At 42.6% G+C, this 72089-nt stretch overlaps 2 protein-coding genes and 1 long non-coding RNA gene across 3 annotated transcripts; 1 reads left to right on the top strand and 2 right to left on the bottom strand.

Moving 5' to 3' along the window:
• Nucleotides 1-10767: 10767 nt before the first annotated feature.
• LOC146712192 (uncharacterized) lies at nt 10768-11491 on the top strand. Its single transcript, XR_014919019.1, has 3 exons — nt 10768-10867; nt 10972-11106; nt 11386-11491. It is a non-coding gene; the product is annotated as an uncharacterized LOC146712192 (long non-coding RNA).
• Nucleotides 11492-17832: 6341 nt separating this feature from the next.
• On the bottom strand, nt 17833-24274 carry LOC146712193 (uncharacterized). The gene is made up of 6 exons (XM_085451964.1): nt 24190-24274; nt 23885-23926; nt 20224-20478; nt 19900-20136; nt 19604-19816; nt 17833-19526 (listed from the first exon to the last, which is right to left on the bottom strand). The coding sequence occupies exons 1-6, from the start codon at nt 24272-24274 to the stop codon at nt 19450-19452; spliced, it is 909 nt and encodes a 302-aa protein (XP_085308090.1). The 3' UTR covers nt 17833-19449.
• Nucleotides 24275-51928: 27654 nt separating this feature from the next.
• Nucleotides 51929-64351, bottom strand: LOC146712194 (uncharacterized). Its single transcript, XM_085451986.1, has 10 exons — nt 63927-64351; nt 59766-59860; nt 55362-55403; nt 54933-55199; nt 54625-54858; nt 54303-54542; nt 53906-53974; nt 53720-53749; nt 53595-53636; nt 51929-52730 (listed from the first exon to the last, which is right to left on the bottom strand). The coding sequence occupies exons 1-10, from the start codon at nt 64028-64030 to the stop codon at nt 52504-52506; spliced, it is 1350 nt and encodes a 449-aa protein (XP_085308112.1). The 5' UTR covers nt 64031-64351; the 3' UTR covers nt 51929-52503.
• Between the last annotated feature and the right edge of the window lie 7738 nt (nt 64352-72089).

Consider the following 72089-nt stretch of genomic DNA (forward strand, 5'->3'; position numbering starts at 1 on the left):
CAAGCTCACAGCTCCTTTGCACATACATCTACCTCACACTTAAATTTAGTCTCCACTCATTTATTCATAGTATTTGTATTTTATCTTGTTCTATTAGTATTTATTAGCGTGCATCTGTGTGTGGACAGCAAAGAAAGAGTTTCATTGCACAGAGAAATGCTTTTCTGAGAAGCTTCTTCAGTTCTAAGGGTCAATGGTGGGCCCCACCATTGACCCTTAGAACTGAAGAAGCTTCTCGGATGAGAGGTGAAACGTCTTCAAGCAACTTAAGAAGTCCAGACGCTTTTCTTTCCAAGCTCCTTAGACTACGATGACCTGGATGACTGAACCTTCACAGACACGATGGAAGCTGAGGATCACATGATGGAGTTAGCTGTCAATCAGAGTGACTGACAGGAAGTGTGGGTGTGGCCTCAGGGCCTCCATCATGGCTCGTTCCTGCTCTGATTGGAGCTCTGAGGTCAGAGGGGTGTTTCATGATGTTTTGTCTGATTCAATTCAATTCAATTTTATTTATATAGCGCCAAATCACAACAAAAGTCGCCTCAAGGCGCTTCATAGATACAGAGAAAAACCCAACAATCATATGACCCCCTATGAGCAAGCACTTTGGCGACAGTGGGAAGGAAAAACTCCCTTTTAACAGGAAGAAACCTCCGGCAGAACCAAGCTCAGGGAGGGGCGGGGCCATCTGCTGCGACCGGTTGGGGTGAGAGAAGGAAGACAGGATAAAGACACGCTGTGGAAGAGAGACAGAGGTTAATAATAGATATGATTCAATGCAGAGAGGTCTGTTAACACATAGTGAGTGAGAAAGGTGACTGGAAAGGAAAAACTCAATGCATCATGGGAATCCCTGGCAGCCTACATCTATTGCAGCATAACTAAGGGAGGATTCAGGGTCACCTGGTCCAGCCCTAACTATATGCTTTTGCAAAAAGGAAAGTTTGAAGCCTAATCTTAAAAGTAGAGATAGTGTCTGTCTCCTGAATCCAAACTGGAAGCTGGTTCCACAGAAGAGGGGCCTGAAAACTGAAGGCTCTGCCTCCCATTCTACTTTTAAATACTCTAGGAACAACAAGTAGGCCTGCAGAGCGAGAGCGAAGTGCTCTAATAGGGTGATATGGTACTACAAGGTCATTAAGATAAGATGGGGCCTGATTATTTAAGACCTTGTATGTGAGGAGCAGGATTTTGAATTCAATTCTGGATTTAACAGGAAGCCAAAACAGGAGAAATATGCTCTCTCTTTCTAGTCCCTGTCAGGACTCTTGCTGCAGCATTTTGGATCAGCTGAAGGCTTTTCAGCGAGTTTTTTGGACATCCTGATAATAATGAATTACAGTCGTCCAGCCTGGAAGTAATAAATGCATGAACTAGTTTTTCAGCGTCACTCTGAGACAGGATATTTCTAACTTTAGAGATGTTGCGCAAATGGAAGAACGCAGTCTTACATATTTGTTTAATATGTGCATTGAAGGACATGTCCTGGTCAAAAATGACTCCAAGGTTCCTCACAGCGTTACTGGAGGCCAAGTTAATGCTTCTCTGAAGCTTCCTGACAGTCAGCAGCTTTGACCTTTGACCCACATGAAGCTAACATGTGTCAGGATGCTCTGTGGAGATCCATCAGAACAGCAGAAACACGCTCGGGGTCATCATCATTATAAACTTCTAATGTGACAGAAACAGCTGCTTAACATCTGGCTGAGGTTAGTTAGCTGTTAGCAGAGGAAGGCCAAAGCAAAGCTGCACCTTCATCTTCCTCAGGGCTGAATACACACTAAATACTTTATACTGTATATACACACAGGCTGCTCTTCATCACCAGCTCCTCCTCCTGGTGACCTCACAGTTAAACACACATACCTCAGCTCCCCTTTGACCTCTGCATTTGGTGCCCTCCTCCTCCTGAGACGTGCCAGCATGTCTGCTATGGCTAATATTAAGGTTTCCGTAGAAGAGAAAACATGAGCGAGTCTCAGAGCTCATCAACTTATTTCTAGATCAGAAACAAACCATGTGACCATGTGCAAGACTCTTTCCTCTCAGCTGTGGTTTAGTTTGAATAGTGGGAATAATAGAATCACCAGTGGACCATCTGACAGTGACCCTCCAAGCCTCCGTGAACCCAGCAGAGCTGAGCACCGACTCTGGTCAGGTCTCCAAATTCAGACTGTTAGCGAATCTGATTTCTGTGATTGAATTTATGGATGGAAATCAGGGTTCCCAGCCTCTTCCTCACAGTCAGGAATACAGATCATTCCCTCAGCACTGGGATGGGAACCTGGAAGAGCTGAACGGGACCATCAGAAGCTCTTTGAGTAAATGCAGCAGATACTCTTCAGTCCTGTGGATCCTGTGGATCCTACAGTCTAAGATCCAGAGCTGTCACTAGGATGGTTCAGTCATTTCACATCAGCTACAATTAGAACTCAGAGCTGAGCAAATATAATCAATCACATGCTGTAGAAACATAGAAGTTTCTATCCTTCAGAAAACATCTGACAAAAAGATCTAAAAGTGTGTGAAGAGCAACACTTGTTGTTCTCTAAATGTTGGGCCACAGCTGTAGAAAACACTGTGAGTGTTGGTCAGTAATTACATTTCATTTAATTTCTCTTTGTGCAGGTGAACACTGTCCAATCTTCTATCTAAATGACTGCTTTGTCTTTAAAAAGGTGAAGAGCCTGAGGCCGGTGACCTTTCCCCGAGTACATCCTCACAGCGGCTCACAGGACCAGGCCTCACTCCTGTCCTGCCAGAGGAGAAGCTTCAGACATCTGATCAGTGGAGTATTAGTAACACAGAAAACTAAAGAGGACGTGTTACTTTCATCTTTATTTATTATACATTTGTCATTGTTAGACATGAGGTTCACTGAAATCATTAGTTTTGTCAGATTTCTCTCCCTCTTCCATGTGACTGTGTCAGCTCGTCAGCATCTGTTTGGGACGAGAATGCAACAGGAAGTAATGAAAAGTACCATTAAAAGCAGGAGAGGTTCTTATATTACAGAAGAAGAGATTATTGTAAAAAACTATCTCAATGCCATCAATGATTTAGGAACCTGAGAGAGGACTTGGTAAAATAAGACGTTCTTATAACTTCACCCTGTGACGGGCCAAGCTGCGACTCTCAGGGATGGTGATGTAGGTACAGAGCATGTGAGAGTGCGGTCCAGGAAATGTCTCTTCAAAAACTAGATGAAGGCACAAGGGGATCAATGTCAAGGCATTGAGATTCGACATCTTCAGCCTTCAGTGGAGACTCCAAAACACCTGGGTGGGTATGATGACAGACAACAGAGAACAAATCCACGTTGAGACTTGGGAGGAAGGAGTGCTGGGCACAGAAGAGATGAAGAGTATCTGAGATGATGAGAAATCCATCTTCCTCCAAGCTGTGAGTACATCATAGTAAATGTGTCACACCTGTCCAAACCTCCCTCCACAGACGCTCAATTCTACATTTGAAAAATACAGAAACGTTGTCAAAGGTCAGTCGCAGACTGACAAAGAACAGCCAACAGCAATTCAGTTTGAGCCAGTCATGATGAAACAACAATAATGTCAGTTTGATCTGAAGAGCTTCAGCACCTCTGGTTGTGCTTTTCCCACTAAGAAAGCTTCCACATCCTCTCACAGTGAACATCACCTCAGCAGGCTCTGGACCATATCAGATTTTGAAATAAGTATTCAAACAACAGGACACACAAAAACTATTCAGATACCAGACTGACACACTTACAGCACTGAACAAATCCTGATGAGTCCATGTTTAAAAATCACGAGACTAACTTCAGAATAGATTTAACGGAGCTTTGCTCACATGAAGGCAAAGGGAGCAAATCCAAATCTTCTGATCCATCCAGAAAAAACTCAAGTGCAGTGCTGTTGTTGCATTAATGTTTGGGAAGTAACCATCCTCTCCTCAGACACAAGAGACCCTTTAAGACCAGCCTCGCAAAAGCAGTCACACTGAATGAGAAAGGAGTGGACAAGAGCTTTAAAAGGATGGCTGGAGGTCCACAGTGTTGAATTTGGTGGGTGGGTTGCACTTCCACTCCTCTAGTCAGAGCTGTATTTCAAACACACACACACGCACACACACACACACACACGCGCACACACACACACACACACACACGCACACACACACACACACGCACACACACACACACACACACACACGCACGCACACACACACACTTTGAATATTTGGCCATGTTTAATGTAGCAGATTCCCAAATAATAAATATGACATAACCCCAAAATGAATTATTAATATTTACTTCAGTATATCGACGTACCAACTACAGAAATGAAAAATACTTTATCACCTGGAAGAACTGAGTCACAGCTTTACTTCTGTGTGGAGAACAAAGCGTCTTCATCAGAAGGTGGCAGCAGAGGTCTCTAATCTGAATCTCCTCTTTTACAGTTTTTTCTGAATGCTTAAACTCTAACTGTGATTCCTGCAGCACAATTTCTAAAACTATTCAGACTTATAGCAAAACCACTCACTGAGTTTGCAAAACTAAAAGCACAAAAACTGCTTTGCACTCAGTTTGCAATTTTGTAACACACACTTTGCAAAACTGTAGGCACAATTCACTGCACAACACTCAATTACCAAATTTCCAACACATGATGGTCTCTCTTTGAAGTTTAAACCTGATGTTGAAAGAACAGTTTACACTGAACTGTCACAGTTAGTCTGAGGAATAAAATCTGCATACCTACTGACTACTTGTGGGATAAAGCAACAGAAATGAAGACTGGAAATAAAACGAGACGTTTCAGTCACACAGCAGAGCACTCAGCTGTTAGTTAATGTGATGACCTTGAGCTGTGTTTGTTCAATAGGAGTTGGTAGCAGATGCAGAGGTGGTTCTTTAACTGATACGGTGGCTTTGAAAACATTCTCATATCCCAGCACACAGAGTAAATCATGTATTATTATGTGAAGTGGCGATAAAACCGAATTAAAAATTGAAAAGAATCATTCTGTGCTGTAGTTGTGTTTATCTCCTGCATCTCGGTCACTTCTAATGACACATAAATCAATGTTCAGAAGTCCTTGCTGTGTGTGAGACACTGACAGATGAAGCTCTTCTTCTCTTCGTGTCTTTGATCAACTACTTTTGTTTTGATTGTCATGATCACCGTCGCTCTCACTGTGTGCGAGGAAATCTGGATCCTGTTCTTATATGAATGATGCTAATCTCCATCTGTCGTTATCATAATCTGTTATCATCCCAGCACTGAAACAAGCTAACAGTTCACCTGTAACTCAGTTTGTAATCCACATGTCTGAACTACAGATGAACGTGATCGGCTCAGACGCTACTTGTCTGCATTTTTATTCTCTCCTTTCTTCTGCAGCTTAAGGACTGAAGCAGTGTGTGCATTACACCAGAGATTTGGATTTTCTTCTGCTTTTAATAAGCCTGAACTAACAGAATGCTTTCTACTCTATTTTGCTTGTAACTGTAGGTTTTTATATGAAATAAAACCATTTAAGCACAAACATCATAAATGATCTAAACATCAGATATTATCTGAGGAGTACCAGCCAGACAGAGTCAGGCTCACCTTAATGCACAACTTGGGAGAGAATTTTCAAACGTTGACACACTGATCATCAGACCTTCACGAGACAGTGAGTAATATATCAAGCTTGAGTATGAGCACGCAAATATCTGTGGAGATTCTTTTCTGAGGTCGGGTTACACCGAAGGACGGCTTTGTCACTCCCTCCTTGACAAAGCAGTCAGAGATGTGCGTATAGTGCTTATCACTGCTAATCAAGCCAGTAAAGTAAGATGTTCTTGCAGCGTTTAGTCAGTTGAACAAGGTTAATAAGGTCTTTTTCCACATCTGTTCAGCTTTCCTACAGAATATAATCCTGCATCCAAGAGGAAGGATTGACGGTTTGAAATAAGCTGTATTTTAAGGGGCTACACAATGGAGAGCTAATCGACATGTATTATTAAAACAATTGAGGTTATCACAGATTTTTGAAAACGTGGATGTTTAAATAAGGCAGAGAGATTAGAATATAAGTGCAGAATTCAGATATAGCTTCTGAACTTTAGAATGAATTATGTAGTAGTCATTTTGTGGAAGTTGAGTATTTCTTATTCAGCTTGTTTATACTCTGCCTGAGCACTCACACCACTTTATACAACATGCCTCATTAATGGCACAAGCTCCTGAGGATGTTTTACCAGTCAGTGGTTGCTGGAGTACTTTTCTATGCTGTGGTGTGCTGGGGGAGCAGCACAGCAAAGAAGGACTCATCCAGGCTGGAGAAACTGATCAGGAGGGCTAGCTCTGTGGTCGGCATGAAGCTGGACACTCTGGTGACAGTGGCAGAGAAAAGGACACTAAAGAAACTGCTGGACATTATGAACAATGCTGGGCATCCTCTGCACACGGCCATAAACAACCAGAAGAGTCTGTTCAGTGACAGGTTGCTTCTCCCCAAGACAAGAACTAACAGACTTAAAAACTCCTTTGTCCCACACGCCATCAGACTGTTTAACTCCTCTCTGGAGGGGAGAGGGAGGGGAGACAGGAGGACAAAGGAGGGGGGAACAACTAAGCTGTAGTGCCTCTTCACCTCACTGTGTAATACTTTTCCTAATAGTCAACGGTGCAATAGACTCAATACTCGAAATGTGCAATTCACTTGTATTTTTATTTTTATTCCTATTTATTCTATTTATCCCCTTTGTATATTTTATTTATATTGTCTCTGTATTTATATATATGTGTGTGTGTGTGTGTGTGTATTATATATATATATATAATATTCTGTAACTCTGTAACTTCTGTCGGTGCTGTGCTTTTTTGGAAACTGAATTTCCCAGAGGAACCCACCTGAGGGATTAATAAAGTTCTATCTTATCTCTTAAGCTTTAAGTGCTTTCTATCCCACACTCACACTGCAGTGGGCTGTGGAGAACAACCTGGGGTCAGCATCGTGCCCGAGGATATTTGGCATGCAGACTGATAGATGTGCTCCCTTCTGAACCACAGCCACACTATGAGATCACATCCTTCTAATTACAAGGATTATGTTTCTTTCCTCAGGAGTTGGGATGATGGGCAGTGAGTACGACTGAACATAGAGATGGGAGGAGCTGAGGAAAGCATGAAAAGCTCTGAGACAGAATGATTGACTGTTTATTATTTGACTCAATGGCACGTAAATCAATTCATAATCCTGCTAATGTGTTTTTCTTTCAGAATCTCTGGTTGCTATGCTCTCTCACAATTAAAATGAATCCACAGTTCATTTCTTTTCAAACGTTCAAACTCAGAATCTTTTTATCTTTCATGTTGTTTTTACGTTGTTCTAGTGCAACACTCAGGCTGTAGTTTCCAGTTCCTGTGTATTATCTGCACACATGGTTTCTGACAACAAAGCTGACTTTGACTTGGAACATGTCGTGTCAGCAAAAGCTCTGGATAATGTTTCAGTGAGTCCTGTTCTCCAGACAAGAGATGCTATTTGGCAATAATAGCAATAATTTTCCACATGGAAAATCTTTCTATACAACTTTGTTTTGCAGCAAATAGAGCTTCACTTCTATGTGTAGAACACAAACACTCATGTTCTCTTGTCCTCTTATACTCTGTTCAGGTCTGTTGAAAATAATGTCCCAGTGGAAAAGCTTGTTAGTTTAGGCCTTTATAGATTCTGATGATCTCTGAGCAGCAGCAGAAGGAAATAAACCTCCAACAGAACGAACTCTGGGAAATCCAGTCATCTTTTCACAGGTGGGGATGAGGTGAGAGAAACAAAGAGCTTTTAGAAATAACAGTCAACAAACACATTATTGGGATGAAGTCCTTTCAGCCTCTGTGCGACACACAGACAACCTCCCACAGACACAGACACACACAGACAACCTCCCACAGACACACACAGACAGACTGTAGACAGATGAAACGAACATATATTGATGAACTCAGGATGACCTACTAGCCTTGTGTACATGTGAGAGCTTCAGGTATATAGAATTACTGAAGGCTTTTGTTGAGTGTTAGTAAAAGGCGTACATGTGACAGGTGTGTACTCTCTGACGTGAAATGTTTCTGAGGCCAAGGTAAGGCCAAGCTGGGCAGCCAAGACCAAGAAATGGACCAAACACACCAGAATTGTTATATGTAGCAACGAGCAGCACTTTGCATGTTGAAGGACACGTGTATCAGCAGGGGTGGCTTACCCAAGAACACGAGCCACTCTAACTATGTAAAGCACTTTGTGCTACATTTTCTCTGTATGAAAAGTGCTTTATAAATAAAGATTGATTGATTGATTCTGTTCCTCGTGTGGTTCTGGGGCACACCGCTCCTCCTGGCTGCCTGACCCACGTCTTCTCCTTTCACCTTGAATCATGTTCGCTGAAGCCAGAACTTTTCTATGTCTCACAAAAAAACAAGTCATCTGTTCAACAGCCGTTATGTTTATCAGTAGGCTGGCTTTATTGTGCTCATTAATGCTGCAATAAGGACATAGTTAAAGTCTTGTATTCTTACTTGTATTGTTCCAACAATCGTGCTAGGTCAGGGGTGTCAAACTCAATCGCACAGGGGGCCAAAGGTCAAGGCACGCTTTAGGTCGCGGGCCACACAAGATAAACATTTATTGAACACTAAAACAATGTTTTTAAACATAAATATGAATAAAAACAGACAGGAATATTATTAAAGATTAAATAAACTTAAAAAAATAAACTTTAACTTTAAATATTTTGCTCTCCATAAAAATATATCCTGTCAAAATTACACAAGTTAGAAATATGAACATGCTGCCAGAAACCCAGAAAAATAAATGAGAGCAAACACAAGGTTGGAGCCGCATGCAGACGAGCTGGGCGCTGCTGCAGGAGTGCAGCTAATAAACTGTGCGGGCCAGTCAGTGTCTTTCCCTGAGTGCATCATTACACTGCAGCTGCAGCTGCATCTGCACAGGTGCAGCTCAGCAAAGTGCGCTGATTTGGTTCAACATTACTGCAACAGGGAAAGTGAGGCAGGCTGCACTAGTGCATTAGTGACAGCTTCACTGCGTCACACCATGATGGGATAGATGGTCGCAGAGGGTCAGAAAAGTTGGATTTGATGCGCTTTCGCCTGCAGTGTGAACGTAGCCTAAGACTACTAAATGAAAACACGTGGCTCAGTAGCACAAAAGACCACTAAAGCTAGGAAACACTTATTTCAAAAGCTTGTGCTTTACTAACTATAAGAAGCTAACATTTTTAATAGCTCACCTGAGTGCCTGCATCATGCACAGTGGCTGTGTCTTCAACACTGTAGCCCACACCGTTTACTGCATGTCACTGACTGGTAATCTGAAAGTGTGTGTGTTGTCCAACTGAACCATATCCTTTTGGTTTTTTATTTGGCAATATTGAGTTTGAAAATCATCAAGATGACATTTGCCATAATCTGGAGGTACTTAATGAACCGCAGACGCACAAAGATGCTTCTGTCGCCGTTTCACAGAGGTTTTTGGTTTCCAAGCAGTTTTCGGCTGAGTCCTCTGGGCTGCTGTTAAAGCTCCATGCTTGAGTTAGGACTTGGGTTTTGTGTTCTTCTACAAAAAGGTTTGAGAGACCATTTTATTTCCTTTTCTTTTCTTTCTTTGCACACTTGAAATGTATATAGTTGGTGTACTAATAGATAATCTAATGACTTTTATTTTACATGGAAGTCATTCTAAACTGTCCTTTTCTGTCTCATTTTCCAATTGGCTGTTCACCAAATCACTGTTCAGGTTGCTCCCCAATTTCAGGGGTGTCCCCAGTCATTACTGGGAAGAACAAAGGAACACACTGTTGGCATGTTTTATTTCATCTAGTGTGGATAATGATGAGTAAAAGACAGCTACCTTCACCATGCAAAACAACAGTGTGACACAAAGATGAGGTTATGTATCTCTGTGTTGACCATCAGTCAATATGACAAATTAAACAGCAGTGACATTTTATCTGGGTGGAGGTAAAAACCATTGTTATAAAGCGAAATGCCAGCAAGCATGGAGCTAAAATAAATAACAGTGTATTTTAGTCTGTTTGTTCTTGGTTTTGAGTGAAGGTACAGAAACAGTATATAAGTGCTGGTGTTCGGTTCAGCACCTGCACACTTGAAGGCTGAAGTTACAAGCTGACACTGATAACAGGGAAGATAAGGTATTATATCAAATGCTTGCTGGGAAGTGTCAGATTATTGTCTATCTTTTCTTTCATAAACGACCTACTTTGAATTTTCTGATTTGTACAGAGATGCTAAACATCACCATGAAGCTGCTGACTGTGTCTACACTTCTCTGCGCAATGGTGGCTCTGGGCACTGCTGCTGGTGAGTATTCCAGTATACTGAGCATCATCTATACATCTTATGCATGAATATATTAAACTGAAAATTATAATGAAAATCAACATTTGCTGTTGTCTAGCACTTCCAGATGAAGTGGCCAGTAATGGGACAGAGGCATCAATTTCAGCAGGTCAGTGGACTTTTCAGGTTTGAAACCAAAACTAATCACATTTTTATCATCAGTACATCAGCTTTCCTACGTCAGCTTTCATAAATTTGTTTTCATGTGTGATGGACAAGTACATTTATAGCTTAAAAAAGTTCATCTTTAACACTTAGATAAAAACACATTTTTCATGAATTTTTATTTTAAAAACTTTTCCGACACAGTAAAGTAGCTCAATATTCTTTGATTGTCTTCAGGAGAACATCATGTTGAGAAGAGAGCAGCATCTTGTCCAAGCGGCTGGACTCAGTATGGGAATCGATGCTTTCTCTACGATAACCGTCAAATGACTTGGGCTCAGGCGCAGGTAAAAGCAGTGATGTGAATTTATCATTTATCCTTTGTGCAATCTTAACTCTTTCTGTTTACGTTGTCATTTCTATGAACTCAGTCTGTTGATTTCCATTGTAGCGAATCTGCCAGTCCTTGAATGCAAACCTGGCATCTGTAAACAGCAACGACGAGTACCAGTTCATTCGAGCCGTCATATCTAGTGCCTCTCGTGAAAGTGGACTAACATGGGTTGGTGGCTCAGATGGTCAACAGGTATATCACTTATCATTATTCAGAGGACCCTCCCCCATTAGCAAGCGCGTGGTGACAGTGGGGAAGAAAAACAATTTTTAACAGGAAGAAACCTGAGGCAGAACCAGGCTCAGGGATTAGTTCCCACCTGCAGTAGATATGGAGGTCTTTAAGATGGGATCTGATTATTCAAGACTTTAAAATTCCTTCTTCATATTATTGTATCTACATGCACATTTAGAACTTGGAACTGTAGCTTATTTGTGAACATATTCTTGCCTACGTTTTTCTGTTTTCTAGGAGAATTACTGGTTTTGGATTGATGGAACCTATTTCACATTTACGCAGTGGTGTCACGGAGAACCTAACAACGTTGGGGGAAACGAGCATTGCTTAATGGTGAATTCTTCAGGTAAACCTAAAAGTACAATGTAAGAGCACTATAAATGTTAAAGAAAAAAGGAAACAATACCCAGAATCCCCCAAATAATCTTTATGCATTTAATGTGACAAACAGTGATGAGTGAAAAAATGTCAGCAGTACATTTTTCCATCATATTAATTATTTACATAGTGTTTTGATGCAATACTAAACACATGTATGTGTCAGGTGCTGTTGTTATACAGAACAGCATATTTAGATCAGTGATCATTTCTCCATGTGATTGTGATTTCAGTTCATGCTGATTTTGTGTACTTACAGGAAGCAAGTGTTGGAATGATGGGAGATGTGACAGCCAATACCCATTTATTTGTGTCAGGGCCATCTGCTGATTCCTGGGCTCTCGTGAAGGCGTGGCCTACCTGACGACAGAGCAAATCCTCTAATATATCACAATAAGAATCTGGTTCTGATTTGATTTACTTCTTTTCTTTTACTGTAGTGCTGCATAAGGAATGAAGCGACAAGTGACATAAACTGGAGTTGCTCTTTTAACAGGAGCAGACTGCATGTGTACTTGAAAGAATGCTTTTAGCAAAACGTTGTTTCCCAGAATGAATTGTTGTTTCTCATCTTCTTCATCATTAAAATCTTAAGCATTGAATCAAAATGGTCTGTGCATTTAAATGCTTCATGCTTATCAGTGTGCTCTTAAATATCACATACATCCTCACTGTAAAATCTAACTAGTTCTCTGAGCTTAAAAAACGTATGCAAACGCATTGCCTAGAAAACAAAGAGACACTAACAACGCCTGATGACTAAATTAGGACGACTTAATCATTGTGAGTACAAAGTACTACAGATGACTTCATTTTTCCTGAGTGAGCAATACTAATGGTTTATCCACTGAAAAAGATTTGAAATCTAACAAAATAAAAATATATATAAATTTTGTGTTAGCTTACTATTTTAAATTTTGCTAATGTTTTATCATCCTTGAACTTGAGATTTATAGTAGAACACTTAAACACTATAAGTATGGCTAAAAAATAACTATCAGCATTTCTTCTAATGCAGTTAAACTCAGTCCAACGGTGATTTTCAAATGCAAGAAAGTATATCAGTAAACATCTTGGACACTGTTCTGCTAAATATCAAACAAGCATATTCCTACTATTGTGTCTTGTGCTGTTTAATAATACTTAAACAATTATTAAATTGGTATTTGTATATTTTTTTGTTACACAATTTAAAACTTTTAAAAACGTATAATAAAGTATTTCTCAACCTCATGCACTAGCTCACGCTGCCTATGCACTGCAGAATGCTAAAGAAAAAAAACTTGTATGAACAGCACACAAGAGTGAAAACAGATATAAGATGCCTAGAAAAATCATATAAATGAAACATGTATGTTTTGGATACTTATGTGAAAGTAATGAGAAAGTGGCCACTTTCATGAGTAAATCACGTAAGCCTGATATGATTCACTATATGAAGCAGGCCACATCTTATGCAGGTCTTTTATAAGTTTTTCCTATTTCTTTTCCATATGGGCAGAAACACAGTCAGCCCAATATTTATGTACTAAAACCAACTATGGTCAGTTGACAGCTTAAGTTATAATTATTTAATTTTTCCACAGAGCGATAACCACCCCTGCTTGTGTCACTCAAGAATGCGAGTTTGATTGATGACCCTAGCCTTGACCTTTTGACCTTACCGGAAGTACTCCGGAAGTGACTAATCGATTCCAGGGCTGTGTCCCAATTCAGGGTCGCATGCTTGAAGTACGCGCACTACGCGCACTACGCGTACTACGTACGGTGCGTACTATAAGTACAAGAAGTGCGGAAGTGAGAGGCGTGCTGTTCAGGTTGCCTAGCAACCATGATACTAACCGCGAGAAACGTTAACCTCTTCGACATGTCAATGGCTGTGAACAAAGAGAAACTTGTAAATAACTCATGAAAGAATAAAGTTACGTTGAAACCAAGCACACCATTGTTGTTCTTGTGACATTACCAATAAGTTTGATGTGTCACATGACCCTCTTCCTATTGAAAAAACAAAAGTTGTATCCAAGATGGCCGACTTCTAAATGGCTACCATGGTCACCACCCATCTTGAGGAGTTTGCTCCCTCACATATACTAATGTGCCATAAACAGGATGTTTATGGCACAACTTCACCAGATGTAGCTCAAGCGCGCCCCCGGACAGTGCCAGCAGATTGAAACTGAAAAACAAATTGTAAGCGATACAAAAAATGTAGTTTCAATTAATTGTTTTTTCACTATCATTTTTTTTTAAACTTTCAATACAAGAATACATTTATTTCAGTTACAATATTTTTTTCTCAGTTTCATTTTAAGGTGGCATCGTTCTAACCCCATACGGATTCTGACTGAGAGACACCATACCACTGTGTTCGGCCACGATGCGCTGAGATCAGTGAGCACATACTGTATGTCTCAGTTAGTTTAGGTTGTTTTGCACTTTATTGTTGAGTAACTGAATTTCTCTAAATTGTTTTGATTTATAATTGTCGCATTTGCAATAACTTAGTTGGATTGTAAGGTTTAATGTTTTCATATATTTTTTGGAAAAGTGTTTTACAATACGTTGCATTAATGCATAGTTTGTATGAGAGAGATGTTTTATTTTTTGTCATTTAGGTCAAATATGACGTCATCAAACTTCTAAGTTGTGAATTAAAGCTAGAACAGCATAATTAATATTTGAGTTGCTGACCCTGTCTGTTGACAGGTCTGGTTTATTGTACACTGGATTGCTCCTGAGGTGCGAGCCTTCCCACCTGGACTTTGAAAGACTGAGATTCGCTTCTTTCTTGATGATCTGCTGCACTTTGCGCTGTGGTAGGACTGTATCACTCACACTTTCACACACAGCTGGTTATAACACCACTGACTGACATTCTCTCACCCCTATTTTCTTTCACACCCTGGGAGTTTTTGGACTTTACCCCTTGGACATGTTTGTTTGGGACTTTAAATGATAAGCTGTTGTGTAGAACATTCTCCACATGTGAAAGGTGTGTGAGATTTTCATCTGAATGAACACTGAATTTGTGTAATCTGCTTTCTATAACAGTTAAGGAGGCAGGTTACTAGGGTGTCCCAACATTGAGATCAAAAGTTACTATTTTTATGTGTTTTACTTTGCTTTCATTTGTTGTTCTTTTCTACAATTGTAAATCGCCTTTAACCTGTGGTTGTCAAACTCATGCTTTATTTCACTAAAGCCGGTTTGTTCTTTTGAGTTACATTCTTGTCTCTGTGTCTCATTAAAACACATCCCTGTGCTTCTATAGTCGAACCTATTGGCCCATTAATATATTCTGTAATTAATAATAATTAATATTGTTTTTTCCTGTTACTGTGTTACACAACCATGTCCAGGTACAGTACACAATGTTCCTGCTTAAACGGTGCTGAACCGGTGCTTAAAGAATGGAGAACACAAAATTGGTCCAAAAACCTCTCATGTTCAGCTGTTTTTTTGTAAAAAGATAACAATGTTAGCCTTTTCTGCAGCTATGGGGCATATATGGTATCACTCTTGGCTGGAAGCAGTGCTTAAACAATGGAAAAAACACAAACTTTGTCCAAAAACCTCTCATGTTTAGCTGTTTTCCACTTCTTTCCACACTTCTTTGGTCATTTTAGCCTTTTTGGCCAGGGTGAAGGGAGCATCTGCCATCAAACAAGAGGACAGCCGCATGTAGCTATGATGATGTTTGCTAGTTCACCTTACATGCATTAATGTAATAACGTGGTTAGCCTACTCAACGTAAATTACACACGAACAACATTAAGCTACTCACACAGAGAAGAACGGCTGCTGCTGCATCATCATCCTCATCATTTCTGCTACACTGGCAGGGCTAGGGGCCAGGACTCTCCTCTTCGGGTTTTTGGGGGATGTTGCTCCGGGTCCGATAACTGGCAACCCACCCGACGTGCACGGTGTGAGGTCTGGCAGCAAGCTATCAAATACGGCGCATTTCTCGGCTTTTAAAAAAACGCTATGCGTCGCCAGGTGTTTCATCGGATTCGAGGTGTTACCTCCTTTGACAGTATCACAGTATCAGCTTAAAGCACTTGTTGATGCTGAGTTTGCATCTTTTGCTGTGAAGTACAGCCAGACTTTGACCACTTCGCCTTTTTAATCTGTAGCTCTGCTCTAAAAGAACGTACGTACCTGGGCCCGCCTACTATCCTTGGAAAGGTAAAATGATTGGCTAGAATCCAAAGTGTATCACATCTCAGGAAAAAAAAGCACCGAAATGTGCGCTGCTTTTCGGTCTGGTTACTACCGTTTATGTCACCGGATACCGTTACCCATCCCTACATATAACAGACAATCAACACAGGACGACATAAAGTGCAATGTGCAAAGACAGAATAAAATGATATTGTGTGTGTGTGTGTGTGTGTGTGTGTGTGTGTGTGTGTGTGTGTGTGTGTGTGAGATCACAGCAGCAGGTTCATGGCCTCACAGGCAGCTCACGGGCAGGATGGAAGCAGTTTGTGCATGAAAAGCAGAAGTCCCAGTTTGTCACTTCAGGTTTGACTGAGCTGTTTCCAGAAGAGCTAAAATAGACGTCCAGCTGCTGAGATCAGTTCCACTCTGTTGGGTTTCTTTGTGACTGTTTCCTGCCGGTATCATTACAGGTCATTTTAGAGTTTTTGGAGTGAAGCAGCTGCAGCGTCCTGATGATCTTCCTCCTTTTATCGTTGCTGTTAAAGCAGAAATAACCAGATTATAAAGGAGTCTCACTCATGTTTCTGCACTCTCATCCAAAGACAGTTCGGTACTGGGACCATGTTTGTTTATTTATTACAGGTTAATGTTCAGTCTCATGTCTCTGAGGTGTATCTTCTTTGCTGATGACACAACTTTATTGTAGTCAGGAACATTTACAGCAGCTTCTGGATCCCATGGAACGTGAGCTGGTGACTGTTAGTAAACTGCTTTGATTGTAACACATGCTATTCACCTCTCTCTTCACTTAGGAAAAAATGTTTAATATTAGGAAATCACTCATTAAATATTCACAAAAAAATATAATAAATGAAGTTTCACAGCAATATTTGTGAAGCGGTGCCAGGAGACCCGAGACAAACATCAGCTGGATCATTTTACTTTGAAAAACTTGAAAAAACATGATAAAGTTGCTGTAGTTTTAGGACACTGACATAGTCGTGTCATCAGACTCCTGAACACGCAGAGACTGGACTGACACACACACACACACGCACGCACACACACACACACACACACACACACACACACACACACACACACCCACACACACACACACACACACACACACACACCAAGTTACTTTTCAAAATACTTAGCATTTTGCACATTTCCATTGCACTGTGTTGTCTTGTTTATTTGCAATTTTTGCACATTGCACTTTACGTAGTCGTGTGTTTGTCTGTTATATGTCATGTGTAGCACCAGGGTCTCAGAGGAAAGCTGTCTCATTTTACTCTGTACTGTACCACTGCACATGGTTGAAATCACAATAAAGCCACTTGACTTGTATATCTGTACATTGTCCGTACTACATCTGTATATTTGCTTTTTGTATAGCAATATAAACATCTGTACACTTAGCTTATTTGTACATACTCTGTTCATAACTGTTCCCACCTTTCACACTATCCTTATCTGCATATAATCTGCTCTTATTGCACTTACTGCTCTTGCACATCTGATTAGATGCAAACAATATTTCAGTCTCTGTTTATACATTTGTAATGACAATAAAGTTGAATCCTAATCCTAAAGTCAACAAATTCATCATTTATTTAATTAAATGCAATGAAATTTAAGGATTTATTAGATGATAATATTAAAAGACACAGAAGACAGTTACCAGGTAACATCCAGAAGCTGTTTGAAACGAGGGATAAAGGAGGGCTCGAGTGACCCGACAGAGATAAGCAGAGGAGAATGGATGGATTTAGTGTTTGAAGCAGAGGTTTTGTTGGTTTGGTCTCTTTCTAACGTGTTTATTGGGAAGACAAACAGATGCCTGACTGACATGTGCACTGTGAGTGTATTAATAAAAACTCACAGAAGGCTGAAGTCACCACACAGAGCAGACTGTGTGAAACAAATCAACAGTGTCAAAATAAAGTGAATGATTAAACTCTGAATGGAACATTTAAATGAGAAAAAAAAACTTTACAAAAGAGGAAGTGATGTCACAGACGTCACAGAGCAGTGTGATGTTGACTCATGTCATTACATGCTGACCTTTGATGACTTTTGTTTAGCTCCTGTGCCGTTAAAACCATTAACTATGAAATAATCACCAGAAAATAAAAAAAATTATTGAATGTTTATTGAACCTTCTGACGAAACATAAAAAACAGAACTTAAAAATGTAACATTCATTTGCATATGTGAGTTTTAATTTGTATCACATTTGCTGCATCCAGCAGGTTATTGTGTAAAATGTAAAATGACGATGTAGAAGTGTGAAAAACTCACGCATCAAATATGAGACACTTGGAGTTAAAGTTATTATTTTGCTTTTCTTCAATCTGCTATTTGCTGACATGTTCAAATAATTTGTTGGTTAGTAAAGAAACAAGTTGATAAATAATGAAGTGAGATTAGGACACAGTTTGGTGCTTTCTGTCATCAAACAGGACTGAGGAGGAAAACCAGCTCAGAGAGTTTGAAGGTTCTTCAATGACACAGTAGAAGAAGAGCTGTGAGGCCACAGTAAAGTTTCAGAACTGAACTAACTCTGTCGGAGCTTCCACAAACACTGATCAACACACTTATTAAACCTCCTGTCATCTAACCCTCGTTTTTGCTGAGTTCTCCCTGTTTTACCTTTTGGAACCTGAATCTGTTTTTTATAAATCCAAATTTGAGCCGACACACTGGACATCTCAAAAAAACTCAAAAACACAAAGTTCCTCTTCAGGGATGAAAGTAAAAAACTGTAATTTGGAATCTTAATGGAATACAATCTAGTTTAATTTTATCGTTTTATCCATGGAACTGAAAATTCATGGATCTGAGCATTGAAATATCATTTTTTTAAAGAGGTCGTGCACACTGCTGGATTGACTGTATTTAGTCAGCCGTGGCAGAAACCTGGGATTGGTAATAAATATGATAATCTCCTAAAACTACATGGCTTTTTTTCTCCTGCTGATTAAAATAAAACCTTAACAAAGCTGAAGAACTCAAAGTGCATCAACCGTTTCTTTCACCATCATTCTGTAAAACGCCGGCGAACGCTCCCAGTGTTTGATACCATTTATCCCAGTGTTTCCCTACCACTGTGGCGCAGCACATAGGTGTGCCCTGAGAAATGATCAGGTGTGCCGTGGACGATTATCTGGTTCCACCTGATTAGTCCTCGAAGTAATCGAGTAACGGGTGGAACAATTACATTCTCTTCCACTAGAGGGCAGTACAACTACCAGCTCTATTTAAATGAGTTGCCAACTGGCAGTAAAACAATCGGACCTGGTCCTGGAGAAAACTCAGATGCAGATGAAGGTCCTAGCAGGAGTAGTAGTCAGAAGAAAGTACAACAGGTACACTGGGGACAAACCGAGCCGATACCACTGTACCTGGTGTGCAGGGAAAAACTATCAATATACTTTCTGTGATATTTTTGTTGGTGGTGTGATTTTTCCAATGTGAAATATGTGCCGTGGCTCCCAAAGGTTGGGAACCAGTGGTAAATAAATGAAATGCAGTAAATAACTTGAGAGAGGTGCACAGAGATTTCAATGTTTGAAGATGCTAACAATGTCAAACAAAGCTTTCATCCAATAATTCAGTAATTCATCAGTAGTTTGAGCGTTATTGATCGATCAGTGAACAGATCAGGTTCTGATTGAGAAACTCAGAGTGAGGACTTCAGAGTTTTCAGCTTTAGAAACATTTAATTCTATCAGAGGATCCATCTGCTCAAACATAATGCTCAGTGGTGTCATCATGCTCGTCAACATCCAATGGCATCTCCATGGAGACATCATGTTTGTTACCTGTGGGCAGAGTGGAGAAATCAGGACAGTGCTGACGTGATCAAAGTGTTTCTGTGAGTATCTGCCTGAGTTTGTACCTGAGCTCCTGCTGCAGCAGATGGACAGGAGCAGGATGGTGCAGATGCAGGACGGGCAGAAGGCCAACAGGTGGCAGATGACTCTGATCCAAGACACAGAGGGAGAAGAAGGGGAGGAAGAGTTGGTGAGAGGAGGAAGAGTGGACAGAGAAGAACTGGCCTCAGAAACTGGAGGTGGAGGGACGGACTTTCTGAGAGTAGTTATAGGAGACCCTGCAGGAGACATGATGAAACAGGTTAATGAGTCAGCTCAGCAGGTCAGGTCTTTAAACACAGAGTTATGTCAGTGTTCTGACCTCGGACCCTCAGAAAGCTCTGAGGAGATGATCCAAATGTGTTAGAAGCGCACCAGTAGAGACCTTCATCAGAGTGCCTGACATTAGGGATAACGTGTTCTGCTTTAGACCCAAGGAGACGTCCATTCATGAAGAAAAAAGATGGAACTGTTTCACCACTCTTCTTCTTGCATTGCAGAGTAACATCACTTCCTGGTCTCACAGGAAGTGCAGGGATCTCCAGGATCACACCTTTTTCTGAATAGCAGGTAAACAGAGACAGACTTCCACCATCAGATTGGAGTCACACAGAGACAGAGACACAGCTGGAACATCTCACTGTACCTGAAACACTGATGGACACTTCATCGCTCTGCTGTCCAGATGAGCTTTCACACCAGAAGGTTCCACCGTAGGACGAGTTACGATCCAAAACGCACAAACTTCCACTCATCTCAGCTGCTCCACAGTCCTCAGTGGGTCCTCCGCTGGTCATCTTCACTGTCCATCCATCAGCTGTCTGTCCATCATCAACACAACTCAGAGACACTGAAGATCCACTGAAGACCTGCTGAAGGTTTGGACTGACAGACAGAGACACTGGAGGACAGACAGACAGATAATCACCACCAAAGAGGAGAGGACCAGCGTCACGATGATCATCAAACTTCACACCGACCTGCATCAAAACCAGAATCCAAATGTGGAGCCAGCTCACATGGGCATGGTTGCCATGGTAATTTGAATTTGACAGGATGCAGACCAATTAACTCTTTACTTGGCATGACTGACTACAACTGATAGGTGGGGGATGGCAACTATGGAGATGCCAGGGGAAAAAGAAGAAACCCAAAGAGTAAGTTCATGGATGTCTTGAAGGAGGATGTGCAGAGGGTTGGTGTGACCGAGGAGGATGTTGTGATAGGATGAGATGGAGGCAGATGACCTCCTGTGGAACCAGCTAAAGCAGCAGCCAATAGAAGACGAAGAAGACTGCCACTTATTTCAAAGTTCTCATCCAGAAATTTGGCTTGCCCTCTAAGGAACATCCTTGAAACCTGGGAGACCTACAAAACGTTTACCCTGATTTTAAGGGAGAGGTGGACCACCATCATATCCCTTTATAAATAAGGATAACAAAGAATCCACTTAAGGAAAAACTTTTATTTCTATCTTCTTTGTCTATTTAGTTGGCAAAACTGAATTTCTGTTGAGGTGATGTTGTTTTCACATACTGCTGTTTAGTATTTGGTTTGTTCTGAATAAATATCCATGTAGCTTGCCATCACCAGTGTGTGAATGTAATGGGTGGATGACTGGATATGTAAAGCGCTTTGGGGTCCTTAGGGACTAGTAAAGCGCTATATAAATACAGGCCATTTACCATCCATTTATTTCACAGTGAACCAATGAGGATGCTTACACCAGCTGTCAGTGATCAAAAAACCAGGGCACATCATGGACAGGTTGGCAGTCCATAACAGAGACATCACTGTCAGTTAATCTAACAAGACTCAAACTCTTGACCTTCGTGGTGTTTGGTGATGATGCCAAACCTCCACCACCATGCCAACTGTCAGAATACCATTCTGCTTAGTGTGTGTATTAGTTAGTGTGTGTATTAGTTAGTGTGTGTATTAGTTAGTGTGTGTATTAGTTAGTGCTGTATAAGGCAGGGTGCTGGAAAGGAGAGTCCGTCCACTAGTCGACCCATTGCTATGGATCATTAGATCCTCATAAAACCGTTACAAGACCTTGGTCCTCATAGCTGGCAATAAGTGGAACTCGTTCCCAGTGGGTGTTGGACTCTGCCAGGGTTGCCCTTTGTCACAGATTCTGTTGGTTTGGGAATCTGACCAGGATGCCTCCAGAGCATCTCCTGGGTGCTCCTGGCATGTCCACATCTCACCCAGGAACACTTTACTACTGTTTCCATTGTTTCTCCTGCCACTTGGTGTGATTTTCTGAAAACATGAAATTTCATTTCATCTATATGCTGATGATTGCCAGCTTGATCTACCTTTCAATCACTCTGATAGCTCATCGATTGGACTCCTGCTTGATTGTCTTAGCAAAGTTAAATCATGGATTTAAATGTTTTACATTTTTATGAACAAACAGTGGAAGCAATTTTATTCAGTCCCAATCGTTCTTCTGGTATCCCAAATGTTCACTTTGCTGCTCTGAGCCCTCGCTTGAAGAGCTCTGTTACTAATCTTGGGGTAAAAATCGACACTGCACTTAGTTTTGATGGCCACATAAATGGGGCGGTGAAATCTTCATTCTATCACGTCAGATCGAAGCTAAAGCCCTTTCTGTCCAGGCATGAACTTGGAAACTGTGATCCATGCTTTGTCACCTCTCGCTTCGAATACTCCAACTCTCTTTTAATGGGGGTTGGCCAAGCCACTCTGTCACGCCTGCAACTGGTGCAGCACGGTTTTTACCTCATTTAGTTCAAAATATATTGAGAAATGTACCAACACACATAAAGTATGGCTCAGTTAACCAGAGATGGAACTAAAGTGTGTCAATAAAAATAACCTCTGTGGCCATTAATGTTTCGACAGTTAGTATTAAAGACTATAAATCTGTAAATCATCAATTATAACTGTCAAAAATGTGTATGTGTCATCAGCATAAGAGTGGAAGAGCTTTGTTTAAGAACTTTTAAAGACCATTAAAAATCAGTGCAATCAGTACGTAGTTTTGAGGCACAGGCAGATTTTAAAGGACCACACATGCCTCTGACACATCGTCAGATATTCGTATTCTGAGTTTGAGTCAAAGCTAAATGTAAATAAAATAACTTAATTTTTTCTTTTGCAATTATTGTGCAAATGTATTCTAAATCAGCAAAGAATCAGTCTGCAGGAAATTGTTCTCTGACAGCCACACCTTGGAGAAAACTCATTTCCATCGTTTGCATCCACAATCTTATTCTTTCGGTCAAAGTCAGAGTTTGTGAGAATGGGTGAGGGTAGGGATGCAGATCGACTGATAAATCAACGGCTCTCTCTTCACCATGACGGACCGGCATCTGTCAGCATCTGCATCACTGCAGTCGCACTAATTCATGCAGGAAAGTTTCTTTATTTTTGTGTCTGAGAATTTTATGTTTAATGTACAGTACGATTCAGTCACTATGTGTCTTTTGCAATGTGATATTTTTATTAAGTATCTTGAAAAGTATTTGATATATGAAGTTAAAAATCCTTATTTAAGGTCCGTGTTATGTGACATGGAATGACTGACCGTGCCTGCGTAAACTTATTAACAAAATGTTTGCTTATTTTAATCATCTCTGTCTTAACACTGTTGATATTTATAAATTTGGACTTTTCCCTACAAACCATTTATTATACGTACGTCATAATACAAAAAGTAAAAGCCAGGATGTTTTATGCTTAACGCTTATTACCAAAAATATCAGATTATATTGTGAATAAGGCTGGATGTGTTGTTCTTTAATGCATCTGTGAACCATCCTGATACGTGGAAACAAGGGTGATGACAGACGGATATTTACTCTGGTAAATTATCCACAAAATCTACAACTTACTGTAAGTCTGTGACTACAGGGTCAATGAGGGACCTCTTCAAAGGGCTTTCCTTAAGATTAAGACTGGCGAACAGTTTATTTTAAAGACTTTAAGCAGTAAAAATGTATTAATGGAAAACGTACAGCTGGTGGAGAACATTGTGCATAAGGCCATTCACAACCAATGAAAAAGGCCATATTTAAAAAGATTTATAACTTATATGAAGAACTAGAATTTTAGGGCACTTCCAAAAGAATGAATAACTCCGTAAAAATGAGTAATGTTGGAAACATGTAACTGCTCTATATTACATGTAACTGAGTGTGATTACTGCTGTTAGACAAACATTTAGTATTGGCTCAGTTTATATGAAACGCACTCTGTTCTGTCACAGAGATCTGAATACTGGGAATGACTGCAGACTGTCTCCTGAAATCATAAATATAAACTTAGAAAAGACTCACCTGCAGAAACAGTCGGTGCAGACAGCAGCAGCACACACACACCTGCAACAGGAGGGCAGAGGTCACTGAGGGTCAGAGGTCAATGAAAGCTCAGTTCCGAAATGATGCTGTTTTAGGATTTTTATGTTCCTCGACTGAAGGAAAACCAGAACCAAGAACCTCATCCCGACTCTGAGCAGAACAGGTACTGAGCTCATGTACCTGCAGATACTCAGGTGATACATCAGTGGAAGCGTCCCTGATGCACTCATGCAGACGTGCTGTCTGAGCGCGTGTTGGATGAAGCTGTAAGGATGTTCACTCACCCTGGAGCAGACAGACGGACGCAGTCTTCATGTCTGAGTGACTGAGAGTCTGAAGCCTGAGCAGCAGAGATGCTTTCAGCTTCATCACTTCCCTGTTACACGCTCAACACTTCCCTCTGCTCCACGCTTTCACTACTCGTCTGACTGAGCTCAGTCAGAATGCACCTGCACAAAATCAGGCATCAAGTGAAGAATCCCTCTGTTACACCAACATCACAAGTTCATTATTAAATGATCTTTTTTCCATGTAATCCTGCATCTTAATCATAACAAGTGACCTCCTCCTGGTGTGTGAGTACAGATCCTGTCTGCCAAATGGAGACATTATTCAACTCTATTGACACAGGACCAAATCACAACAACAGTCGCCTCAAGGCGCTTTATATTGTAAGGTAGCTCCTTCAATAATACATACAGAGAAAAACCCAACAATCATATGACCCCCTATGAGCAGCACTTTGGTGACAGTGGGAACAAAAAACTCCCTTTTAACAGGAAGAAACCTCCAGCAGAACCAGGCTCGGGGAGGGGCGGCCACGACCGGTTGGGGTGAGATCACACTTTAAAGTGTCACTAGTCCATCATAAATCATGCTGACAGCGTCACAGATCTGAAGAGAAACCTACAAAACAGCATCATGTGGCCTCACCTGTGCTTCATCATAGCCACAGTCAGAGACAGGATCACTGAATCAGCAGAAATGTCTGGAAACTCACCTTAATCCTCAACCTTTCCACCTTTAACGCCACCATCGCCCTGAACTGGGCTGGAATATTAACGGGGATAAAATAAAAACCTACAATAACCTGGTTACATTCAGGTGAAGACCCCTAAAGGTGTTTCTCAAACTCTGTAGAAGCACCTTTAGATTTTTGCCCATGTTTGCAGTAACATTGCAGCTCTATGAGCGCCCTCGCCTCTGTCAGTGCGCCCCAGGGCAGCTGTGGCTACAATGTAGCTGCCATCGCCAGTGTGTGAATGGGTGAATGACTGAATGTAGTGTGAAGCGCTTTGGGGTCCTATGGACTAGACAAGCGCTATACAAATGCAGGCCATTTACCATTTACCTCATCAGGTCACCCCACAGATTTCAGATGGATCATCTAAAACTTTCACCTTCTTCTGGTGTTTCCTGCTTTTGTTTATGTGGATGTCTGCTCTGGGTCACTGTTGGACTGACAGGTTAGCTGAAGGTGTTCAGATATTCATTGTGGATTTAAATATATGTCCATTTGTCCTGCAGCGTCAGACTTTGGTCCTGCTCAGTGCTGCGACTCTCAGTTTGTGTTTTTATCCTGCACGTCTCTACATGATGCTCCTGAAACTGTTTCTGTTTCTTTTCCTGCTTCATCTTTTTCCTTAAAAGGTGTCGTGATGGCGAGCCGTGACTGATGATGGGAAGTGATGAACTTTCAGTCTGTGTTGGTCGGGTCTGATTTAGAGGCGGGTGGATTGATCCAGATATAAATTGTAGTCGATCAATGCTTTGTTTCTGTGTTCAATATGTAGCCCACAGAATTGTGTTGCTTTTGTTTGTGATGGGGGGAACATGAAGTATGTAAAATGTGAGTGTTTGTGTGCTGAGTCTCTTTTGTTTACAGCCTGTAACACATTTAGGCAGGAAGCTTACTGGTATGTTTGACTGTGTTACTCATTACTGTGGAAAGTCACAGTCACAGTGGGTTAGTGGTCATTAAATGTTTCACACCGATTTAAACCCAGTGGGGGTATCTCTCCCTGATGGTCCTTTTGTCTTAACTTAATCATCATCTCGGCTCCTCTGACGACCTGTTTGCTGCTGTCTGCTGCTGAAAGACCGTGGGGAGAGGGGACACTTGGGCAGTGCATTTATTGCAGCATATAATGTGTTTCCTGGATACACTGCTGCTTTTTCAGCATTCAAAGACTGATGGCACCGTGTCAGAGCTGGCTATGAATTTCAGACAGATCAGGCCTTAATGAAAAAGTTATCAATCGTTCTTTTAATCTTTTCTTATTACCCACAGCTACATCCACTCCTCTCAGGCCTAGGCTGCTCACTAGGGCTGGGTATCATCACTGATTTCTATGATCCATTTGATTCTGGTTCTCAAAGTCCCGATTCGATTCAACTTAGCCTCAGACAGTCAGAAATATTATAATTCTGATCATTTATCAGCACTGATACATGTGAGACTTCATCAGAATTGTGAACATCACAGCAGATGCCTTTGTGTGAAAGTAACTGAGAATAAAACAGAAAAACATGAAGGAGATTTTCCTGGTCTGGCTTTTTATAGCAGATAACCTTAAAATATTCTGCAATATTCTGCAATTTTGCATAATTTTAAGAAGTTTAAATTTCTTCAGTATTGAACAGCAGAAATGAGGCTTTCTTGTCCGAGGTCATTGAAGTGAAAAAAGAAAAAGACAGCGCTGTAAACAACGGTAGACTGTTGGGTAATAAGCAGAGATGGGCAGTAACACGTTACTGTAATCCAATTACTTTTTTCAAGTAACGAGTAAAGTAAGGGATTACTATTGCAAAAACGGTAATTAGATTACCGTTACTTTCCCGTAGGAACGCTGCGTTACTGCGTTACTAAAACCGTGATTTTTTTGCGAGAATGTCTCATGACAGTGACGTAAGCGAGTGCGCCGTTAGTGACAACAGCTGTGTGCAGATCAACAATGGATCATATATCGAGTGCAGAGAGAGTATGAGCGTGCAGCGTTTAAAGCGTGGAAGTACTGACCTTACTTTGAGTTTGATTCCATAAAAAGTGACAAAAACATTAGTGTCCGCTGTGCGTGGGAAGAAAACTTCTTTTTACAGCGAAAAAACCCCTAAACTTCCAACAAGCACCGAGTAGCTACGACGTAATGGGAAACTCAGAGAAGCTCGCGGATTCTTCCACTGACCGCGGCACACCTACACCAGGGTAACCCTCCGCCTACCCCACTCCTGCTTTACAGGTGAAAATAGAGCAACAGGACCGCTGAGTCTTTGACTTTATTTATTTTCTGCTGTGTTTTACTTGCATCTATTTGAAAGACTGAGTGTAAACACAAAAAATATTTTATTTTATGAGCTGGAATGTGCAGAAAATAGGTTTAAATGTTAAACTAATTTCTTCCAGTCAGAGAATGTTGCATATAATTAAATGTTTGCTTGATGCATAAAGTTAAAAGATTAAAACTAATAAAACAAGTTTTAAAAGGATACTTTTCCATTTGATTACATTTTGTATGATGGATTATGCAGAAAAAGTAGAATTGGGCTAAAAGATCTATCACTTTATCACCTCTTCAGGTTGTAAATCGTGTTTTTAAAAAGTAACTAAGTAACTAAGTAATTAATTACTTTTGAAAATAGGTAATCAGTAAAGTAACAGGATTACTTTTTTGGGGAAGTGATCAGTAATTAGTTACTGATTACTTTTTTCAAGTAACTTGACCAACACTGGTAATAAGTGAATGAATAATGCAGAAAACAAAGTTTTGAGACTGGAAACATTTGACCTTAGAACTGAAGAAGCTTCTTGGATGAGAGGTGAAACGTCTTCAAGCGACTTAAAGAAGTCCAGACGCTTTTCTTTCCAAGCTCCTTAGACTACGATGACCTGGATGACTGAGAACCTTCACAGACACATGGTTTGTTTTGGTTCCTAGCGAGTGCTGATCAGGTATTACAGGCGGCAGCATGGTGTAATGGTTTTTTGTTTAACTCCAGCTGAGGGATATAAATTGCTGATTGTTTGCACATTGTTTTAATCAGTTTTAAACTTATGTTTTTCTCCTTATGGTCACTTCAGGCCTCCACACAGAAATAGATTCTGGTTTCGATGTCAGGACTAATTTAGTGGTGTATCATGACATCTGACCAACAGTTTAAGTCATTTAAGTTTAAATTAGTTTGACCACAGATTGTCATTTGATGCTTTTTAGGGCCCAGAACTGTTCTTTGACTTTTTTTCTAAAATTATTTTAACACAAATTGTGATTAGAAAACGTTTCAGGTTAGTTTGTGTATTCATCCAAAGAACTGCTGTGTGAACTTTAATAGCTGTTTAAAAGTCAAACACAGCAACAGGCGGTGATGACATTACAAGTACAACATAAGTCCAAAGACACAGAAGTTACAAAGCTACACAAACAGAATTAGTGTAACAGTCAGAGAGCCGATGGCTTAATGTGGGCGTTTCATTAAAGACAAAACAGCAGATGATCTGAAGGACAAAGAGTTCCTGAGAAGGACACAAACAGCAGAGCTGATCTTATCACGACTCCCACGTACAGCTCAGTCCTACCAAGGTGGAAAATGCTTTCACGTTTTCTGTTTGACTGCACACGACAAGTTGTTTTTAATCCTGCTTCAGCCTCAGCAGCTCTGAGAGGTGAGCGCAGAGACAAACAGACAGACACTTTGTGTTTGTACGCACAAACATGACCACAGCTGTGAGATCGCCAGACTGTCAACATTTACTGACACAGTGAGATGCTTCAGCTGAGGCTTTGTGGTCTGCTGAAATCGGCTCTCGCAAGGACGTGCATCCAGGCCAGAGGTGCCTCAGCATCCGCCACCTGAAAGAGCCACTTCCGTAAACAAAGCCAAACCTTATAAACAGTACCTTTGCACAAAGACTGAAACTAACACCACTGAAGGAACAACGGGCTGTGAGGCCAGTTTATGATCATTAATATGCAAACTGTCTCGACCAATGATTAAAGACCAGCTAAGACTGAAGAAGTCACTTGGATGAGTGATGAAACGTTTCTCCCACTGTGTCCACATGAACAGAATCAACCTGTTTGGATACATACAGAAGGCAATTACATCTCCCAAAAACCTAAGTCTGGGTAAAATCTCCTTTTTAATGCTGCTGATATATTTGAGGCTTTGCTGCAGAATGACGTCACAGTCTGTTTCAGTGAGTCACCATGAGCCAGTCAGGCATAAGTTTATGACTACTGACACCTAACACTGATTATCTCTACATCATGGGACCTGTTAGTGTCATGCCGCCAGCAGCGTGTCCCCCTGTTACTTCCTGTCCTTCAGCTCCACAGTCTGGGATGATCAACTCACCTGTGGGTAACTGCATGATCAGCTGCTCTCTACTTAAGTTGGAGGAGGACACTAGTTGGACGCCTGATTGTAAACAGGAAACAGTTGGTGGAAAAACCTTTTCTCCATCTGTGATATGTGTGGACTCATTATTTTTCCTTTACATTAATAAGATGACTTTAGCTTTAGCTTTGTTTGGTTTAGTCTTGACTTTAGTTCTTTCCAGTGCCTCTTGAGTTTATCTGTGTTTCTAGTACTTGGTGTGTTGTTTGATGTAAGGTCTCTCTCTGTGTCGGTGACACTTTTATTTAACTGTGTTCATCGTAGACTGAACTTTATGCTGCTGTAACACAAACATTTCCCCTGTGTTATCAATAAAGTATCTGTCTCTGATAAGCTTTCAAATTGAGGAGATCAAGTATAAGAATATGACCTAGCCACCTGTCAGGTACCTGCCACATGTTAATCAGCCATGATGGTTCTGTTTAAACAGGTGCTGACTGGGTAACGTGTCACACACAGGGCCAGCACACAGGAACAAGGAGGCTGTGATGGTGCTTTTCTGATTAAGTTCATCTGTCTCTTTATGATTCTGTGACGCAGACACGATCTCACTCAGGTCCCTGAGATCTGATCATGTGTTCATCACAGCTCCACCTGTCACTGCACAATCACCTCCATCACTGATGTCTGTGCTCACACTCTGCTGCCACCTAGTGTCTGTGTGTGGGTGTTACAGCCGCCTGTCCTCACAGCTGGCTGTAACAATAATAATAAAAGCCTTTAAACATGCAATGAATGATCTAATTATAACCCCTCAAACTATTCTAATCATAGATCGGTCTGTGGCCTCCGTGCTGTCCTTCAAACACATGAAACTTTATTAACACAGCAGCTGTTTCCTCTCGCACTCACTCTGCTGCTTTATCTGCCTCACATTCACTCTGCGCTCTGTAATACTGCTGCTATATGAGTTTAATTATATGCTGTATTGTGTTGATGCTCTCATTTTGTGTTGTAATTGAATTCTGTTCGTTTTATATTTATTTGTATTATTTTATTTACATTTCATTGTGTTGCTATTTCCAGCATACCAGGTTGCAGTTTTTAAATAAAGTTTTATAAATAAGAAAACTTTATAAATAGAGTTTGCTGTGACTTTTGGCTAACAGTACTTTATTAGTATTAATGTAGGTGTGATTGGATGATGCTCACCAGCTGTGACGACCGGCCTCCTCTGACACCACACCTAAGCTGCTACTCCACCCCTCCCATTCTGCAGAGCCACAAACCACGCCCCACCACAAACAGGTGACCATAAAGTGTGACGTTGTTAAGGAGTGTTGCCATGGTCACCAGTGGACTGCTGCCCCCTTTTGGAACTTTGCTTTAAACTCCCCCCGTGTGTCTGATTTAAGGTATCCTCTGTGACACATTTGTACTGCTGGTGTCACAGTAGGGTCTTTCATGCACACTCAGCAGCTATGTTTATGTTTATTAGCACTTGTAGGAGCAGAGCTATAGATGCAGACTTCATGTTGTCCAGAAGATGATTAGACGTCAGTCTGATCAGCAGAGACGCCCTCAGAGTCACGCTAACATCCCTGTTACCATATCCAACCATCAAGAAGACTCTGTACAACGAGGTCTTAGTGGTCCCGTGAAGGCCACACATCTCGTCATGGTCTCATCAAGTCCACACCTCCTTTTAGTCTTCTTTCTATTTGTTGGTGTTTTGGGGGCTTTGTACTCACTGGTCACTGGTCTGTGATTGTTTCCACCAGGTCCTCAGCTGGTCTCATTAGCAGTGAGTTCATATTAATCAGTTTTCTTGGAGATTGTTCCTGATAAGCAGCATGTGCTCTGTCGTACAGTAGTTTGTTTCTTCAGGATTGAGCCTGTGTCGTCTGTTCTGGGACAAAATGTGCTCTTTGTTCATCATGAGCTGAATCCAAACATGACAGTTAAAACAGTTCATTGGTTGAATGACCTTTTACACGTGTGCACATGGTTTGGATGAGGTTTATTCATAGATTGCAAATTTCTGTTTTCTCAGTCTATTTGATTTAATTCTGTTTTATTTAAAAATCCCAAAATCATAACAACACTTGGCTAAAAATGCTAAAATTACAGGTGATAATATTTCACATCAAATATTACAATGGCAGGTCGAGCAGGGTTGTTCCAGCTCAGCTCACACAAAAATATCATCTTTTACCTGGAAAATGATGTCATGTACAGCTTATAGTATCATCACTTTCATGTCAATGAATAAAATGTGTTTCATTTCTTAAAAGAACAAAAGATTATCAGATGTGATGAACAGTTTGGGAAGTGTAAACCTATAAGTATTCGCTCTTCCTTCTTTTCTTTGGTTTGGTCACAGAGCTCTGTCAGTGTCCATCTTTGGGTTTCTTCTACTGGACTTCTCGGTGTTGTTGTTTGAGTAGTTCTGGTTTTGAGCTTGTTAGAGGTGTTTCTGGGCTGTGTCTACACACTGAATGTTATTTTGTTGTTTCTGGGCTGTGTCTACACGCTGAATGTTATTTTGTTGTTTCTGGGCTGTGTCTACGCGCTGAATGTTATTTTGTTGTTTCTGGGCTGTGTCTACGCGCTGAATGTTATTTTGTTGTTTCTGGGCTGTGTCTACGCGCTGAATGTTATTTTGTTGTTTCTGGGCTGTGTCTACGCGCTGAATGTTATTTTGTTGTTTCTGGGCTGTGTCTACGCGCTGAATGTTATTTTGTTGTTTCTGGGCTGTGTCTACACACTGAATGTTATTTTGGTGTTTCTGGGCTGTGTCTACACACTGAATGTTATTTTGTTGTTTCTGGGCTGTGTCTACGCGCTGGAGTAAAGGTTTTTTTGTTGCTTCGCTGCAGTCTTGTGTCTACTCGTTGCTACTCTGCTACAGTCCACGTCCACAGTTTTCAACATATAATGTTCAAATTTTCTGTCATGGTACATACCAATAACAGGTCAAAGGTCATAGCAAATATAAAAAATCAGTAGAAACTTTGTATATTTATCTTCAAACTTCACAACAATACACCAGGGCTTTGTCAAACGCTAGCTTGGCTAAACATTTGACCTTGACCTTCAAGGTCAAAGTTGACCTTGTAAAATGTGTTAATAAACCATATTGAGTAGTCTATCATGAAGGCCATGGAGAGAACTGAATCACAGATTTCGGGGAATCACAGTCCATGAGCTCCAGACTGAGTCACTGACTGCATGTGATTTTCATTAGCATTAAAAATAATCCTCATATTTTAAATGATCTTAGTTTGTCCCGTGACCTTTGACCCTCTGCCTGTGTAAACCGTGTGTTTCTGTGTAGTTGGAGCTGGACACACTGATGTGTAAATGTGTTTAGAAGCTTCAGAGCTGTGATGTTCAGTCGTGATGAACTCTGATGGATTTAGATGATCAGCATCTGCAGTTGGTGATTATCTGATATTCATCGTATTTTACAGCCATATCTGTAAATCCAAACAGTCTTTGAATCCATTTCATGAGGAGATGATGGTTTGTTTGTTTTGTTGATGTTGTCAGTGCTGACATCAGCTCAATCATAAAACTGTGGACTCCTTCATGATCATCTGGTCGACCCATGATCCTCACGTTCTCCTCCTGCAGGAGTTAAAGTTTATTATTAACTCCTCACTGAGGTTGTGTGAGGCAGGAGTCCAACATGCATCAGCACTGCCAAAATGATCATCATGATTATTATGATCACAATTTAAATCAGGACAGATTTCAGTATAGATCATGATTATTGTGATTTTAGAGACTGAAATGTTTTTATTGCAGTCTTATTATTATTTTATTCAGTCTGATGATAAAAAACTCTCAGTGTGACTACACACAGAGATATTTGAACAGTTCAGAGAACACAGAGTCTCTCAGACCTCAGACTGGACTTTGGCTCAGGACCAGGACTTGTTCCCTCAGCAGGGCTGTGGCAGCTCAGCACAGCAGCAGGTCGGACCCACATGTACTCTGATGGAGCTCAGACCTGTAAATGTTTTACAATAAAGAGCCCAGAGGGAAACATCAGACAGGTGTGCTGATTCTTCCACTGACACAGGACAGATCTGATAATCATGACACAAAAGTTCCCCAAAACAAACAAAGAGTTTTATTCTTTTTATCCAATCAAACGTTTAGAAAACATTTAAAAAAAATCATTGAAAAACAAAAGCAAAAAAGATTACACACACACACAGACACACACACACACACACACACACACAGACACACACACAGACACACACACACAGACACACAGACACACACACACACAGACACACAGACACACAGACACACACACACACAGACACACAGACACACAGACAGACACACAGACACACACACAGACACACAGACACACACACACACAGACACACACAGACACACACACACACAGACACACACACACACAGACACACACACACACACACACACAGACACACACAGTTTCTCTTACAGGAAGCAGGTTTGAGTGAAACTCTGAGTTTGTTAATCCTCAGATGAAGGAAACTCAGCTTTTGGTCCCAGTAAGAAGGATAACTTGAACAGGGTCAGTTACCATGGCAACAGATGACACACATCCAGAAAGCCATGACTCCTGATCTTTAGTACAAACATGTAAAGAGTGTGAAGGAGAGCATGTAGGAGGAAAAGGAATGAACAACGATGGTCTGTGGACGATCAGCAGCAGCTCAAACTGAGACCAGCAGAGGGCGCTGTCGGCTCATCTCAGTGCTTCTGTACTTTGACCTCACCTGCTGCACCTGCTGCTGCCTAAGTGTGTCTGTGTGAACATCAGCTGCTGAGCTCACAGTGAGTGGTTCCTGCTGTGACCACAGAAACCTGCCCACTCAGGCTCACATCCACGCTCTGTCACACAGACTCAGCTCTCACTACTGCTTCTGTCTGTGGCTCAGGGGTGCAGCGGGTCCCCACCAATCAGAGACTGTGGATTGGCAGTCAGAGGACCTCTGTGCTAAAGAGCCTGCAGCCTCCATCAGTGTGAGAGTGTGTTAGAGTGCAGCACGGTGCACACAGTGTCTGTGTGCAAGTCTGAAACCTGCACAGGTGACAACAGGAAACTCAGAGTTACTGAACCTGCTTCCTGAGCAGATGTTACTGTGTGCACAGGTGACAGCTAACAGCTGTATTTTAAACAGACTAAAGCACAGGCAGCATGAAGAAGAGGAGCAGAGGAAGGATGAAGGTCCATCAGGCCCAGGGTGTCCTCAGCTTCCTGTCCAGAGACAAACATGATGTCAGCTCCTCACAGCAGCCCGTCTGATCTTAATGACCTTACAGTACCATAAGTAAAATGTGTTCACAGTAGATCACACACTCACAGTTAAAAACCACAAACTGCTCCTCAATAAAAGCAGAAGTATCAATAAAATAATAATATGCAACGATTAATTAATTAAAAGCTTGTCTGTACAGAAATGCCTTCAGCTGCTTTTTAAAGACACTCAGTGGATTCAGCGTAAACACAGCGGGGGAGACGACCTTGGTGCCGCTGCCTGAAAAGCACAATCCACTGGTGTTTTGAACCGAGTACTGCAGCAGCAGCAAGACCTCTCTGCATCATATCTGTTATTAACCTCTGTCTCTCTTCCACAGCATGTCTTTATCCTGTCTTCCTTCTCTCACCCCAACCAATCACAGCAGATGGCCCCGCCCCTCCCTGAGCCTGGTTCTGCTGGAGGTTTCTTCCTGTTAAAAGGGAGTTTTTCCTTCCCACTGTTGCCAAAGTGCTGCTCATAGGGGGTCATATGATTGTTGGGTTTTCCTCTGCACGTATTACTCTAGGGTCCACCTTACAGTATGAAGCACCTTGAGCTGATTGTTGTTGTGTTTTATTGTATAAATAAAATTGAATTGAAAACTTTACATTTGTGTGTAAATGTTACCTGCTCTCAGTGATGAATACACAACACCTGGATCAGCTGACTGCTCTGCAACACACACAGAAGGTGAAGTTTCCTGCAGTGAAACAGATCAAGCCTCTTTTCTCTTCTTCCACATCAGTTACTTAGCAAGTGATTAACTCAGAGCTCTGTGGTCTTTCCCCACAGCAACCTGACACCAGAGCAGAAATCACCTTCAGCCTCTCAGACTCTTGAACCCCTCCCAGCCCAGATGTGAACTGTTTGTGACACCACCCTGACATAAGCGCCATCAGAACAGTTTCTTTCTCCCAGTCGTCGTAACCCTTAAGTCTCTCATCGATCCTCATTCTGTGATGTTAAACCTGTTAAACTGTGACTCGCCTCTTGCCAACAGTCCACTTTCTCATACCGACCCCCTTCAGGTCTTGGCTCAGCTGCTGGACTCCCATCCAGATGTTTGTGTTCTATGTACAGTGTCTTGAAAAAGTATTTATACCCCTTCATCCTGTAAAGTGTGGTGTGAATCTGTGTTCAGCCCCATTAATCTGACTACATTTTGTATTTCCTACCTTCTTCCCTCATCTGCTCTGTTTTTCTCTCCGCTGTGCTGCACATTTATTGTTATGAAAAAAAACCTGATCTAACAAAATTAACAAAATTCATTTGATTCATTGGTACCTGCAGTGAGAATCCTCACGTCAGAGTAGACAACATGTGTATCAGCTTGATGTGTATCTGGAAAATGCAAACACACACACTCAGGTCATGTTACAACTACAAGCAGAGGAAACACAAACAGATGATGTTTCAAATCTGTAATCGGCTGCAGTCTGCACAGAGCCTCAAACATACTGACTCATGCTGAGCCACACTGACGGATTCTGGTTCACCTGTAACGAAGTAGATGTTCTGGCAGTTTGGTGGTCTGGAGCGTTCAGCTGTGTGTTAACACAATACCAACAATAAAGACAGCAGTGATTTTAGAGACACATTTGTTAACATTGTGGGAAGGTTCTTGAAGCCATTTCCAGACAAAGGTAACTGACCCCGAGGTCAAAGCAGACAGCCTTCAGAGGAAACAACAGAAACCCACAACCTCAAGCCTCTTTCCATCATTTCAGTCAGATGTTTCCAAACCTCAGTGTGATCACACTTCAGAAATATGACTGCATAGGAAATAAGTCTGGTTGCTCAGCTAGCCTGCCTGTAGTCCAGCTGTTTCACCCACTGAAACATCTGAAGCTTTATCAAACCAAAAGTTCTCTTAAAGGAGCAGCTGAGAGCAACCAACATAGAAACATCTGGCCTCAGACTGCAGCAGCTGGGCTCCTTGTTGTGATAAAAAATAAAAGATATGAATTCAATGTGACAGAGTTCGTACCATTTGCTTCATTTTTCTTTTTGCAGTGGAAAAGAAGTGGAACTAGAACCAAGAGCAGAACCAGAAGAACCACAGGAACCAGGCCTGCTATGAGTGCAGTGAGAAAGGAGGTGAGACCCTGAGGAGGTGATGAAGCAGTGTCAGCAGAAGAGTTCACAGGAGGAGTGGAGTCTGAGCTCCTGTGCTGAGGAGGATCTGCAGGAGAAGTGATGCAGACGGTTCAATCATTTTATCAGGAGATCATGTCTGTAAACAGGAAGTGATGTCACTGTTCTGACCTCTGACCCTCAGAAAGCTCTGAGGAGACGGTCCAAATGCTTCAGTAGCACAAGAGTAGAGACCTTCATCAGCCTGTTTGACCCTTCTGATGACGAGCTCTGCTGCTGTTCCAGGTCCAACATGACGTCCATTAAAGGAGAAATAAGCAGCAGCTGTGTCACCGCTCCTCTCTCTGCAACGCAGAGTGACATCACTTCCTGTCCACACAGGAAGTGCAGGAATCTCCAGGATCACACCTTTATCTGACAACAGAAACACAAACAGAGCAGAGTCAAGAGCTCCTCTCAGACGAGCTGCTTCCTGTCTGAATGAGCACCTCGCTGTCTTCCACAGTCACAGTCTCACACTCTCAGCTCACTGACAGACATGTATCCAACATCTGGAAACATCTGCACAGAGACACAGCTGGAACATCTCCCTGTCTCTACCTGAAACACTGATGGACACTTCATCGCTCTGCTGTCCAGATGAGTTCTCACAGAAGTAATTTCCATTAGACAGGAGGAACCATGAACCCTCCCAAAGCCTGCAGCTGCTCCACAGTCCTCAGTGAGTCCTCCTCTGGTCCTCTTCACTGTCCATCCATCAGCTGTCTGTCCATCATCAACACAACTCAGAGACACTGAAGAAGATCCTCTGAAGACCTGCTGAAGGTTTGGACTGACAGACAGAGACACTGGAGGACACACAGACACACACACACACACACACACACACACACACACACACACACAGTAAGTGTGTTTGTGTTCTTGTTGGAGTCTCACTGATGGTTTTCACTTCCATCAACTCACCTGCAGAAACAGTCGGTGCAGACAGCAGCAGCACACACACACCTGTAACAGGAGGTCAGAGGTCACTGAGGGTCAGAGGTTACTAAAGGTCAGAGGTCATTGGTTATTAGGGACAAGTTACCCCTGGAAGGGTCTTCCAAGGGAATTTGGTATTTGCATGAGCCATTCTTCTTTCAGGTGTCGAGAAAAACCTGTTATTTTACTGTCACGTTGTTATCATTTACATGCCCTGTCATTATTTCATCATTACTTCATTAGTCTGTGTTACTTATCATCAGTTTATCATGTATCATTTATCAGTTATTTCAGAGCACGCAGGATAAAACCCATTCTAGATGTAATACTCTATCATGTGGTGAAAAAGCACCAGCAGAAGCGGTGGGTCCAGCTGGGCCTTCTACATTCACTTACACACATATTGCAGGTCTACACAAAACATGCACATAGAGAGTTATGTAAAACACGCACGTTCACATACACACTTATTAAGGACAGGGAGGTCGTTTCAGGACATCCTCTCTGTTGAACACATAGTCTCACAAACTGCACAAAATATCACACACTTGTTTGTCTCTAAAGTATCAGCTGATGTTTATATAAGGAGAACTTTGGACTATGGGGAGACTGTTATCATTTCCAGTAAGATCTAACTGTGTGACGTCATCATTGGTAATATAAGGATCGGGAGCGGCTCATTCCATGAAGAAGAAGTCCGGCTCTTCCCACACTGTACTGTGTGTTTTTAATAAAATACTTTATTGACCCACTATGGACTTTTTCAGTCGTATGTCTCTTCCTCAAAATTCGAACCGCGACACAGGCTCAGAAATGTTGGATGTGAGCTTTTTGTGCAGTTTCTATTTTTATATCAAGAGAATAATTTAGCTTTCAAACTACAGCAGTTAGTCTTCTCACTTCCCAAAGAAAAAAAAACTTATTCTGATTACACTTCTGGTGAACAGTGTCTGATGTTAAGAGGATGTTTGGAGCTCCGCCTTTCACCTGACTTTTCACACCATGTGCTTTGGGACTCGATGACTATCTTCTGTAACTGTAGATACCGGTCTGATACTTCCTGGCTGAGCTGCTGTAATTACTAAATGTTTAAACTGTGAAATAATTTCACTTCCCACATAGCACACAGGTCTGGGCCGGATCTGGTGTCAAGCCGGCACTGCTGGATGACGTCTGGCATGGTAAGTCATCCAGATATGGGCCAGGCCTGACATAGATGGCACTGTTTATGACACTGCCAGAGGCATACCGCATCTAGCTCGATTATGGTTTGGTTTATGTGACCCAGGCTCATAGAAAACAGGTCTGGCCCAGATCCGGCATCAAGCTGGCACTTCTGAATGACTGGTGTCATGGCAGGGTGTATGTCAACCAGATGTGGGCCAGGTCTGACAATGATGGCACTGTTTATGTACCTATTTTCCTATTTTAGTTAGAAGACCCTAGAGTTGGATGTTTCAGACCACTTTTGGTCTCGTCTTGGTCTTGACAGACTTTGGTCTTGGTCTTGCTGTCTCGGTCTTGCTTTCTCAGATCGACATAGTGTTCGGGAGATTTGGAGTCAACCATCGGTGGAGCAGGGGGGTGGCTTACTGGGCAGAAGCCCGGGGTCTTTTGGAGTGTAATTTGTTTCATAGTTAGATGCCTGACTGACAACTGTATAAAACAAAAACTACACACAATATTCGAAGCATATAGTGTACAGTTGTAAATTCCCCCTAATTTTGGTATGATCCGAGCTCAGGCACTAGGCGACTGAGAGCGAAGGGGGAGAAGCTGCTGCCTGCGAGTTTGCTGCAGACAGAGGAGAGCTTAAGTTTGACCAGGAACCAAAGAAAATCATTCGTACTGAACTAATAATGTAAATATGACGGTGTATCACGAATATTGATATCAAACTGATCACTTGGTTGCGTTACTTGCTCTTCGGGTGAATCAACAAATGAATAAATAAAAAGCCGAACAGCAATGCTGATTTTTTAGAGAGTCTTAGCTTACATTTCATATTTTCAGTTGTTACCCTCCACGGCTAAACAAACTCTCTAAATCGGTTTCAGTCATGTACTGATGAACACAACAATGGACATAAGGAGCTTCTTTCAAAGAAAAAACTCAGGTAGATGTTATTTTATATATTATGCTTTGTATGTTGTTCAGTATATTTCTATGCAAAACAAAGAGGAATTTCAACACACAGCAGGATATTCACAGTTTAAACCAGATGTTTACACTTTATGGAGAAAACATAAAAACTTTTTTTTTAACTTTTAAACATCAATTTAGATTAAACTTGTTTTGTTTTAGATAAATATTGAAATATCTTTCGAATTAGTTAATTGTCAGAATAAAGAGACACAGATGTCTATCACTTTGATCAAATTTAGGAGTGCATGTACACTAAGTTTGTTAATTAAAAAGAAAACTCCAGACGATTCCATTCTGAGCTGAAGAAGCTTCTGATAGGTTAGTAGAGTCCATGTGAGTAAATTGGTGGCACAGCTGTGGATGCATATAAGGAAAAACACAGAGCCTGTTTCTGTGACATGGGAACATCAGGAGATGTCAACCAAAACAGCAGGAACAGAACTGTGGAGCTCCATAAGTGTGGCTCAGTTTGAATACAATTTGAGTCCATTTGCAATTAAGAAATACAAACAATTTCTCTCTTTACTCTTATATTCAACAAATATGTTTTTTATATTTATCAATCTTTTTCTAAAAAAAATAAACATTTAGTCTGATTTGATGTTTGACAATTTAAAAAAGTGTTTTTATCTGAAGAGTGTGTAAATATCTGGTTTCAACTGTATATTTGATGATGTTGGTGTTTGGCTTGATTGTCAGCACACTTGGCCACCAGTGTGTGTGCAACTGGCCTTGTGCTGGCCCATGTGTGGGCCACCTCTGGCAAACCTGATCTGGGCCACCAAATTCGTTGTGGTATGTGGGCCATGTGTAAACTGACCTCAGGAAATCACATGATAGGGTGGGGCTAGGTTTCACAATGAGCTCACCTGAAACCTTGGCTGATTGTGACCTACACCCGTTTCCACACCTTGGCTCATGTGATTAGGTATCAATAGGGAGTCCATGTCCCTCTTTCCAAGCTCCTTAGACAACATTTAGAATAAAAAAAATTCACAAACCAACGTGTTTCAACGGTATGACCCTGTTACAGTACTAGCCTCGTGTTCACTGAGCTCTTTAGAAAGGTCCATTCTTTCATTGATGTTTCTAAAAGCAGTCTGCATGGGAACTGCTGGATTTTATACACCTGCGGTCATAAGATTAAAAACACCTGATTTCAGTTATTATTAGCTCTGGCCCACGATTTTTGGTATTTTCTAATGAATACCATCTCTAATTGATGCAGTTAAGTCTGATGATAGTCTGGTGTCCTCTATTTCTAATGTAAATGTGTTTTTTCCTCTGCGAGTGTGTGTTGAAGCTCAGATCGTGAATCAATGAGTAGATAAACATTTGACTCACCAAGGAGCAGAGAGGCAGACGGGGTCTTCATGGTGACTGAATGCTTTAAGTCTGAGCAGCGTAGACGTCTTCGGCTTCACAACTTCCCTGTTAACACTTTCACTGCCTGAGCAAACGCTCCACTGATGAGAAGCACACCCACACAGCGCCTGGTTAAGTTTCGATAACTTTTTGCCTTAATAAATGAAATTCTCATTTTAAAAATTGCATTGGTTATTTACTCAGGTTGTATTTGTCTAATATGATATTTTTGCCTTGGTTATGAGGGTGCTGATGATAGCAGTTACTCTAATCCTGGAGACGATGCTTCAGAAAGACGTGTCTGATGTGTCTGTGTCTCTGTAGAGCCTGAAACATGCTCATTGCTCAGGTTCATTCCAGCACTTTCAGCAATCTCCCTCCAGGATTCTGCCATCTGTGAGTCTTTATACTGTGATTATTATTCCTCATCCTTGAAGTTATTCTCTCACTCATCCATTAAAACAGAGTCGGCTGTATGGAACAGACCAATCACAAAACTTGAAGATTGTGTCAACACAACGACGTAGGTTTACCTCAAGTTACAGCGCAGAAAACAGGACGTCTCTTAGAGAACTGTGTGGTTAGCATGTAGCTGTGCTATAGAGAAGAAGCAGAGGTAGAACTCCAATGAGTCTTTGCAGATCGAAGGAGAGCCGTTAGTTTTTATTATTTAACTTTTGATGCCACAGGTAGTCCTGCTGAGACTCAGTGTCTCATTTTTAAAACAGACCTGGTTCAGCTGAATGCTGGTGTTGTAGTTTGAGTGCAGCTGTTTAGCATCTCTCATTGACCACAGGGTGAGGTGGAGATACAGACTGACTGGCAGAGTGATAATGTTGCTTTCACTCTGTCATTACTTAAGTTTAATACGACAATTTTAAAAAAGCTCATTATCTGCTGTTTCCAAACGTTTTCTACATTTTACACCTAAAAACATGGCTTAGAAGATCTTTAATCATAAATTCTAATCTTATGCCTTCTCACCCACCTCTAGTCACTTCATACCCCCAGAGCCCACATTTGACCTTTTATGGGCCCAGAATAATTGTTTGACTTTTATGAAATATTTCTAGTAGGAATTGTGATTAATGGGATTCAGGTTGGTTGATGTGTTCAACCAAAGCACCAGTGTCAGAAGTTTAATAGCTTTTCTTTGAAGGTCATCAGGCCGTGCAACAATGCGTTTGCAGGATGTGATCGATGGTTCAGTTCAGTTTAACGTGGGCGTTTCATTAAAGACAAAAACAACAGAAGATGATTTGAAGGGCAAACAGAGAAGAACAAAGACAGCAGCACAGAGCTGAACTGATCTTATCAAGACTGTCACGTACTGTGTGACAACAGCTCATCCCACCGAGGCGTGTACCTGCTTTCATAACGTGTGTTTAAATGTGCATGTTGATGATGCTTTAGCCTCAGCAGAAGTGACCGCAGAGACAGAGACTCAGATCTCTGACTCTGTGTACTGGAAACATGAACCACAGCGAATACTGACAGACTGAAAGATTTAGCTCAGTGGTCTGCTAACATTATCACAGCACACTGAGATAATTCAACCACTGTTAGCTCTTCTTATTAAAGTCTGTAAAGAAACAAGTTTATCAGGTCTGAACTTCAAACACTTGATTATTCATTATCTTCAACCATGCACATGTCTTTGAGGATGTGCTCCATGAGTCACTGATGAGCTCCTTTATTTTCTTTGCTTTAAAGTCACAGGGCCCCCCCCATCTCCCAGAAGGGGGCTGACAGAGCCAGCTGAGCACCCAGCCCCAAACACCAAGAACCACCAATCTAAGTTGCCCAAGAATCCAACTGAAGGGGGGGCTGGAAGGTTACATTTTAGACACTATGGCTGTACCGGTGTCTTCATCCTTCGCGGTCTACGTGGGCCATGTCCTTGGAAGACCGAGAAGGTCGGAAGCGCAAGGCTTGTGAAAGGGGTGGGTGTGAACATTAAACTTGTTGCTGCCTTTCATAGTGTGTAACTTGAAGGCCCTGAGTACTCTGAGTACTTTCTCCCACACTGGAAACACTGGGATGATCACATTATTTGAACATTACCTAATAAGACTGATTCAGCACAGACAGTTATGTTAAACTTTCCTAGCAGTCCTTCACAAACAGGGAACAGTCTGTCTATTCTCTCCATCTGTCAGCTGCTGCTGGCTCTTCCTCCTCCTCTTCCTCACACACTGCTGAGTTTGTCCTGGTGGATCATCAGGGGTGCAAAGCCTCACAGATTATGTGCAGCAGTGGCTCCCTCAGTCTGTCCTCACTCTGGACACTTGCAGTCGTCACACATGGAAATCAAATGTGTGATAAGCTGCAGGATTCAAACACAAGTGTAACTTATAAACACATGTTCATACTTTTATTCCACAACCAGAGAGAAAGAAACAGAGAGAGAGTGCAGGACAGACAGACAGGTGACAGTCTCAGGTGTACACACTGCTACACAACAGCACCAGAGAAGCAGGATTTAGTGTTTGTGTTATTACGAGTGTAAACAAGAAGAGTTCCAGATGGTGCAGTGGACACATGTGTGACTGCTGTGATTAAAGCATCTTTCTTTCAGCTTAACGAGTGAACCGTCAGCTCGTTCAAACACACGTTAAAGTGCGTTTGGCTCGACACCACCGAACAGAGGCAGCAATATAACACAGCTAACATTAACAGTGCAGTGAATCCTGCTTGTGTCGTGATGTTCAGGACTGCAAACCGAGCAGCATCACTGACTTTCAGCTTGTTGTGTTTGTGGATATATGACTGACTTTAATTATCCACAAAATCATCACATTCTCTGTCAGATTAAGGTCGACTATTATTAAAACCAAGTAACCGCTGAAAGTACAAACATCACTAATGTCACATCACATGTGGCCGACAGTAATGTTTTAATGTTCTTCATTATTAAACATTCGCACATAAATAAGTGACATAATATTCAGTACTTACTTTTCCAAGTTTACTCTTTGGCCGCCCTCATCCGCCGTTTTTTTTTTTTCTTCGACAAAATTATCCACACCCAACGCCGCGCTATGCATTCTGGGATATGTTGGGCCACGAAGTCTACACCGCCACAGCCTTAAAATTCAGGGAAATGAAGGACGCATTTGAGGGCCGCATTTCGAGCAGCCTTTGAATTGGGACAGCCTTTTTCGCGTTGCAGTGACGTAATCGGCCTTAAAATGCGGCCTTTAAGGCTGCAGACCCTGAATTGGGATACAACCCATGATGCCAGTAGGAAAAGTAAAACTCAGCCCACTGAACATGGAAAAACCAGACTCTTCAAAATAAAATAAAACAAAATAAAACAGGAAACATGGAAAGACGTTGACGTAATAACACAAGCTTGACAATAGGATGTGGAACACAGACATGAAGCACATGAGGAGATTAAAGAACGGGCGTAACCAAACAGAGGACAAGACAGACTTACACAGAAGACAGGAAAGACTAATAAACCAGGAGACATAGAAGAAAACAGACTAAAACAACTTTGTCATTGTCTGGGTGAGTCTGGGGTTTTTCCACTCTGCTGGGCTCCACCTTCGGGTGGAGACTCCAATCAGCCTTCACACTTGACTGCAATCAAGTCACCGGCATTTAAGACCAGCACTGACGACAACCGTCTGTCAGACAATCCACACCAGTTGGTGGTGGTAATGCACCATGTTGGTGTTTGCCAATAAAACAATATGAAGAAGAAGAAGCCTTCTGTCAGATCTTCAGCTAACTGTGCCAGGCTGCTGGTTTTCTGCTAGCAGGTTATACTCTCTTCATCGTGGCACGTAGTGATGGGTAGATGAGGCCTCGTGAAGCGTTTCAGCACATTCCCCAAACTGTATCGACACTGTGTCGACAGTGTTGCTCCATACTGACACCTGCTGGACCTTAAATACCATTGCAGGCAACTTACTTCTCACAACAGACACTGATTCAATGACCTACTCATACTTGTATACACTGTAAGGTATTGTACTTTCTGTGGAATCATTTTATATCTTTTACATTTCAAATATTAGGGACATCTTTAAAACATATTGTGAACGACATTAAGTGAAAATTAAAATGAAAGTATTGTGAATGTAATATCATTAACATGCACGTTATACTTATTTCGTGCCCACGAAGTAGTATTTTGTGGCCACAATTTATTTATTTTTTGGACCATGTCATCAGAGTAGGCTTTCACCTGGTGTCTGTGAATAAACTGTTGACTTTATTCTAACGAGCTGGTCTGTGTTACGTTATTTGAGGTTATGAATGTTATCTGACTGGAGGGATAACTCACAGACTTACACATACTAATGTTACTGGAGAAAGGAGAAACACATTATTACATTATGAACACATGTGAATTCAGTCATCTCCATTTTCTGAACACTTTGTAGAATACATTTAATGAAGCAGTTCATAAACAACCCCTAATTTTTATAAAGTGCCATGTGTTTAAAGAACCAAGATTCATACGAACTTTTATTTGCAACGTTTAAAAAAACGAGCATTACATTCAAACCAGGGCAGATTCAAAAACCAGAAAGCTGGGAAGAGTTGTTATTTCTCCCTCTGTCGTGGTCTCTCATTTGTTAATGTAGACGTATTAATGACGTCATCGTTTATTGTTGGGAAACGCCCCCTGTCAGTGTTTCCTGTCCAACAGGGAGGAGACTGCAGGCGCCTCCTTCAGCAGAGTAACGGAGCTGTGTGGGAGCTGTCGGTGGCAGCAGGTAGCAACTCATACTGTGCATCTGTTTCACTCTCAGCTGTTAATCTCAGACAGCGTTTCCATATGAAACACATCTGTTTGTGTTTCATGTACAACTTGTGTGTCTCCCAGGAGCTGCTGTGCATGTTCGTTTATAGTGAACTAAACTGATCACAGTCAGAGTTTAAACACGTGGAGTCACACAGACATGATATAAACTCATATAGTCACATGATCACAGGAACTCACCTGCCCGTGCAGGTATGAATGTATGAACCTGGTTTTATTCTTGGCTCTGATCCTCATCCCAGTTCCAGCTGATCGATCACAGATCAGAGAACCGATCAGTCTGTTTGTAGGATATTGATCAGCTGGCACAGCTGGGACAGACTCCAGCATCAAACCCACCGACCCATGTGAGTGTCTGACTGCCCTCTGTGTCCTCAGGGGCACAGCAACCTCCGACTGCTGAAGAAACAGTCTGAGGAGGAGGAGCTGGTGATGAAGAGCAGCCTGTGTGTATATACAGTATCTGTTGTTATTCAGCCCTGAGGAAGATGAAGATGCAGCCTTGGTTTGGCCTTCCTCTGCTAACAGCTAACAGCTAACTAACCTCAGCCAGATGTTCTGCAGCTGTTTGTCTAACATTAGAGGTTTATAATGATGATGATCGTGTTTCTGCTGTTTCTGCTGATGTAGTGAAAATGCTTCATTTGAGTTAAAGTTCAAAGCTGCTGACTATCAGGAAGCATCAGAGAAGATCAGACAAACATCATGAAACACCCCTCTGACCTCAGAGCTCCAATCAGAGCAGGAAGGACCCGTGATGAACTAACTTAGATAAACATGGACTATGAATGCAGAGCTGGTTTGGAGCTGTGGAGACTTACTGAGGAGTAAAGTGGACATGAAGGAGTCACAGAGGGAGGAGGAGGTGAACAGTGATGTTTGTTAGACAGGATCAGACTGAAGAGGGAACATAAGAAGAGTTTCATGCTGGATTTGAACAGGACAGGAAGATAAGCTCCGCCCAGCAGCTGAGTCCTCTCTGCTCACACTGGTGTTGGACTGCAACATCAGGGAGTCTGCTTCCACATCTGGTTTCCACAGCTGGAGGAAGCTGTCCCACGAGCACGCCTACGCCCCTCTGTCATTACTGAAGTAGTGATGGTGTTTAATCAGTGTGAGGCTGTTTCACTGGTCCAAGCAGAGATTTACATAAATGAGCTTTTATGAGTTCTTATATTATCTGATCAGGCCGTTTGCTCCTGTTAAAGATAAATGTGCATCGAACGTTGTGGGTATTCATGAGTCTAACAGTTTAAACCTGTGTGTGACGTTGTGTCCTTGAACGGCCCTGACAGACGGCTGTAGTCCATAATATTAATGTTTCCTGCTGACTGAAATAAGCAGCTGAGCTCTGTGAGGGCAGAGCTGCTGCTAACAGGTGAGTCTGTTACCTGGACTGGACTGAGTGAGCTGCTGTGTCACAGCTTTATCAGTGACACACTCAGCATGTGTGTGTGTGATATGTCATAGTGCTTGAAACACACATGAAAATATATTAAAGGTTGAATCTTTGTTCTTTTGGTTTGTGGAACAAAAATCACCAATGAAGAAACGCGAGCGTAAAACTTGGTGTAGAAGTGCAACAAACGTAAGCCAGCTCATTTGATGGTGTGATGCTTGAAAAGGATTTGCGCACCTACATCATTATTTACGGTTTAAATTGTGCTGCCTTCAGGTGCACCTGGTAAATTCAGGAATCTCTACTCCAAACCACAGCAGGTTGTTTTAGAGGCTTTTCTGGGTTAATGTTGGTTTGTTGGCAGAAACATGTCTGTGATCGCTGTGTTGTTCTTTTTGATGCAGGATTTCATGTAACTCGGTGCTAAAATCATAACAATGAAGTTGAACAGTTCTAGTGCTCATGCGGCAGCTAGCATGCAGCAGCTAGCATGCAGCAGCTAGCATGCAGCCTGTTTCAGTTGCTCCTGCTTTTACTCTTTACTCTAATTTTTTCTTACTTCTTTCTTTGTCCTTTACTGAGTGTGTTCATCTGTTTAAAAACTTTCTTTTCAAACATGTGGATGGAGAGAGTTTTTGTTCTGCTGTTGCTTTCACTGAGGAATGGGAGCGCAGCACAGCAGCTACACACCAGAGATCAGCTGAGCCGCCTGATGCTGCTGTTGCAGATTAACTGGTGTCTCAGATTAACTGGAGACAGTCAAACAGATGTGTGACAGACTTTAAGGAGCTGCTGCCAACAAACCAGCAAATAAACACTGAATATTTCATGTGTGACATTTGTGAGGTGGCCTTAAACACAGTCCGTCAGTCTTTTTGCTCTTGAACAGTGAAATATTAAAAACTGTCTGGAGTTTATTTGGTGATGTTCTCGTGCACGAGGCGAAAACAGCAAACAAACGTCACAGTAAATCTTTCCAGCTGATGTTAGGCATCCTCCACCTGCTGAATCCACTTCAGCCTCTTCCTGCTCATGTTCCTGTTTAGAGGCACAGTCGGCCTGTAAATGGAGAAAACTGAACACAGGAATATTTGGATTTGCTTCTTTTTCTCTGCTCATGTTCAACTTGTCTGATTCAAGCTGGGAATATTTATTAGAAACAAAGTGAATAATATTATTTTATTATCACGTTGATGCAGCACATGGTTCAGTTAGCTTTGTATAAACACGTGTTAGAAATGTTCTTCAATCAGCTCTTTTTACTCTCATTTCACAGCCAGTACTTTTTACTTTTACTTGAGTAAAATGTTGAATTAGTACTTGGAGTATTTTTAACAGTAGTACTTCTACTTAAGTACAGAATGAAGTTCTCAGTCTGCTGTGCATCTTTAGTCACTGAGTAAATGGTAAATGGCCTGTATATTCACACTTCACACTCTCTTAAGTAAAAGAATAAACTATTTAAGTTGGGTTTCACTTGGCTTTGGAATATAAAACAAAACTGCTTGTACATAGATGTGGTGGATGAAACAGCAAACAAACATCCAGTTGCCCATCAGCACGTTGATGCTGATAGAACAGACCTGAAAGCTATACAGCGGGGTTTAGCAAAGGTGGAAGTTGAAGAAAGTGTGACTCCAGTACCTTAGAGTTTTCAGTTTACAACTAAATATTTCTAGGCCAGTGGAACACAGCTCCACTCCTGCAGTTAGATAGAGACTGGTCTCAATCAACACACAGCTTTTCAGTCTGCAATTTAAAATGAGGTCATTAAAAAATACTTTAGTAGATATTGGTTATAATTATCCATCACAACATTTAGAATTTAAATTTTAACCATTTTTAGGGTATAACTGGCTGTTTTTGACTACTTTTGATTTTACCTCCACGTCTCACCTTTAAAACTGTTTATCTCGCCTTGTTTGGTCTCATTATTCTCAGCACAACCTCACATGTTTGAATTTCCTGTTATCTTTTCCATTTTAACATACTGATCTAAATTCAGACAAAAACATAAAATCAGAGGAGAGAAAAGTTCTTTTTGTCACTGTAAAAACGAATCAGTTTTATAGCTTGAAATGCAAACATAAATTGTAAATGAAATTTTAAAACCCTATGCACAAGTTGTGCAAAGAACAACGTTACATGCAGATATTTACCTGAAATTGCAGCAAATGTGTTTTTTTTAATAACCATTTCAAACTATTTACAGAACAATACAGGTGTTCTGCATTAAATAAGAAGGCACACAAATGATTTGTACCATTAAAAATTGATTCCTGTCCACTATAAGACAGAGGAGAGCAGGACACCTCCTGCAGGTCTGACAGCAGGAGCTGTATCACTCCTCCCGTTTCCCAGCTGGAGACGGCGTTCACTGTAATCTGCATTTGTGACGTTCATTAGTGCCCTCACTGACACACAACATACAACAACGAATACACTACACACTAATTACACAAGACAACACAACACACTAACACTCCACACTAAACATCACAAATCTCTCTGTCTCTCTCTTGCTCTGTCTCGCTGCCCTCACTCCCGAAACGTTCCCCTCGCCCTACACAAACAAATTGCGTGTGTTGCCATTTTTTAAAAAATTGGTCGAGATGTCTTGATGCATCTCAATCATCCAGGAAAGTAAATCTCCAAAAGTTGATTCTGTTCATCTGGACGTAGCGTTTTGTGGGAGAAACGTTTCGTCATCATCCAGGTGACGTCTTCAGCCTCAGCTGACTGCAGGTTTCAATCTTTTAACCAGTGCATTTGTATAATGACTGAAACCTGCCCACTGAGGGAACAATGGGCTGGGAGGTCAGTTCATCATTAATATGCATTTCTCATGACCACTGACCAAAACCCTCTGATCAAAGCCCACCTGTAGGTGTGAACAGACTGCAGAGTCCTGGCCTGACGAGGTGGCTCTTCTGTGTTGTGCTATCCTCTTAGCCAGAGGTTGTTCGATTTCCCCGATGTATAAATCCTGGCAATCCTCCTGCACTTAGCAGCGTACACTATGTTACTCTGTTTGTGTCGGGGACCCGATCCTTGGGGTGGACCAGTTTTTGGTGCAGCGTGTTTTGGGGTTTAAAAGCCACAGAGACGCAGTGTTTAGAAAAGGTGTGTCTCAACTGCTCCGATACTCCTGACACGTACGGGATCACTCCAGGTTTTTGCTTAGGCAGAGGTTGTACTTCTCTCCTGGATCGGCTGGAGCTTTCTTTAGGAGCCTTTCCAGCTTTGACATTTGAATCTGATGTGTCGGTCCACCGAGTTAATGTGAAATGTGGAACATCCTGAGATTTGATTTTCACCCAGGTGTCATCCACATACCTGAACCAATGACTTGGTGGTGTTCATGAATGAGCACAATGAACACACATGAACATAACAGCTTGTTTTTAACCAGAGCTGAGCTTATCTTTCCTGAAGACGTTCATTTCCACATAAACCGACGAATTAGAAAGACTCCTCAGTCCCAGCACTGTCTGATCAAACCGATCCTCTGTTGAGGAGACAACGCTGTTCCTCCATTGTGGTCACATCTGGAGGTCAAAGGTCAAAGCAGCTCTGCTGAAGGTCAAAGGTTAACTGAACCCTGAGTCTCCTGATGAGATCCTGTTCTGTAGATGATGAGATGTTCACAGTGAGGAACATGTCTGTCTGCCTGCCTCTCTAACATGCTCTTTCTATGTCAGCCAATTAAAAAGGAGCTCATTTTATTAACGTGGTTCATTTTCTCAGTTTTAACAGTCGACGTTTTCTCTCTTCTAGTGTGAGTTAAATATGCTCAGTTTATTTACATATTTCAGCGTCCAGCACAGTTGGGTGGAGTCAGTCCTGCTGCTCTCTGGCTCAGGTCCTGCAGCCGTCGTTGTCTCTGGACAAACCTGGATCTGAGTGATGCATCTGACCTGTGAACTCTGACCCTCGTACGAAGAAGAAGGAAGCACAAATGCAGTTAAGCTCAATTAAATCTGAAGTTATTGCTCAGGATATCCCTCTGAGAGCTCCACAGCAGCTGGATCCACAGCAGCTGGATCCACAGCAGCTGGGTCCACAGCAGCTGGATCCACAGCAGCTGGGTCCACAGGTTTAATCTGGTAGCTTTCCTGGCCCTGCCCACCCAGGATCTGTGACTCCTCCCAGTCTCAGCGGTCAGGTGGATGCTGTGTAAACAGCACTGCACACTGACATGAACAGAGGAAGTGTTTGTATCTGTATCTGCTGAATACACTCAGTGATGGAGCCTCAGAGGTCACACAGGTCAGATCTATGGTCAACCTTTAGGGATCTTACCTGGATCACTGAGCGTGCATCAGGACATTTTTACGTGGAAACATGTATGATTTTGTGTTTATTTAGCAGTGACCATGCTATTGGGTAAGAGAATATCCTGTAGTATCAGTGGGAGGGTTTACAGGGCTGTGTTCATCGTCCAGACCTCAGTAACAAATTTAAAGACGATGAAGTTAGTTTTTCACCTCGTATGCTGAGGTAAACTTACTGACTTACACATCAGAGCTCCACGGCGTCACAATCGGCAACAACACATCATGTGGAGAGAAGAGGAGGAGCCAAATGTAGACAACTGAGGCGAGAGTGAGGTTGAACGAAGGAGAGTCATTTATTAAGGCTGGAAATGTTGACATACATAAAATGTGAAACCAGGACTGGACTCACTGACTAAACTGGGGAAAATAAAGCAAAAAACAAGGAAAACTGGAACATGAGACCAGGATGAACTAGACCATGACGTGAGAGACACAGGAAACAGGCAACCTGACAGAGGAAAACAGACACAACATAAGCACACAAGGGTCATTAGGGAGAGTGGACCTGACGACACACAGGAAGCAAAGCTATACACACTGAACACAGGACGTGGCACTGTCAAAGTAAAACAGGAAACACTAATTCACACAATATGACACAGGAGACGGGAGGGAAGAACTAGACGAACTTGGAGGACAACGGGAGGAGACGCACATGATGCACTGGGAGAATGTACAGAGGACACATGACTTAAGAGACATGCACAGAGGACAGACTTACACAGGAAACAGGGATGAAGCGATAAACTCAAACCTAACTAAGACATACTGACAGCAAACACTAGAACTTTACTCCAATACAGCAAAAGAGGAACCAAGATACAGAAATACTGCAGATGCTGTCAGTCTGCAGCTCAGAAGGCATGCTCAGTGGTGACATCAGCAGTGACATCATCACCATCTTCAGCCAGTCCCTGACCTCCTCCATCACACTGGCTCATCTCCATGGAGACGGCTGGTTTGTTCGGTGTCTTCCTGCTGCAGCACATGGACAGCAGCAGACCAGTGGAGATGCAGTACGGACAGAAGACCACTAGATGGCAGACGAGTCTCAGCACAGACTCACAGGGAGGAGGAGGAGCTGAAAGAGGAGGACACAGAGAGGGGAGTCAGGAGGAGGACACAGAGGAGGTCAGGGTAGCCTGTTTTGTCTGATTTTAAGTCGTCTGTGCTCTGAGGATGTTGAGTGATGCTCAGTCATGTTGGAGGATCTGAGCTGAACCGTCTTCACCAAACTTTCAGAAGTCTCCTTTTTTCTTCCACCCTCAGGAGGTGGAAGTGTCCTCCTGCAGACAAGAAGTTTCCTTCCAGCCTCCTTAGACGTGTTAGCTAACCCTGAGTCTGATTTAGTTTTATAACTTCCTGTCGTCTGCAGTCCTCTGTGCTTGTTTCTCATGTTTGTAGCTGGTCTCAGAACCTCATACTGCAGTTTCAGACCCTGCTGCTAGAAACACATGACTCGTCATCATGGACAAATTTGCAGCCTGTGACTCTTGAAGATCCCACAAACTGCTGCAAAAAGTCCAGGCTCAAGAAAAAGAAGAGCGGCTGTGACTCCAGAAGCTGATGGAGCCTTTTAATGCGTTCAGAATCAGAACCAACATCCCAGTCAGACCCTGAACAAAGGAGCAGACCAGCTTTGTGCCATAACACACATCGTTTTCTCTAAAAAGGTCTCTCAGAAGTTCAGAATGACGTGGTGTCAAAAAGTCACAACGTTTAAAAGTTGTTCAAACAGCAGTGAAACATTAAAAACAGCAGCTCTTACTGTTAGCATGAAAACCTGAACAGAGGAGCTGAAGCTTTATTTATCAGCTGTCAACATTAAGTCAGATAAAGGAGAGAAGAAGAAGAAGAGGCTGACCGAGGATTGTTAGACATGATGATGGAGCAGCCACCACAGAGCACCTACATCACCTCAGAGTTCCCGTTACCTTCAACTCACCTGCAGAAACAGTCAGTGCAGACAGCAGCAGCACACACACACCTGCAACAGGACAGAGGTCACTAAAGGTCACCAAAGGTCAGAGGTCATGATGAGGACAGACAGGTGTAGGAACATCAGCTCACCTGCAGCAGTCAGCAGAAACAGGCCTGAAACTGAAGAACGCACTGATCAGAGATCAAATGGTCACATGACCAAAGAGAAGCATTCAGCCTGCAGTGATTGGCTGTTCCCACACATCAATAACCCACAGCGCCCTCCAGTGGTGGAAACACAGATAATACATGTGGAGAAACATGAAGGAGACTCACAGCAGAGGCAGACGCTCCATCTCAGACAGCCGTCACCTCCACAGCTCCACAGGTCTGCTCCCCGACCTCCTGCATCACACAGAGCAACATCAGCACAGGAGGAGTAATGGTGCACATCGAACTCATGTGATGGTTCGTGCTGACAGCGTGATGGTGTTTGTCAGACAGTAGGAAGTGCTGTGAACTTGTTGTTCCTGCAGACACATGAGTGGAAGGAAACCTGGGACCAGCTGAATGTGTGATGTGTAAACACAACTCCTCTGTTTTCAGACGCACAAACATTATTGTTCCAACTCGTCCTGCAGCAGGTTTTAAAAGAGTTGACGGGAGCGCGGCTGCTCTCGTCAGCTTTAAGCGATAAAGGAACAGGACTTTTACTTCTGTGCAGGTTTATCACCTTTTAGTTTACTGCAGAGGAACAGGACTCCACCCAGAACCAGAACCAGGAGAACCACGGAGACCAGACCTGCTACAACTGGGACCAGGAGAGAGGGAGGAGGAGGAGGAGAAGTACAGGGAGGACATGTAAGAGCAGTTTTTACAGGAGGAGCAAAGTTTGTGGAGGTGCTTGGAGGAGGAGGACAGTGAGGAGGGGGAGGACAGTGAGGAGGGGGAGGATGGATGATTTTGGGAGGATCTGGAGGAGAGAAGAGTCAGTTTATTATCAGGTCACAATGTTACATCATTTTTTAAACAGGAAGTGATGTCAGTGTTCTGACCTCTGACCCTCAGAGAGCTCTGAGGAGACTTTGCACCCTGATCAGTAGAACAGTAGAGACCTTCATCAGCCTGCGTGATGTTAGTGATGATGTGCTCTGGTTTAGGACCAACAGAACTTCCTTTAATGTAGAAATAAGCTGCGACTGTGGCACCAGTCCTCTGTCTGCAGCGCAGAATGACATCACTTCCTGTCCTCACAGGAAGTGCAGGGACCTCCAGGATGACATCTTTATCTGACCATCAGAGACAAACAGAGTTAATGAGAGCAGAGTCACACAGAGACAGAGACACAGCTGGAACGTCTCACCTGTAGTGTTTGATTGGACACTGAGGGAGACGTTGTCACTCTGCTGTCCAGAGGAGTCCTCACACCAGAAGGTTTCACTGGGAGGACAAACAGCCACAACAGAGTAGGAACCAAGAAGCCTCCCAAAGCCTCCACAGTCCTCAGTGAGTCCTCCTCTGGTCCTCTTCACTGTCCATCCTTCAGCTGTCTGTCCATCATCAACACAACTCAGAGACACTGAAGATCCACTGAAGACCTGCTGAAGGTTTGGACTGACAGACAGAGACACTGGAGGACACACACACACACACACACACACACACACAGACACACACACACACACGCACGCACGCACACACACACACACACACACACACACACACACACACACTAAGTGTATTTGTGTTCTTGTTGGAGTCTCACTGATTGTTTTCACTTCCATCTCCTCACCTGCAGAAACAGTCGGTGCAGACAGCAGCAGCACACACACACCTGCAACAGGAGGGCAGAGTCAGTAAAGGTCAGAGGTCACAAGCAGGCAGAGTTTCTCAGCTTTGACTCTGAGCATCGTCACCATGTTTGGCTCCACACACTAAAGCACTTTTCTCCACACTCAACATAATCACAGCTAAATGTGGTTCCCAGCTCATCAGTGAGCTCCTCCACATGTGTGTGAGGCTCAGAGTCAGCCAGGGTTAAAATCCTGGCAGCACAAGCTAGAGCTCAGTTTACTCACAGAGCAGAGACGTGCAAAAGCACAGGAGAGTGGAAACTGTGGTTGAGATGTATTACCAGTATAACTGAGACACAGTCAGTGTGTGAAACAGAAAAGAGGAAGTTCAAGTTCTTTCTCTTTTTATTTATCTCCCTTTGAACATGCATCACATTGTGTTATGTTGAAATGGAGCATCATGCATAAGAACAGTCTTACATGTGTGTTTACTGCTATGTTGCATCTACATCTGCATCTGTGTATTTATGTTGATCCTCTGGACTTCAAGACATCGTCTCTGACACGACCTCTTTAAACTATAGTTTAATACACCTGGTTTACATGGTCATTACACACACACACACACACACACACACACACATAGGGATGGGTATCGAAAACCGGTTCTTGTTGAGAACCGGTTCCCACTGTTTCAATTCCTTGGAATCGTTTGCCATTTTTGCAAACGATTCCCTTATCGATTCCAGTCGCCCCGAATGACGTCACCACGTTGCGGAGCGTCATTTACCTGGCAGGAAACACGGCGCGTAAGCGGCTCAAATGCTCAAAAGTTTGGTTATACTTTACAACCTGCCAACACGGACGATGATGCAGTTCTACACTGCAATCATCGAGTCCATCCTCACCTCCTCCATCACCGTGTGGTACGCTGGAGCCACTATCAGGGACAAACAGAGACTGCAGCGTGTTGTGCGCTCTGCTGAGAAGGTGATTGGCTGCAGACTCCCATCTCTGCAGGACCTGTACACCTCCAGGACACTGGGGCGTGCAGCTCGGATCTCAGCTGACCCTTCTCACCCTGGACACAGTCTGTTTGACCTGCTCCCCTCAGGCAGGAGGCTCCGGTCCATTCGCACCAGAACCTCTCGCCATAAGAACAGTTTCTTCCCCTCTGCTGTTGGACACATGAACAATAACTGTATGACTGTTCCCACCACTAACACATGACCCTACGCTGTGTCACTGCATCATTCTATGTTTGGCACTGATCACCACCTGCACTCATGTATATATCTTTCTACGTAGCACTCTTAATTCTTATTCTCATGTATATATCTCACGTATATCTCATGCACATATCTTTCTACGTAGCACTTTTAATTCTTATTCTTACTTTTATTTTTTCATGTCTATTTAAGTGCTATTTATGACACTATGTTTGCACTGAAGCACCGCAGCAATTTCCTAATGTTGTAAACCTGCTCAACATTTGGCAATAAACCCCTTTCTGATTCTGATTCTGACAAGAACGGATGACAGCAGGGCAACTTGCAGTACTTGCAAAGTAGATATTTCATTTAAGGGAGGAAACACTACGAATATACAAAACCATTTGCTCACAAAACACGCGATGACCTTAAATGAATGTCGTGTTTTTAATTCTGCTCCGGACTCGTGAATCTCAACCCAGCAGCAGCGGTAACGTTTGCACGTCCTCTCCCGTTAATGCGGCAGGTAAATAATCAACTAACAGTGCATATTATGTTAGCGCGATCTGCCTTATTACAAGACCTGCCATCACTGTGCATTTAGTGACCATGATGAGACAGAGTCTGGCTCAGATGCTGGCAGCTCTCGCTGCAGTCTACCGGTAGCGTCTCCTTTCAGGCAGGACAGACGAACGTCACCGAGCAGTGACTCAGTTTGTGGTCAAAGGCTTGCAGCCGTTTGCCACAGCAGATGATTTTCAGTAAGTGAATGTGTTTAATTGTAGGCAGGGACATTACTGGATATTCTTGTGTAATTGCTACTGAATAATTTATGTTATACTTTGTTATTGCTACAGACGAATAACCGCTCATGGTTAGCGCGATGGTTTGGTCTTGGATGTGTCATTTGATCTTGGATGTAGTAAGCGACGTACGAAGAACGGGCCCCTGCTGGTATTGTTTTTGTACACTGTTATTAAACGATGGTAAACATTAAGTAGACTGAACTCAATTTTCATCAGCTTGTTATTAGATCTCAGGTTACGTAAGTTACCAGTACTTTTTATTCAAAGAGCTGATCAGTTTATTTGAGTTGTCTTAAATTAGAAAAACTCAGTAAGCTGGAAGTTTTGACTATATGGTTTGAAAATGCCACGTCACCACCGTCCTCCTCTCACAGATCAGTCCGCGTGTTCATGGTGTCGCCATTTTTTTCTGGAATATGTTGAGCAAACCTGGAGACGCTTCAGCTCAAGAGATCATTGTTGGCATTGCTGTGGATCTTTACCTGATACACTGACTCAGTGAGTAAATCTTTACTCTTATTCAAACTGTTTTTGTGCCTTCTCTCAGTTTAGCACCAGGTTTATGAACTTGCTAGCTAGCTAGTGTTAGCCTAGCGTTGCTGCTGCCTCTGGGCTCATGTTACTTAAAAATTAACCCACAGCTTTAAAAACATATAAAATCTCTCAGTCAAGTTTTCTGTTGATTGTTTGAAATAGAAACGTGAGCAGATACCAGATAAGAGCCCAGCTGTTAGGGGCGGGGCTTGTTTTCAACCCACTTTTACAACATATGAACTGCATCTTCTTAACCTCTGTATTTATTTTAATTCTTTGTGGCAGCTTTTCACATCACATCAAACTCTTACAAGTCTAGAAGAGCAGCTGTTGGACAGAAAGACATCAGCTGAGTGGGAAGGATTTTGGTTACAGTTTACTTCCCACAATATATTAGTAGCTGTTACATTTATGTTAATCAGGCTGAACTTTAATCATACTTTACATCAAACTGCTTTACTTGCTGTTTCCTTTATGCTTTAGTTTCCTGTCTTCTATTATTAGACCTGAGACGTGACTGCTCTGTGCTGTTGCTGATGACTCCAGTTAATCCTACAAGACATGCTGTGTAAGTAAATACAATCAACGACAGTTTGGTCTGCATTCATTCAAAGATCATATCCCACAGACTTAGTTTAGAGGGTCCACACTGTCTGCACTGTATATAGTGAAGTCTGCAACTTTTTGAAGGGTGAAATTTGTTTTGTGCCCAAATTATTCTGCAGATCACCAGAATAAGTTATTGCCCATGTTTGCAGAGCCCTTTTAAAAATGATGCTTTCATGACATTATTGTGTGTCAGCTGGTGGTCAGAGCTATCAGTGAATGTCACCTCTCTGGTGGGGAGGGAGCCTGAGATTGAGTCTAAACCGAGGTCTGTTCCATAGCAAATGCTGGAAAACATGTTTTAAGAAAGCAAATAAGTTGTTGTTCTAAAGAATCTGATTGTTTGCTTGCAGGACACCAGGAGAGATGAGTCCTCCGTCACAGATGGTTGGTCAGTGACCTGCAGGTCGAAGGTCATTGCATCTCCAACCCACATCCACTGCCACTGTACTGAAGGGAAGTTAAGACTTTCTGCTGCACTTACATTCTGATCACCTGGATCCATGACAGTCATTCAGGCAGTGATGCCTGGACTGGAAACAAGCATCCTTAAAACATTACAACATACCAGCTCCTGTGTTGGAATGTAAAACAAATGTGTTGTTTGATCTACATTTTATTTTGATTATAGAAGTAATGTAACTACAAATAAAGTTGTGGAAAGCCTAAACTAATAATAATAAACTAATAATAAGAATAATTAAATCTGAGACGTTGTTTCATTGTAACATTAACAGTGATGACAGCATAACTGTTGTTGTTCAGCAGAACAGTGTCCAGGATGTTGGCTGATATATTGTTTTACATTTCAAAATAAAAGTTGTGCTGATTTAAACACCATTACAAGAAGTGTTGTTAATTATTCTCTTTGGATCACATTTGCTTACAGTGTTATATTAATATAAGTTACTACAAGTTGTTTTTTGATGTAGCAGAACTTCATGTTTGTCAGTGGGTGAACAATCAGTGTTACACAGTCAGAATCATCAAGTTATTCTTAGAACTCTACACTTAATGAATAAGTTGTCCTAATATAGTCGTCTTAAGCTTTACTCAGTTTGTTTGAGGCAACAAGTTTTATTAGTGTTTTTTAGTTCTGGGAGCTGATGAGATTTCACAGTGTGGATTTAGTGTCTGTGTCTCTGTCCTGCATCACAGTCCCCCACATTCCCGGCTGTGTGTAGCAGAGGTTCCCTTCAGTTTAATGCTGATGAATAAATGAGCAGCAGCTCTGAGTTTGACTCACCGAGGAGCAGAGAGACACACGGAGTCTTCATGGTGTCTGGATGACGACTGAACATCAGTCTGAGCAGAGAGACGCCTTCAGCTTCATCACTTCCCCTTTAACAAGTTTAACACATGAAGTGTTTCACTGGCTGAGCTCCATGTGGCCACACTGTGTGGTTGGTGAGGGCGGGGCTTACTTTACTGCGCCGCAGCCTGTAGTTATCATGTACCAAGCTAAAGTTCATCATTGTCCCAGCATACACACCACTCAGGAAAAGGACAAAGCCCACCATCAGAACCATTAACACCTTTTCTGAGGAAGCTCAGCTGCAGGACTGTTTTGCGCACAGAGTGTATCTGAACAGGATGACCTAGAGACTCACACAACCGCAGTGCTGGGTTACATCAAACACTGCATGGACACTGTCACCACGGAAAAGCGTGTGCGACAAACCGTAAACCCTGGATGACAAGTAACCTTCAGGCATGTCAAAGGCACACAACTCTACACGGTGGGCCATTTATATGGATACAGCGTAACAACATGGGAATGGTTGGTGATATTAAAGTCCTGTTTGTGGCACATTAGTATATGTGAGGAGGCAAACTCCTCAAGATGGGCGGTGACCATGGTGGCCATTTAGAAGTCGGCCATCTTGGATACAACTTTTGTTTTTTCAATAAGAAGAGGACCATGTGACACATCACACTTATTGGTAATGTCACAAGAACAACAATGGTGTGCTTGGTTTCAACATAACTTTATTCTTTCATGAGTTATTTACAACTTTCTCTTTGTTCACAGCCATTGACACGTCGAAGAGGTTAACACGTGAGGAGTGGATCAAAATTGTAACTGGGTCATTGCAGCAGATTTCAATGCAGACACCCTACGAGACCACCCATCTCCATGCTACAGTCAGCAAACTGCTTGCTAAGTTTCGTGAAACTGGTTCAGTGTTGGATTTGCCAAAATGTGGACGCAAGAAAACTGTCACTAATGAAGAAACATCAGTGGCTGTCCTAGCTTCATTCAGCAAGAGCCCACAGCGTAGCACTCGCCGCATGTCACTGGAGAGTGGCATTAGTCGAACATCCCTTCGGCGGATATTAGCTACTCACAAATGGCACCCTTACAAACTCCAGCTACTGCAGCATCTCAACGAGGATGACCCAGATCGGCGCACAGAATTTGCAGAATGGACAAAACAAAAACTGGAACAGGACCCTCAGATCACGCAGAAGATTTTGTTCAGTGATGAGGCAAACTTTTATGTGAACGGTGAAGTTAACAAACAAAACCACCACTATTGGTCTGACACTAACCCACATTGGATGGATCCCTCCAAGACTGTTGGAACAACAAAAGTGATGGTTTGGTGTGGTATATGGGAACAACGATAGTGGGTCCATTCTTTATCAATGGAAACCTCAAGGCCACTGGATATTTGAAATTGCTACATGATGATGTGTTTCCCTCTTTGTGCACTGAAGCTGGCACGTTCCCTGAGTTTTTCCAGCAAGATGGTGCACCACCACATTATGGGTGCCAGGTCCAAGCATTCCTAGATGATCAGTTTCCTGGAAAGTGGATTGGTCATCGTGGGCCAGTTGAATGGCCCCCAAGGTCTCCCGATCTGACCCCCTTAGACTTTTATCTTTGGGGTCATCTGAAGGCCATTGCCTATGATGTGAAGATACGAGATGTGCAGCACCTGAAACTACAGATACTGGATGCCTGTGCTGGCATTTCTCCTGCGGTGTTGCTATCAGTGTGTGAAGAGTGGGAGAAGAGGGTTGCACTGACAATCCAACACAATGGGCAGCACATTGAACACATTTTATGAGTGGTCAGAAACTTGTAAATAACTCATGAAAGAATAAAGTTACGTTGAAACCAAGCACACCATTGTTGTTCTTGTGACATTACCAATAAGTTTGATGTGTCACATGGCCCTCTTCTTATTGAAACAACAAAAGTTGTATCCAAGATGGCCGACTTCTAAATGGCCACCATGGTCACCACCCATCTTGAGGAGTTTGCCCCCTCACATATACTAATGTGCCACAAACAGGACTTTAACATCACCAACCATTCCCATGTTATTACGGTGTATCCATAGAAACGGCCCACCCTGTACATACAAATCTGGGGACCAGGACATGTACAGCAGAGCAAGAGCAGCAAAACTGGACTATTCAAACAAGTTATCAGATCTCCTCTCTGAATACGACTCCAGAAGGGTATGGGAGGGCCTGAAACACATCACCAACTACAAAGGTAATGGGACAAATACAGATAACATGGACATCTCATTAGCAGAGGAACTCCCCGCTTCAAGAGAACTGCAGACATCCCCACCATGCACACTGCCCACAGCCTCCTGTCAGCACAGCCCCACACATTTAGCCTCCAAGAACACCAGGTTCACTGTGTGTTCAGAGCAGTGGCGTGTCTAGAAATTTTTGTTGGGGGGGCCAGGTAGGGGCACAGATTTGGAGAAGGGTGGCAGATGTAATTGGCAGATAATGTTAAAAAGAATTCTACCAACCGTTCACCATAATTCAATAATCCTGTAAACCTAATAACCAAATGCACTTTTAACTCTTATTAGAATGAGATTTTAACCACTACGGTGCAAAGTTTTTAGATACTGCGTTGATAAAGTACAAGAGATACAATCAGTGCTTTGTCAGTGTTTACTCAGCATTCAAGGACAGCAATATTTGCATAGTATTTTTACTGACATGTAGTGCACATATGTTTTGGGCAAAAACATTTTTGAATATTAAAATATGAACATCTGTAACAAACAATTGACAAATTAGCCAATGCAAAACTTTATCTGCCTGTTAAAAAAAGAAGATAATCTTCTCACAAACTGGTGTTTGATTTTGAAACAGGAAAAAAGTGGGGAAACAACTGAAAAGACTAACATTTGAATAAAACCTGAAAGCAAGTAAATACTTTCTATGCTGCCTTATGGTAAACTTTGGTAATATTGATCAAGAACAACACTGGCTGATGATGAAATACAGTCAGCTGGCATGGTGACACTGCCAGTATTAACCTGCAGGGCTGGACTGGGACAAAAAAATTGGGCATTTTTACTACAGACCGGCCCCCCCAGGTATTAAAGCCATAAAGACTTTGAATGAAAACAAATGCTGTTGTGACAGTGATGTACAGTCTTGTATATGTATGATTTCTATACATTTTACGTCAGATAAAAACTTTGGTTGTAAGATTTAGATAATTATTTAATAAAAACTAGACATTTTAAATGAGAATAAGAAAGTATTTCTTTGTGCCCCCCTCTCCCTGTTAATGCCCTATCTGGCCCCCTGGCAAAACTTTCCTAGACCCGCCCCTGCACAGTTACCAGCTGTCAGCTGCTTAGAAAAGGATCCTGGTGTTATTTATCTCTCAGAAACAGTTCATAACTTCAACTCATCCATGTCACCTAAAAGGTAAACCTGTTTCTCCATCACCTGTTCAGCTCTGATGGTTCAGTAAGGACATCTCCTGGTTTCATGTTTCCCTCTCACCACATATCTAAACAGACATCATGACCAGCAGCTTTACAGCTGTGGCTCCAGCAAACATCAGCTGATACTAGAAATTAATATTAAATAAATTCTAACAACAGCTGATCAAGCTTAAACGTGCTGCTGTTGTTTAGCGCGACATCTGCTGGTTTCCTCTTTCTGGCACAAAGTGGGCGATAAACAAACAAGAGAGACGATCAGCTGATCATTGATCAGTTTCATGATTGAAGTAGCAACAGGAGAGGGAGAGGGGAGAGAATGAGAGAAGAGGCAGCTGTGCAGCATAAAGACAGAATAAATCCAGCTTTGTGTCTTTTTCCATTCTAGCTGAAGTCCGGGACAAACTGCGTCTCTTCTCAGCTCAATACAAAACGCGTAATATTTTCTCTGATTGAGGGACCATTCCATTTTTTTAAGGAGCCGTTGGCAACTCTACTAACCTTATGAATAAAATAAAGTTCACTATCAGTAACATCATAGCAACTGAACAGCTGTACAGAAACTCCGTCATGCTAGCTCGGGCAGTACGAGTTATTGCAACTGACGGTAAAAAGTCAGCAACATGAAAATAAACTCCACCTAAACTTGGTTTATATCTGACCCAGATAGACTGCAGGTCATAACTTCTTACCTGAAGTTCAGTTCACCTGACACTCGGACTGGCGGCTGCTTCGGGTCTCTCCTCCTGCCTCCCCTTCCCTCATCCACCTGCTGCCTCTGTGGAAGCCCCGCCATAGCCACCACCAAACAACGGAGTTATTTTTACACATCGACCTGCATCTGGCCAATCCACCACCTCTCATTGTTCATGCCGTTACAAAAAAAATAAAAAATAAGTCAAATAAGCCCGATGGCCAGTCCAGCTATGTTAACCTGCAACCAAATCTGCAGCTCCATACAGCAATGTTACGACTTAGATTATATCTTATAACTCATAACTCTTATGTTAGCTGCCCTCTGTAGCATACTGTCTGATATATTCCACAGCTGCAATAATTCTTTAAGTGTTATTTTTTCCTTGGTATTCTAATTTCACCGAAGTTTACTAAACTCAACAAACTTAATATTACTTACCGGGACATTTATTCTGTCCTCATTTTCTTTCACTGAAGAATAGTTTCCTGCAGTTCTTTCGTGCTTGGCTCTCCTACCTTTGCTAACGTGATGCACATAGCGCAGAAGCCGATGCTGCATTCACTTACACTCGGATATCTGAGCTTCACCGTGAAAACATAATCGGACATTTGATATTTGATTGAATTTTATTGTTTTGCCTTTGGGGTGGCACCTGGGGTGGCCAGTCTGGTTGGGGGGGTGGCCTGTGCCCCCCCAGGCCACCCCGCTGGACACGCCATTGACTAAAGGCAGCTTGGAAAAAGGCCTATAGTTCGCTAAAACTGTGTGATCAAGGCCAGGTTTCTTAAGCAGTGGCTGTACTACTGCATGTTTAAAATTAGCAAGAACCACACCAGAAGACAGACTGCTGTTAATAATGTCAAGGACATACTGTCGTATGCTAGAAAAACATTCTTTAAAGAATTGTGGAGGGACAGGATCCCGAGGGGAGCCTATGGGCTTAATATGGCGAACCACATCCTCTAACGTGGAGAGCGTCACAAGATCAAACTAAGTAAAAACAGCAGCGCAAGGGACAGAGGCAGAGGGGTCAGAGTCAGGAGCTGTGATAAGAGCCCTGGTGGAGACAACCTTTTCAATAAAAAAGTTCAGAAAATGATTGCAAATCTCAGGAGAAACTTCCAAACAGACATTCAAAGGAGTATTAAGAACAGTGTCAATGGTCCTAAATAACACATGTGGGTTAGGACCGTTGGAAGAAATAATATTTGCAAAATATTCCCTTTTATCCTCTTTAACGGTGTTCTGGTAGCGATGCCAGCAATCTTTGAGAATTTGACATGCAGTTTATCCTTTCTCCATCTCCGTTCTGCTCGATGACATTCCCTCTTAACAGCACGAGTGCTCTCATTCACACAAGGCTCAGGTTTGGCCTTGGGCTGCCTGGTTTTTAAAGGAGCCACAGAGTCCAAGACGGTTTGACAGCAAGAATAAAACCAGGAATTAAGCTCTTCTGTGTCAGAGGAGACTAAGTCAGAACGGCCACCGAGCTGATTAAAAGCAGCAGAAAACTGCACGACAGTGGAGGGGTTAATAACCCGACAGCGCCGAGCAGAAGCGCGAGATTTAACTGCATTATGTTTAAAACCAACGTTGAATAACACAGCCATAGGATCTGAGAGTCCACAGTCACAAATCTCCAAGTTAGTGACAGGCAGACCGTATGACAGAACAAGATCCAGTGTTTGTCTGTGCTCATGTGTAGGGCCAGGCATGGACTGTATGACGGACTGTAAACAGTCGCTGTGCCTCCACCTCTGCCTGACGTCCATGGCGAGTTAAAAGAGCAACAATCCACAGGTAAAAGTTCAGATAGAGCACTGGACTCACCAACACTCAGTCACGTCTCAGTCGCACACAGAAAATCCAGATCACGGGAACTGAAGAAGTCCCAAAGAATAAAAGGTTTGATTAAAAGTGATCTGGCGTTCACCAGGCCAATCCTGGCAGGAGCTGGAGCCGGAGCACCAGTTTCAGCAAGTCGAGAAAACCAACGCAGCGACCTCAGGTTTCGATCATGTTGACGGTGGAGGTTTAGCCTGGGAGGGCATGGGCAGCGAGGCCGAGGAGCATCATCAACGCCGACCACAGGCACCAAGAAGGCATCAATAGGATCCAGGAAACGCCGAGACACAAAAAATCCTGGAAGTAATCCAATTAACACAATTCCTTAGTAATTCCTTAGATCAACCTTTAGCTTCACCAGCCCACCGCTTGGTTTACCCCGGCGACTGTGACGCCTTTGCCGGGAAGGTAGCGTGGAAACCCGGTACAGGTAACCCGAGATACAACTGGGTTGCTGCCCACCAGCTCCAAAGGACACAATATTTTCGACCACAGGTTGGTCCAGTAGTGTCTGGTGATGATGCCCCAGCAGAGACTTTTTTTTGTTGATCACACAAATTAGAAATAATATAAACATGAACAAGCTTGACAACGACAGACGAGCAGCCACACACACCGGCGCCATCTTGTCATCAAGTATAATGCAGATTATACAGATACAGATTTAATCTCTCAGCTGGCCCCCGTGACCTGGCCCTGGATAAGTGGAAGAAGACAGATGGATGGAAATCAAAAAAATGATTTTCATAAATTTGTTAAACACAATTAAGAACAGAGAAATAAATAAAAAAATTTAAAAAACCTTTGTGTCTGACATTTAAATTCCTCATTCATTCCTCACTACTTTTGTCTTTCCTGTTTGCTCACTGATTAGCACATACACATTATATTAGCAACGAGATTACCTTTGGGTTAACAATTGGATTAGCTCCTGGATTAGCTATCAGATTAGCTCTGATTATGTAAATAAACCACACTGTGTGATGTAAGGAGCCCTCTGATTAGTTGGACAGTCTGGGATTTTTCTACCCTGCTGTTTGTGCTCGTAGCTTTGTCCTCCTGTGTGAAGACCCTCCAGGTGAGTTCCCACTGAAACGCTCCAGAGTAGCAGTAAAACAGCTGTATGAACATCTGCAGAGGGATGGTTTATTAAAGAGTGTCAGTCACATTCAGAGCTCAGCAGCATCGGTGAGCTGAACTTTTAGGCTGCTGTCCCTGTGAGCTGGAAATTTTTACAGATTTAGGACATTCAAGTCTGTGAAGATCTTTTCAACTTTAAAGTCAGGGCTCACAGAAGAGTCAAAGATCCAGGGAGATGGAGTTAAAACACACAGGAAACCTGGGAGTGTGGGCTGTTTATAAGAGAAAAATTCACTTTGTACTGACCACAAACTGAAATGATTATGAATATTATAAACAGCTAGATGGAGCCACAGGACTGAGAAACAGGGCCTTTACTCTGACATGTGACTGATGTGACAATCGGGTCAGTGTGGAGGAACCACAGATATGTTTGTTAGTGACCTCAACAGTGGATCCTGTTGTGGATCCAACAGGAGTGTTTTAAAGACCTGTGTAAACATGTGATGAAATCAGCTATGATTCCCTTGATGTTAAATCCATCCATCCATCCAGTCGCTTCCACTTATCCTTTTCAGGGTCATAGGGGGCGCTGGAGCCTATCCCAGCTGTCATAGGGCGAGAGGCAGGGTACACCCTGGACAGGTCACCAGTCTGTCGCAGGGCCAACACACAGGGACAGACAACCATTCGCACTCACATTCAAACCTATGGGCAATTTGGATTAACCAATTAACCTATCCCAACAAGCTGGACGGTGGGAGGAAGCCGGAGTACCCGGAGAGAAAACACGGGGAGAACATGCAAACTCCACACAGAAAGACCCCGGCCTGATGGTGGAACTGAACTAGGGACCTTCTTGCTGTGCGGCAACAGTGCTAACCACCGTGCTGCCCATGTTAAATATAATCGTGTTTAATCCCTGACATCTGTCACAATCTGAAGAGGAACCAGGAGAGCCCACAGAGCCGAAACTCACAGTTAAAATAAGGACAGCTGTCCTCAGATCAGCAGGAAACCACACAAAGAAGAAGTGATGCAGAGGGGAGATGGGAGGCTAAAAATACTGCAGGGCTGATAGAGAGGAAGCTGATGAGGCTGACAAATGTTCTTAAAGACGTTTTCACACTGCAAACATCAGCTTTATGACTCTGTACATAGATCAGTGATCAGGTCCATGGTTGGACACAGTCTGAGTGTTTAAAAGAAGAAACCTAAGATGACGAGTAAACATTTATCCTTCACACTTTATCACCTTTGAGTCAAAGGCAGAGGCTGAAACCTGAATCTGTAAATATACCTGCTGCCCCATTATGACACACATGTAGTCATTTATACCCACTGTTAGCATCCTACAACATAGGAGAATATGACAGGACGCACAAAGATACAAGAGTTAAGAAGTGCACGACCGACCCATGGGCCACCAGCAACATGGTGAGCATAAAATCAGCCTCACAGTGGCTCTGAGAGGCAAACAGACTGGAAGAGGAAAAAAGAAAAGGACTAGTCCTCATCAAACCAGACCCCAAGACATTATTTTAATTGCTTCACTCTTGATTATATAACTTTAGTTTAGTTTTATTCTTTTCCCTGTAAAAACACAGCCTTGGTCTGATCCAATGAAAATTTAAACCCCCACTCATGTGACCATCCTTCAGCTTCAAAATCACTTCCTGTATCTTTGCAGTAATAAACTCTAAGTTCCTTCCTCTCTTCCACACACAGCACCATCATCTGCACGAGGGGAAAATCCCATCCCACTGTCTATATTATGAAACACATCACTGATCATCAGTGAAAATAATCAATAATAAAGGACTGACTCTACTCCATATTCTACTGAACACTTATTTCCTTCCTGTCTTCTGTAGAGAAACTCCTTTCTCCATGTGTACAGTTGCCCTGTGATACCTGTGATCTTCCCCACTTTAATAATAAACACTGTCCACATCATCTCATATATGCTTTATCATTATCATAAAACACTGCTACAACACTTTCTGTGTTCACTTGGGCTTTTCTCATTTCAACACTTCAAACTGCATCTATGACACTGTAGCCTGCTTACAGACCGCTCGTCAAAGCCACCAAACCGGTTCGTAAGCGGATACAAGTGTGGCCAGAAGGGTCTTCAGAGGCTTTACAGGACTGCTTCAACACCACAGACTGGAACATGTTTAAGCAGGCTGCCACCTACAACAACACCACTGACCTCCAGGAGTACGCAGAGACTGTTACAGCCTACATCAACAAGTGCATTGAGGATGTAACAGTCACGAAAACCATAACTGTTCGGGCCAATCAAAAACCATGGATGACAGGAGAGGTCTACAGGCTGCTGAAAGCTCGGAATGTTGCCTTCAGAGTTGGAGACGAGGCAAGCCTGAGGACAGCTAGGGCCAACCTTTCCCGTGGCATCAGAGAGGCTAAGAGACAGTACTCCAGGAAAATATCCCATCACTTCAAAGACAGCAGAGACTCACGGAGCCTGTGGCGGGGCATTCAGACCATCACAGATTACAAGCCCCCACCACAGACCTGTGATAGCACTATCCCCCTGCTGAACGAGCTGAACACTTTCTTTGCTCGCTTTGAAGTCCAAAACAGCACCACTGCACAGAAGACCCCACCCCCTCCTGGTGACCAGGTGATGACTCTGTCACCGGACAGCGTGAGGAGATCCCTCAGCAGGATCAATGCACGTAAAGCTCCGGGTCCTGACAACATTCCTGGTCGTGTACTGAGAGACTGTGCAGTGGAACTCACTGATGTCTTCACAGACATCTTCAACATATCACTCATCCAGGCTGTCGTCCCCACATGTTTTAAAGCCACCACAATCATTCCGGTTCCAAAAAAGTCATCTCCCTCCTGCTTTAATGACTACCGTCCTGTTGCACTTACTCCCATCCTGATGAAGTGCTTCGAACGACTAGTCATGCAACACATCAAGACTGTCCTGCCCCCCTCCCTGGACCCCTTCCAGTTTGCGTATCGGCCCAACCGCTCAACCGATGATGCCATCTCCACTGCACTCCACTCGGCACTCACACACCTGGACAAAAAAGACTCATATGTTCGAATGCTGTTCATAGATTTCAGTTCAGCATTCAACACTATAATCCCCCAACAGGTCACTCAAAAACTGGTCCAGCTGGGGCTCAACACCTCACTGTGCAACTGGCTGTTGGATTTCCTCACCGGAAGACCTCAAACAGTACGGGTTGGCAGTAATACATCCAGCACCATCATTTTAAACACGGGGGCCCCGCAGGGATGTGTGCTGAGCCCCCTCCTCTTCACTCTGCTGACCCATGACTGCACTCCATCACACAGCTCCAACCTCTTCATCAAGTTTGCGGACGACACAACGGTGGTGGGTCTCATTAGCAACAGGGATGAGACCGACTACAGAAGTGAGGTGAGACGCCTGGCCACGTGGTGTGCTGACAACAATCTCTCTCTGAATGTGGAGAAGACGAAGGAGATTGTTGTGGACTTCAGGAGAATGCACACCCAACATGCTCCTCTGACCATTGACGGAGCGTCTGTGGAGAGAGTGAGCAGCACCAAGTTCTTGGGTGTGCACATCACAGAGGATCTCACCTGGACGTACAACACCACAGCACTGGCCAAGAAATCACAGCAGCGTCTCTTCTTTCTCCGCAAACTAAGAAGAGCAGGAGCTCCAGCCCCCATCATGTACACTTTCTACAGAGGCACCATCGAGAGCATCCTGTCAAGCTGCATCACTGTGTGGTTTGGAGCCTGCAATGCGTCCTGTCATAGAACCCTCCAACGCATAGTGAGAGCTGCAGAGAGGATCATTGGTGTCTCTCTCCCCTCCCTCCAGGACATTTACAGCACCCGTCTCACTAAAAAAGCCCTTTGCATAGCGGCTGATCCCACACACCCAATGCAAAGCTTCTTCAAGCTGCTGCCGTCAGGGAGGAGACTGCGGAGTCTCCAGGCCAGGACCAGCAGGCTGAAGGACAGCTTCATCCATCAGGCTGTCAGGAAGCTTAACTCCCTCCCGATTCTGCCCCCTCTCCCCTCTCTCCTCCACGGTCTCACTGAACTCTGTCACACACACACACAAACACACACACACACACACACACACACACACACACACACACACACACACACACACACACACACACACACACACTCACTCTCTGACGCACTCACTGGCCTGCTCCAGTCACTTTGTGGAGCATTGGACTGCCATTACCTCATAAGACTTTGCTGTTACACTATCTCTTACCGTATACTACTAAATCTCCATTTGCACTATTTGCCTATTTTGCACCACTATGCCTCCTTACTTGAATATTGTATATTGTATATTGTATATTGCATAGCTTGTTTTTGTTATACGTAAAATTGTATTGTATTTATTTAAATTTTTACTTTTTAATTATTTTATTTGCATTTTTCTAATCACTAGGGTTTGAGAGTAACGCAATTTCTATTCTCTGTATGTCCTGTACATGTGGCAGAATTGACAATTAAAGTTGACTTGACTTGACTTGACTTGATCAGTGGTCATGAGAATTTGCAATACTGTGATTAAGGAACTGACCTCCCAGCCCATTGTTCCTTCAGTGGGCTGGTTTCAGTCATTATGCAAATTTACTGTTTATAAGATTGATGCGTCCAGATGAACAGAATCAACTTTTGGAGATCTGCCGCTTTAACGTCGCTGTAGTGCAGCTGCACGTCATTTCACGCCAGTTTGCTGCACAGTCGTATTCTACAGCGGAAGATGTCGGATTCGGCTGAAGCGAGTGGCTGTTTCATGACATGGACATATTCCCATCTCTTCACTTTTCCTGCAAACCCGCAAACAAACACACACACACACAGCAAAAAGGGTTCAATTTATGCAGGCCACTTCTAGTGCTGTTTGTATCATTCACTACAATACTTGACTTACATCTCAGTTTCCAAGCAGCAATGGCTTTTCGTGCTTGAACTGGCCTCAAAGCTGAGTGCAAATCAGATTCTTCAATGAACTGAAAATCATCATTTGTCTCTACCCCAATTGATTGTAAAGTTTCTTCAAGAATATCCTTTGTCACTTCTGGAAGGTCAGGCAGGACCTCATTGATTGCAGTCCTTAGAAACGTTGGTTCAAAGTCAGTCATTTCTGGAATCAACGAAGAATGACGCGCTGACAAAAGGCAAAAGTAATATTATATTTAGTCAAGTAACACTGTGCATATAT

Source organism: Copadichromis virginalis, linkage group LG3 (assembly GCF_057382275.1).
Source record: "Copadichromis virginalis isolate Kocher_CV1m ecotype Utaka linkage group LG3, C_Virginalis_male_GT1.1, whole genome shotgun sequence".
In the NCBI taxonomy this organism is placed as follows: Eukaryota; Metazoa; Chordata; class Actinopteri; order Cichliformes; family Cichlidae; genus Copadichromis; species Copadichromis virginalis.

Bases quoted from the DNA above. Each gene is read 5' to 3' on its own strand.
- LOC146712193 (XM_085451964.1), bottom strand. From the start codon at position 24,274: ATGAAGCTGAAAGCATCTCTGCTGCTCAGGCTTCAGACTCTCAGTCAC. The intron at 23,927-24,189 runs GTGAGTGAACAT...CTCCTGTTGCAG, and splicing joins GTCCGTCTGTCTGCTCCAGG to GTGTGTGTGTGCTGCTGCTG. The intron at 20,479-23,884 runs GTGAGTCTTTTC...TCTGTCCTCCAG, and splicing joins TGCACCGACTGTTTCTGCAG to TGTCTCTGTCTGTCAGTCCA.
- LOC146712194 (XM_085451986.1), bottom strand. From the start codon at position 64,030: ATGGCGGGGCTTCCACAGAGGCAGCAGGTGGATGAGGGAAGGGGAGGC. The intron at 59,861-63,926 runs GTAAGAAGTTAT...AACTTGTTAAAG, and splicing joins TCAGGTGAACTGAACTTCAG to GGGAAGTGATGAAGCTGAAG. The intron at 53,637-53,719 runs GTGAGCTGATGT...GTCCTGTTGCAG, and splicing joins GTTTCTGCTGACTGCTGCAG to GTGTGTGTGTGCTGCTGCTG.